At 41.6% G+C, this 72,089-nt stretch overlaps 1 long non-coding RNA gene across 1 annotated transcript; it reads right to left on the reverse strand.

Moving 5' to 3' along the window:
- Positions 1 to 8,368: 8,368 nt before the first annotated feature.
- LOC137561440 (uncharacterized) lies at positions 8,369 to 51,972 on the reverse strand. The gene is made up of 3 exons (XR_011030013.1): positions 51,883 to 51,972; positions 47,280 to 47,352; positions 8,369 to 8,949 (listed from the first exon to the last, which is right to left on the reverse strand). It is a non-coding gene; the product is annotated as an uncharacterized lncRNA (long non-coding RNA).
- Between the last annotated feature and the right edge of the window lie 20,117 nt (positions 51,973 to 72,089).

Genomic DNA, 72,089 nt, shown 5'->3' on the forward strand with positions numbered 1-72,089 from the left:
GCCTCAGACCTTCCCCCATGCTTTATCTTTAACTGTAATAGACCCGTGGCCTTTAATTGGTCATAGAATACTATCGGGGTATTTGGTCTGAGGCTTCCACCCAGACAGCATATGTTCTGAAATGCCCTTCTTTCCTTTTTTGTAAAAAAGCTATGCAAGTCTCTTTTTTCTCACTTATACAGGGATAAATGGCTTTTATTTTTGTGTTATTTCAGGGAGGGGGGGGGGGGGGGGGTTTCATACCAAAGTGCATTATTTGTTATGGCTACTGACTAGATGCCTTTAGAATTATAATGTTTTTATACCTTATGACCCATGCAGCCGGGGAGGGCCTCCTCCCTGGGTAGGCGCCACTATTTGGTTTCTCCTACTCTATGGCCTGGGCTCGGTGAGTTTCTCCACCGAGTTTGATGGCCCAAACGTTGCGCAGATCTGCCTCTGTTCCCTCTGGCCTGTGGAGGGCATAGAGGCCCAATCACTTTCTTTCTCTCTCTTTCTTTTCTCTTTTATCTCTTTCTTTTCTTTTCTATTCTTCTCTGCTCTTTTCCGGACCAACGACGTGAGACTTTACCCCGGCACTGGCTTCACTCAGGGAAGGGCTGGCACTCAATACCATTATCCCTTTTTCTTTATAGTCCTACTATAAAAAGCAATCATGACAGGCCTCCCTTTAAAAAATAATAACACATAATGTCCAGGGGTTTAATTCTCCCCAGAAAAGAGGCAAGGCCTTTCACTATTACAGAGCATGCCATGCAGACATTGTCTGTCTCCAGGAGACTAGATTCTCCAGGGATAGTCACCCAGCTTACCTTAGTCAACATTTTCCCCTGGCTTTTCATTCCTGTGCCCCGGATAAGGTGAGAGGGGTTACTATTGCCTTTAGGCATAATCTTCCTTTTAACTGTGATTTTTCCCTACTTAATCCTACAGGGAGATACGTTCTGTTAAAGGGTACATTGTTTGACAGTAAAGTCACAATAGTGTCATATTATGCTCCTAATAGGTTCCAAGACCGTTTTTTATCACACCTTCTCAAGGTTATTGACCATCATGCTGAAGGTATTCTTATTTTGTGTGGTGACACTAATGTGGTTTTAACCACTTTGTCCTCCTTGACGTATAAAAACGTCAAGGAGGACATGCGCGCTCCCGCGCATTCCCGAGGCCGATCGCGCGCGTGCACGCGCACTCCCGGACGCGGATTCGGTAGCCCAGGAATCAATGTATCGGGCTATGGTGCCCGATCACTGATTCCTCTCCCCCGCTGAAAAAGCGACAGCTTCTCTCGGAAGCTACGCTTTTTCTGAAGCTATGTCCCTCTAAGCATACATTGTACACTTAGAGTGACGTCATGCATTAAAAGGGAAATAAAAACTCGAGATGCTAGCATAATATTGCCCCTGTTTAACTCTCTAGTAAGGCCACATGTGGAATATGGAATTCAGTTCTGGGCACCACATTACAAAAAAGATATTGCAGTTTTAGAGCAGGTGCAGAGACGAGCTACAAAATTGATACGTGGGATGGAAGGTCTCGCTTACCAAGAAAGGTTAGATAAACTGGGTTTATTTAGTCTAGAGAAAAGACGCCTTAGAGGAGATCTAATTAACATGTATAAATACATTAGAGGGCAATATAATAGCTTGGCGGATGAGCTTTTTGTCCCTAGGCCTTCTCAAAGGACTAGAGGACATGAGCTGCGCATGGAGGAAAAACGTTTTAGCCATTTATTTAGGAAAGGGTTCTTTACAGTAAGAGTGGTTAAGATGTGGAATGCATTGCCACATGAAGTCGTTATGGCAAACTCTATACCTGCATTTAAAGGGGGCTTAGATGCTTTCCTTGCGTTGAAAGACATCCATGGCTACAATTACTAGGTTATGCCTAATGATGTTGATCCAGGGATTTTATCTGATTGCCATCTGGAGTCAGGAAGGAATTTTTCCCATTTGGGGCTAATTGGACCATGCCTGGTGGGGTTTTTTTCGCCTTCCTCTGGATCAACAGGGGTATGTGGGGGACGGGCTGGAGTTGTACTTTGTACTGGTTGAACTCGATGGACGTATGTCTTTTTTCAGCCAAAATAACTATGTAACTATGTAACTATGTCATGTAAACAACCTAAAGATTGCCATCTTGTGGCCAAAAAGTAAAACTACAAGTAAAAGTAAAAAAACTTTACAATACACAAATATTCCCCAAATAAAACACTATTTATATCCCACCCTCCCAAAAATGCCCACATAAAATGTTTAATAAAAAAAAAAAAAAAACATTACTATAAAAAAACAACACATAAATATTTACCTAAGGGTCTAAAATTTTTAAATATCTATGCAAAGATGAAATATTTCTCTCTATTTTTTTTAATAAGCTTGTAAATAGTGATGGATGCAAAACAGAAAAAATGCTCTTTTATTTCCAAATAAAATATTGTCGCAATACATTGTGATAGGGACATAATTTAAACGGTGAAATAACCGTGACAAATGGGCAAATACAATACGTGGGTTTTAATTATGGAGGCATGTATTATTTTAAAACTATAATGGCTGAAAACTGACAAATAATGAATTTTTTCATTTTTTTCTTATTCTTACTGTTAAAATGCATTTACAGTAAGGTAGCTCTTAGCAAAATGCACCCCCCAAAGAAAGCCTAAGTGGTGGCGGAAAAAACAAGATATAGATCATTGTAGACTGAACAAAGGCGCCAAAAGAATAAGAACAATGTTTAAAAAGTTTAAAATTGCTTAGGAGGCAGTGGTGGTCTTACCTCCTTCAAGCAGACACAAGAAAGCTGTGTAGTTTCAACAATGATACATTTAATGGTACACTCCGGGGGCTTAATACACTATTAAACCCCCGGAGTGTACCATTAAATGTATCATTGTTGAAACTACACAGCTTTCTTGTGTCTGCTTGAAGGAGGTAAGTCCACCACTGCCTCCTAAGCAATTTTAAACTTTTTAAACATTGTTCTTATTCTTTTGGCGCCTCTGTTCAGTCTACAATACATTGTATATCCACCCTTGGTGGAGGGGGATACCCCCTTTTTTCACGTCTACAGAGAGCGACTTCTTATTCCTGAGTGAGGACAGGTCAATCTCCTCACCTGCCTATACAGTGGTTGCCTGGAGGTAACCCTGGTTTGTGAGTATATATATTTTACTCCGTCTCATTCCACTAAATTGCCTTGACTTACTACACTATATTGGGCTCTCGGTTCTTTTTCCTAAGATATAGATCAGTTCATTGTGATAAGTAGTGATAAAGTTATAGGCTAATGAATGGGAGGTGAACATTGCTCGGATGCATAAAGTGAAAACGACTGAGAGCTTAAGTGGTTAAATACGGATCTAGACAGGGCCGCAGGTCCTAATTCTGCAACAGCTTCCCAGCACTTTTCCTCCTCCACCTCACAAACAGTCAGGCAGCTATTTTCCAACCGGGATCTAATAGATTCTTGGCGCGAGTTGAACCCTAGTGCAAAGGATTTTACCTTCTATTCAAACCCACATGGAAGCTTTTGCAGAATTGATCATTTTTTTATACACTCATCATTTATCATGAACGTTCAGTCAGCTAAAATTCTCACAGTCCCATGGTCAGACCATGACCCTGTACAAATACAACTCTCTTCATTAATCCCTAGAGGTCGCTCGTTTAAATGGAGACTTAATGACTCCTTATTGTCCCGCCCAGAGTGTCTCTCTAAAATCCAAAACTGCATCTCTGATTATCTAGACCATAATGAAGGCTCAGTAAGCTCAGCAATCACCCTATGGGAAGCCCTAAAAGTTACAGTCAGGGGGGCATTATTAGCGTTGCCACGCATATGAAAAAATTAAAAACTCAAGCTATTTCTGATCTGATGACCCAGCTAGAGGAGGCTGAACGTAACTGGAAAGCGGCCCCATCTGCGCCATTAAAGTTAGCAAGAGACAATCTTCGCACACAATTAGATACTTTGCTTAGCGAAAATGTGAAAAAACAGCTAAGATGGCAGAAAAATAGATATTATCGCTGGGCCAACAAACCACATATGCTCCTAGCAAACAAACTGAAGAATTGTAGTTATAAACCTCCAACCCTACGGGTTTGTAGCCCTTCTCGTTTGCCCACAGCTGACCCTCATAAAATAGTCTTTCTTTTTCAAGAATTCCTTAAAAACTTATATAAAGCTGACAGTCGGCCAGACCCCTCCAGCCTGGAAGCCTTTTTTGCCCCTATACAACTTCCCTGCCCACCCCCAGATGCAACTGAAAATGTATCTTCTGATACCAGTACTGAAGAGGTCCTAGTAGCAATAAAATCTTTAAAATCAACCAAGACCCCTGGCCCAGACGGGTTCTCACCCTTATTTTATAAAAAATGTGCGCCTACTGTAGCCCCACTACTGAGACAGACTTTTAATGAATATAGAGAGGGTAATATTCCCTCCTCATCCTCTCTTTTAGCAGATATTGCTATGTTGCCCAAATCAGATTCAGACTCAATCGATGTTACTAATTTTCGACCTATATCTCTCTTAAATGTCGATGTGAAATTATGGAGCAAAATTTTGGCCACTAGGCTGAACGCTTTTCTCGAGAATTTGATACATAGGGACCAAGTGGGCTTTGTCCCTGGCAGACAGGGCACTGATGCAGTTTTTCGCGCTATCCAAGTTTTTGAATGTTTGAAAGCCAGAGGGATCCCAGGAGTATGTCTTAGCCTTGATATATACAAGGCCTTTGGTACCCTTTCGTGGGATTATTTACAATTTGCATTGCAACGCTGGGGATTCGGCTCTCCATTCATTAAATGGATACAAGCTCTCTACTCCTCGCCCTCAGCTTAAGTACAATATGCTAGCTATTCCTCAGACATTTTCCGCATCGAAAGGGGGACAAGGCAGGGTTACCCCTCTCTCCTATCTTGTTCATCCTCGCCTTAGAACCATTGGCACAGGTAATCAGAGATGCAGCGGAGGTAAAAGGTTTTGAATTGACAGGTATTCAGCACAAGATTAATCTCTTTGCTGATGACATGTTGTTATTTGTCACAGATCTCCAATCTTCAATTTCACACCTAATGACAATATTTTAAAAAAATTTCACAGGTGTCTGGTCTGACCATTAACCCTCATAAATCTGTTCTTATGAATATTTCAATGGATAGCAACTCCTGGTCCTCCTTAATAAAAGATTGCCCATTTAAGATAGCTACAGCACATTTGGAGTATCTAGGGATACGTCTGACTCCAAATTATGAATCCCTTTTTCAAGCTAATTACTACCATCTCTAAGCAAATTACCACTTTAATAACCCGCTGGTTCCCCTTACAGCTGTCCTGGCTTGGGAGAATCCATTCCGTAAAAATGACTATTTTGCCTAAAATCCTTTATTTATTTTGACTTCTTCCAGTTAGGGTTCCCCCACATTTCTTAAGGCTCTTACAAACTAAACTGATGAATTTCATTTGGGGGGCTTCTAGGCCCAGGATTGCTAAACCTACTCTTTTTATACACAAGAATCAAGGGGGCCTGGGATTCCCAAACATTATTAAGTACTATCAAGCGGCTCAAATCACTCCCCTAGCAGGCCTTTATAGAGGCCCAAAAATGCCACTTTGGTCTCTTTTTGAAACTGTTGCTGCTGCTCCGCAATCAGTTCAATGCCCTATATGGCTTCCTCCTAGGTCTAGACCCTCTTCCTTGGGTAAAGTCTTTAAACATTTGCTCTCTGTGTGGGATTCCTTCAAGTACTCTCAAGGCCTCTTATCCCCCACTCTGCCTCTACTACCCATATTGGAAAACCCGCTTTTTACCCCGGCCTATGAAAACCTGGCTGCTTTCCGCTGGTGGTCCTCTAGAAATGTGCTCCTGGTCCGGGACTTGGTTAAAAACTCTACGATTATTTCTTGGTCTGATCTCCAAGAACTATATCAGATCCCGAATTCTGAGTATTTTAGATACCTCCAGTTGAAGTACTGGATTAATTCCTTACTAGTAAATCATCAAGATCAGGATATTAATCTCTCCTGCTTTGAAAGAGCGTGCATACAGAATCCAGGAGGCCGCAGCCTAATTAGCACCTTTTATTCTGTCCTAAATAGCCCTCCAGATGGTTTTGTTCACACATATGTTAAGAAATGGGAACAGGATCTACGGTGTACTAAACCTATAGAGGATTGGAGGATGTCTTGGGACACTATTAACCATATATCTATCAACATTAACCTTATTGAATCTTCCTTAAAAGTTCTAATGAGATGGTATTGGGTGCCAGCTAGATTGGCTCATTCTGGCAATTGTTTTCGGGGTTGTACTGTTAAAGGTGACTTGCTACATACCTTTTGGAGATGTCCCATGATAACCCGTTTTTGGACCAAGGTCTATAAACTAATACAAGCAGTTTTTCATATCTCTTTGCAGAAAGACCCTTGGTCTGCCCTACTACATTTCCGCATAGACTCCCTCTCCAAACATCAAAGGGCTTTGGTGCATTTTATCTTCATTGCCGCAAAACAAACAATTGCCAGAGCCTGGAAGCAACAATTAGTTCCCTTTGAGGAAGTTAAAAACAGACTAACCAACTTTATGATCCAGGAAAAGCTAGCAGGTATTCTTCTCGACAAGTTACCCAAGGTTGACAAGATTTGGCAACCATGGAAAGATTATTTGGTCATAATAGGGAGAGGTTATTATTATTTGGGAGAATGATGGTCTCCCAACTCCAGGGGTGGGTGGTATTTGATCTCACGTCTAGCTCCACTTTATTCTTCCTCTTTCCTTTAGCTTTCCTCATTTCTTTCTTCTTTCCTTTCTTCTTCTTCTTTGTCTCTCCCCTCTTCTCCACCCTATTATGGTGGAGGGGACGGGAATGGGTTTTGGGAGGGTAGCTTAAGGGGGTGGGGGTGGGATCCGGGGGGGTGGGGGTGGGATCTGGGGGGGGGGAGTGAAGGGGTTGGGTGAATAATGGGCAAGGGACTACCGGTCTCACACTCTGTGGGGATTCCGGCCACCCTGGGTCGTGTCTCCCTATTGGTTATTTTATGGTTACGCCCTAGGCGTATCCACTCTACTGTTGAAACTGTTCTTCATGACAACATTAGCCTTGTGTAAATGTTATGCATTTCTCTTTTTTCGTTCTTATTGTCATGTGGTCCAGTTCTGGGTGAACGTTGATCCCTAACTGGTGTTGTACATTTTATAATGAAAACCTTCAATAAAAATTTTGAAACAGAAAAAGTTTCTCCCTGAGGATCTGGGTCTACAATCACACTAATGGTAATTGACCATTCTCTTAACAATCCTTGCTTTAGTTCAAAATGGCTCAAGCAAATAGCCAACTAGCAGCAGACAAAATGAAATAAATAGTGTCCAGGACTGCAAGATCACTTGGTGAGAAAACACTTTTCAGTCGGTCTCTTTTAGCCCACTATATTTTCCTAGTGGTTCTTGGTTACCATGATCTATCTGGGTATTCTGTAGTACTAGTCCAAGCCCTATCCCATATAAAACCATAACAATTCAAGCCATGCACTCATGAGGACCAAAAAGTCGGAAACAGGCTGTCTGCATGTTGGGTTGATGTGGCTCTGTAAAATGTATAAGTTATGGGGGCATAAAAAGATAATTTGCATATTCAGGGGTGACACAGTATGGGAAACCACAGTTGCTTACTTAAAGCAAATATGAAGTTGAAAAAAAAAAAAGCAGATACTAACCTATGAAGAGGGAAGGCTCTGGGTCCCATGGAGCTTCCCCATTCCTCTCACAGTCCCCGCGTTCCAGAGCTGGCACCCTCCTTTCAATCTGCCATCATGGGAGGCTTTGGGAACCTGTGTGCTCCCAATGATGGGCGGCTCCGTACTGCATGAAGCCACACCCCCTCCCCCCCCCCCCCCCCCCCCCGGGAAAATATGATCATGGAGAAAACTCAGGAGAAAAAGTGACTTACATATGGGCCAAGGTATGACAATGAGTGTTTTAATAAATCATTACCCTGTAATATGGCTCTGTGGCTAGAATAAGTTGTAGATGCGCTGTACACCAGTAGATCAGGTCTGTACACCAGCAGATCAGGGGATATATCTGGTTTTACACGGACATAAGGAAAAACTGCTACCGATCACCATGGACAACTCCATGCCCTGGCAGCAGATACCCAATGTAAAAATATTCATGAAAGCACAAAAACATGATATTGTCAACTCAAAACTGCAGAAAAAAGATTTAATTTAGAGCATAATTGGCTAATGAATGCACTACTGTTCACATGCATACTTTAATAATACACATACATATATTGTATAGTTTCAATATTTTTCAAAGAAAACCTGGATCTTTCAAAGAAAAGCTAGACTTTACAAGCTGGTATAAAACTTAAAAGCTTTTGTTTAACAGTTCACAAAAGTAATGAAATCCATACAGAAATGCTTTTGTTTAAAATGTGTTCTGTAACTGGCACAAACAGCACCAACGTAAGCTCAAAGGCAGTAGGAGAGATCAGATGTAAAACATTTAGCTTCCCTTGTATGTCACTATGTTATTTATAAGTGTCATCATTTGAAATTGGTACCATCAGTCGTAAATTGCTTGCTTTCTGTGTGTATATATCTGCAGGGGTCCTCTTTAATTAAATACTTAACTTGGTTAGATGTTGTAAAAGATCTGAAATGACAATGCAGTGATTGTAGCAGCCATAAGGAAACAGTTACTTCTGTGCAGTTTAAAAGGTCACCGAATGTGTTACATGCAAGAGCATGTGCTTCTCTGCATCACCGATGTAGATATTGTGGTTTCCAATTTCAATTATTTGAATTATAAAGACCAATCCATGCAGTAATGTTGTCCGCAGTTTGTGCCTGCTGGCATGTTGATGGCATTCCAGTATCCTGGATGATTTGAAGTGTAACTCCAGCTTCATAGGAGACAGTACAGGTTTTAATGTGACCATGCTGAAATGAAATCAAAAGTTAATAATTGTTTGATTAGATCCCACGAAATCTGCTGTACCCAGGCACACTGACCCTTACTACTGCTTACATAGCATTTGAATAAGCAGGCCAAAGGAGTGTCATCTAGCCGATCTCATCATATTTAGTTCATATAACTGCAATAGGAAGTGGGCAAGTATGGCTTTACTTTCTCTGACTCACTTAAGGACTCCCACAAAGGTGGTCTGACTCAGCAGCACGAAATGCAAGAAAAGGAATTATAGTACCACACAGGAGAGGGTAGTGGACAGCTGTATAGGAGGAAAGATATAATCCTGTAGCATCTGCCTGTATGCTTCTACAAGGAGGATTGTCAACTAGCAGCAGTTTACCGATGAACTTTAATAGTGTGCGTGTGTGTGTGTGTGTGTGTGTGTGTGTATGTGGAGAGGGGGGGATATAAATCAATACATTGCAAAGTAAGAAGTTAAAAAATAAAAGAAAGATCAAGAAATGATTGATATTTGCCATGTAATTTGTTCATGATGTTCGATCCATAATGAGCCTGCATGTCATCATCTTTACTACTGGCAGACATGAAAAAACCTAGACAGCATCAACTGCCATCATCTACAACAACAACCCTAACAATCTAACAATGTGATAGGCTAAAATGTTGTTGTTTGCTTGTCTTTTACAGATATACATATGCACAGAAGGAAATATTAGGTCCTCGTTAAACTTGGGTTTGAAAAGATGTTTACATGTCACATGGCTAATACTATTTGGGGGAAAAAGTTATTCTGACCTTACTAATAAATAATTGTTTATCTTGTACAAGGGACAGGGAGTAGATAGGCAACTAACTTTGGAAAATGTATCCAATCTGGTTAAGGAAATGCCTTCTAATTCTTTATTAGTTTAATTTCTTGAAAGTTGGCTGCTAATTGAAATACAGAGTTTATAGTAAATAATTTATATTCTAGTGAATCAGGGCTATTACAGTGCTTTAAAATATAGCTAGGCTAAATGCAATTCAGTCTTCTAAGTGTGGGGGATTTTGGCTCCTTTAGGCCCTTCAAAATATGTTGGTGGTTCTGGTTCTCCTTGACAGGTACTGTGTAACATATTATACTGCAGTTAGCAAATTCATCCTCTTATGGGGTACCACATTCTACATATACACACATCAATGGATCTTTTCGGAAGTCTTCATATTAAATAAATCGTAATCACATAATGTGTTTTGATGGCTCTGGATAATGATAGACTGGCAAGAGTTTACAGTCTTTAACAAAATGAAGCTATTAAAATAAAACCCGTTGCCAGCTTTTCAAGCATATTCAAAATGTCTTCAGAAAAATGAAGAAATCCCCTGGGATGTCATTAAATTTGACAGTATGCTGCTGCCATATGGCTAATATTGGAAAGGATACAAACCACACAAATGGCTAAACAGAAAGAATTAAGAGGTTAGTGGGTAAAATACATAGGCAGTGCACAAGGAGTAGAAGACAAGGAATGGCTTAAGTTAAAATAAATAGGACTAGTTACATAAGAAAGAAAACATGCCCTGATTTGACATGTAATGAGAAAGCCATATGCTACATTTTCACACCTTCCTGATGTACTGTTAAGCATGTATAACACGGTTGCCATGTGAATTTTGAAACTATGGTGATTTTTTTTAATGTGTTTGAAGAAATAAAAAAAAGCACAGTTAAAAAGTACTAGTATATGCACAAACCAATTAGGGATCATAACATATAGCTTTGCCTTTTTATGATGATTATTCCCGTTATTAGATCCTACATACTAAAAAATCCTAATGCTAAGCAAAAGAATGGCTTAACTGAATGTGAACTAGAATGGCCAGCAGATTCTTGGTCTGCACTCTTGAGTTTCTGATACAAGTTCTATGGTAATTGATTAAGTACAACAAATAACAGTAACACAAGCAATGAAAATTACAGAGCTTTCAATAACTAATATGCTGCACAAACTACGGTGTACGTTGCTGTAATACAGTAGGACATGGTATAAGAAGGGAATGATAGGGTAAGGAGACAGAACCTTTAATATCACTCCCCAGTTTTGGGTCAAAGCTAGATTCACCTCAAATATTAGAAAATCAGTTCTCCTAAATCAAAAAATCAAAAATAAAATATTCCAGAGGCGATCACAATAAGAGCAGCAGTCCCCATAGATCTGGCCACATGATTTGCACCTCCCATAATTGCGCTTTCATTACGTTCTATAATCTAGGAGTGGACCTTCAGAGCAAAATAAAGCCTCTGATTGGATGACTCAATTCCAGCTAAGCCATTGACAGTTCATGTTGGCTTAACTGACATTGAAGAAGCTAAAAAATATTATTTATTGGATGTATATAGTGGCCACATCATATTATGCAGCGCAGTACAAGAAAAAGGTTACAGACAATGATAATAGGGGTGACAGACAACACAATACAAGTAATAAGCAATAAGATACACAATGCCAGTTCATATACTGGAGTAGTAGCCCCAATAATTCAAGTCCACGTTATTCTGTGGGTAGAGTGAACAATCAAGTATGATACATAAATTGGAAGGACCCTAACAAAGGCTTACAATCTAAAGGGAGGGGGTAGTGACAAGGTAGGAGGGGGCTGCATTGAGAGGCTCCCAGCAGAGAGTTAGGGCATCAGCGGGGTGGGGTAGATCTTGTTGAAGAGGTGAGTTTTGAGGGCTTCTTTAACCGCTTGCCGACCGCGTCACGCTGATGGGCGTGGGCGCGGCGGCAGCCCCAGGACCAGCTTGGCGTAAAGTCCTTGGGGCTTGCAGTGCAGGAGATTGCGCGCACGCTGCGCGCGCATCTCTTGTTACTGGCCGGAGCAGAGCTCCGCCTTCAGTCTCCGAGTGGCAGTTGCCGCTCAGGAGACTGTTAGACGGCGGAATTGCCGTCTAATTACATTGTACAGCGCTGCGATCTGCAGCAGCGCTGTACTGGGGACAGCCGTGTGACACGGCTGTCCCCATGGGACACTAGATGCGATCGGCTCTCATAGGCAGAAGCCTATGACAGCCGATCGCCGTTATTGGCTGGCTGTGGGGTGGGAGGGAGGTAAAAGAGAGGGGGAAAAAAGCACATTTATTTAAAAAAAAACCCACAATATTTACAACAAATAAACAAACACTGGAGGGGGGGGGGGGGGCGATCAGACCCCACCAACAGAGAGCTCTGTTGGTGGGGAGAAAAGGGGGGAGGAATCGCTGGTATGCTGTGTTGTGCGGCCCTGCAGCTTGGCCTTAAAGCTGCAGTGGCCTTTTTTTAACATAAATAGCCTGGTCTTTGGGGGGGGGGGGGTAAAGCCCATTGTCCTCAATAGGTTAGAGGTGTTGAAGGAGGGCCAAGCTTGATGGGCAGTGGGAGAGAGTTCCACAGGATGGGGGCAGCTCTAGTGAAATCCTGTAGTTGCGCATGGAAGTGAGAGATGCGTGGGGTGGTTAGGAGATCATTGGAGGAGCAAAGAAAGCTGATTCTGAGGCAGATCGGGAGCCAGTGAAGAAATTTGCAGGTGTTTAAGTAGAGCATTTGTCGTTATTCTGTGCGAGGACTAATTGGTCCATAACGTGAAGAACACGTAACATTGCAATTTTTAAATAAAAATGGATTACTTTAATCTTGTTTTTTATGGCTACAGTTGTTGGTCACCATTTTTTATTATCTTTTGATTTGGGTGCACCAGGGCCCGCCATAGGCCATAATGTGAATTACGGCTATAGCAGCGCTCAGTCAGTAATTTGGATAGAGACCAAATTACTATAAAACAGCATAGTTCGTCTGCCAGCAATAAATGGCAGCTAAACCCCAGAGTCCACATCGGCCTGGAGGGTGAATAGTAATTAATTCCGCCGGTTGCAGGAACAAGGTGAGTCATTTTTCGGCTTTACCCTGCACCCAAATTTGCCAGCACCTTAATTAGATGTACTCCTTCTGGTCACCTGGACACAGTCTGCTAGTGTGAAGCAAGAGGTCTTTGCTGAAGTACATGTTACACCAATAAAAAGTGAAAACTTTGGTTACATAAATTCATCACTTTTCCTTCATTCCTGTAGTTGAGAAAACAATTTTTTCCTTTAAAATCTTTTCAGGAAGATGTGTCTTCATAACTATTCCATACAAAGTGAAAACTTTATCAAGGCAGAAGCCTCCATTTACAGCCAAGCAACAAACATTTTCAAAAACAAAAAGATGGTAGTTTCAAGACATCTCTTTGATCAGATCTCCATTAAGTATCATCAAAACCAAAGCTCTCAAAGCAACATGAGACAGAAACAAATGTATTTTATTTCAGCTGTAGCCAATAAAAGCCTCCAACAATACAGAATGTCTTCTGATACTTTGTCATCATGTCATCAGACATTTATAGAAATGCCAAATGATCTGCAGAATGGATACATTTGAGTCCTTTCCACTTCTAGCAGAAAAAAAGTCATATAAAGAAAGCTTGGTACACTGCACAACCAAAGTGATAACATTATTTGTGTATTTGTGCCACTTTGGATTCTGGCCGTGCAAAATGCGAAGTGGCCGTCTCACTGCGGCCAATGATAAAAATTAAAAAAAGATTTTCTGATTTCCCTGCGGCTTCCTTATACTCTAGGACTAGGACAAATGAAGCCAGCTCCTCGGCTCTGATCATGCAATACTGTAGGGGAGGGAAGGGACACAAATCCGCACAAACACAGGAAACAGTGGGTAGCAGAGGACTGACCTAATTTCCAAGGTAACAAATCAGCACATTAAAAGAGCATTAGAAATGATCAGCTCTCCTTGAAGAACTTAATCCGCAAGATAAATTTGTGGAGAAGCACATGATGGATATATCACGTTATTGCTCTCTAGTTCTTTGATTGACTGGTCATGACTACACAGGAGGCAAACGTGAAAGATGATCACATGATCCTGACCGAAAAGTGCAAAATGATCACCTGATAAATTGGTCTTCTCTGTGAACCTATATGGGAAATTCTTCTAGAAAAATCATCTTTAAAGTGCATCCAAGATAAGCTTTTACTCATTGCATAATTGTGTTCCTTTCATATAGTTTATAGGGAATTCCTCAAGGCAAATACTTTTTGTTTTGTTTTAATAATCTAATTCCCTATGAACTAAACAAGCCTCGCCCACAGCTTTTCAGAGAGCCTTGGCATTTTGAAACAGTAGCAAGGGCTTACAGGAGCTTAGTCTGGGCAGGAGGAGGGGTAGGTGTTACTAGCCATTGATTTCAGAGGCAGAGGGGAGAAGGGAGGAGGAGAGGGGACTGAATGTACAGACAGGAAAGCTGATAGCATCTCCAGCCCTTAGCCTGTGACAATGTGACAAACAGAACATGGCTGCCCTCATTGTATCACAGGAATAAATAATCATAAACTTTTGCAGCTAGATATGCTGTGTAAACTATCTAAACTTTAGATAAGATATATAGACAAGTTACTTGTAATAGTTAGTTTTTCATCTCGGATCCGCTTTAATCAGCTCTGCCTTTAAAATAAATAGGTATGGTTCTAAACAATTAGACAACTTTTTAGAAAACAACTTATAAAAAATGATTTATTTACAAAATTAAGCTTAATTACTACATTGCCTTTGTCATATGTTGAAAGTAAATACTATGACTGGAAACAGGCCAAAACATTTATTTCACAACCATGTAATACTACTTAACTAGATCTGCCAACATCAAACCAAAAAAATATTTACTCAGGTAATACCTTTAATTACTAACTGTTTACAGTTTTCAAGAAACAAAAACCATCAACAATCAAAACATAGACCAGGCAACATCCTCTCTCTACTGTACTGCAGATTGTTTCTCAAAGTTTCACACCATTAATCTCTGGAGTATCTAGAGCAGAGAGTTGGGGATGCCTGGTCTATGTTTTAATCAACTTTTGAGAGCTTTCCAAGTGGAGTGCCAGAAGCTGTTTTTGTTGTTTGTTATTTAAATTCATTCTCTAAGGATGGGAGAAGGTTATCTGGCACATTTTAAAGAGATAGTACCGGCGACTTGATTGACCCCCCACCCAGACATACTGCGCCCTGTGTGCGCAGTATGTCCTCCCTTCTTGACTTCTGGCCGGCGCATATCGATTGGCTGAGAAGCACGCTGATCCCTCCATCTACTCTGGGCTGCGTGTGCGTTCCACTACACCAAGCATCACATGCTAATCATGTGACGCTTGGTGTAGTGGAACGCACATGCAGCCCAGAGTAGACGGAGGGATCAGCGTGCTTCTGAGCCGATCGCTATGCGCCGGCCAGAAGTGAAGAGGGGAGGACATACTGCGTATGTCCGGGTGGGGGTTCAATCAAGTCGCCGGTCCCGGGATCAATATTACACTAACGGCGGCAGACGGAGGGGGACAGGAGGAGATAATGGTATGTACTTTTAACCCCCCACACACTACAGCAATCTTTTTTTTCAGCTGTGGTATGCTTTAAATTCAAGTCATTTGACATTTGCTTATGACTAGGATGCTCAAATAAGATGCTTGAGAATTCTGAGTTGATGTAAATATTATGCCAATTTTATATAAATACAGTATGTGTAGTTTGGAAATAGACCAGCAGCTGCAGAATTTGATTAGGCCAGACTAATTTCAAGCAGCATAAATTAGCACAAAAAATGCAGAGCATTTACTTAAACTCTTACTTACACTATACATGCTCTAGACTGTTCGTAGGGTTTTAGTAGAGGCCTGCTTTAAATTTTAAAGCAAATAATGAATAAATAGCATAACATTTGCATAAACTCTGAATTACAGCATTTATACCCAAAGCTCATAATAGTGTTTTAGTAGAGGCATTCTTTAAAATGTAACCTTTTCCAATCCATTTTTTAATCATTTTGTAAGCCCTCCTCTCTGTGTGCTCTTCTCTGCCACTGCTGTAGAGTCTTTACCTGGCACCAGCAGAGGGTGGTGGCGGCACCAGTTTCTACATGGTATCCCAGCCCCATTGCACATGAGTCAGTGTAACTACTTTGGCCAACACTTTGGCTCACATAGCCTGATGCCATGCTGGACTAGATCTGGCAATGACAAGCCTGGCAAAAAACCCAAATATACCCCCATAATATTGATACTAGGTGATACATGGTGGTGGAGCATGGGGCTGCTCATGATAAAAATGTCAGACTTAGTCTGACATGTAAATCTAAAGGGGCTGACAGTGTGCCAGACTAGATCCGGCAATGGCGCCCTTAGCGGCAGCCATGTTTTTCTGTGTTGGACTTTGCCCAACATTGGTGCTGCTCTGGAACATGCCAATGTCTGACATAGTCCGACACAGGTTTGGAGAGGGTTAAACCAAATCCCCCACTAGTACAAATCTATTCAAATTAGATTGCATACTGAATAGAAAGATGTCTAGCTCACCAGTGCTGAAAGTCAGTTCATGCAGTGTATAGATAGTATGTAGCGGATATCCAAAAATCTCCCTAACTTTCAAATGTCTTCTTAACCAGAATGGAAATTAAATTGGTTACATTGAGCCAATCAAATATGCTAGTAGCTGGTTAATTAACCAGCAGCTTCAATTGGCTAAATTTCTCTCTCTTTTTTGATTAATGGAAATTCTCATGTTTTGATTTAGGGAATTACATTATGGATAACATGAGTGTACATGCAAGCAAAAAAAAGTAGGTGTAGGATTTAATTAAGTTGCTGTGAAAGCGCTGATATAACAAGCAAAATGCTAGCTCCCATGTAGGCAAAAGCAGACACCAGAAACCAGGTATGGAAAAGAGGACATAGCAGAAACATAATGTGGTACATCTGTATGTTATTTCAAGTTGCATATAATGGCAGATTTGTTAAATGCAGGTGGTAATAAGCTGTTGGCTTGAAGCAATGATCACAGCTAACTTTAAAGGGTACCTAAACTGAGAAGGATATGGATTTTTCCTTTTAAAATAATACCCTTTGCATGACTCTCCTGCTGATCCTCTATGTCTCTAATACTTTTAGCCACAGCCCCTGATCAAGCATGTATATCAGGTGCTCTGACTGAAGTCAGACTGGATTAGCTGCCTGCTTGTTTGCGTTGTGTGATTCAGCCACTACTGCAGCCAAAGAGATCAGCAGGACTGCCAAGCAAATGGAATTGTTTAAAAGGAAACATCTATATCTCTCTCAGTTTAGGTTCCCTTTAACTGATATAGGTTTCTTTCATTACGTAATGATCACCATCATACATAAAAGAAGAAAGTAAAAATTACCTATTGCATGTTTATTGCTGTAAATAAGACATAAACATAGCACACATATATAATATTTCTGCTTCCATATTTATGTTGGCGGACAGATAGGAAAACAGATGGCTATGTGACTCTGTTGTTAAGAGGGCTAATATATTCTGATGGGAATTCTGTAGAGATACATTACATCGTGCATCTGTCTTCAATGCTTAAATAATTATAGTATAATGCCAAGTTTTATAGTGAAAAATATATGATTAATGATAATTATAAGTAATTGTATAGATTCTGATTTTCTTCCGGCATTGTGTTTTAATTGCTCAGATTGCCATTGAACAGATATACTCTCTGTGCTTTAATGTCTTACGATAGCGTAAGAAATGTACAAACTGTGGTCAATGGTGCAAGGACAATTAAATGCCAAACTGCAACATCTCTGATTATTTATTTCACTATGGTAACTAAAGAGAATGATAACAGGTAAATACCTTGTAAGTTCAATGCTCTTCATTAGAAAAGCGTATGCAAGCAGGATTTGTGGTTACTGTTATAATTATTAAATGTGCAACCCTTATTTCATTCTTCCACTCATCACTGATCTGGGGGACTTGTCAAAGAAAATGAGGACTGTGGCAAAAATGTGGATTGATAATCATTAGGGACAAGCCAGATTTCATTGTTAAAATTGACTTTTTGCTTTTGCTAATATTGTTGCAAAAATGTTAGCTCTAAGGCTAGGTTAGCAGTGAGCCATTGTGGTATGTGGTAACGGCCACATTGCAACACAGAACGTCGAATTGCAATGCAAAAGCAATGTGATCTTCACAGTGTGGCCGTTGCAGTAAGGACTGACGGAGTGCAATACCACAATACCACAACGCAATACATGAAGTTAGAGATGTCAGATCCTTCCGCCAGGTGAGTAGCTCCCGGTGAACTATATGGGCAGATTGTGACCTCCCCATACTTTCCCATGGAGCCATTTTTGACCCTTCATCAGTGTCGGACTGGGAGGTGTTAAATCTGAGGAAATCCTCTTGCTGGCCAAGCAGCAGTAATCATGTGCTGTTGCTCACGGTGAAGACTTGATACAGGTTTATATTGGGAATGATAACACATGGTTTCTGCTGCTTGGCCAGCAGGTGGATTTCCTTAACTTTTCCACCTCCCAGTCCGACACTGCCCTTTACCCTGAACTCACATGGGACAGGATGGCCAATCAGACAGGATCACTACTTGGGCCACTCCCCACTATTAAAGGCACAATCTGCCTGTAGTCAGAGTAGAGAGAGGAGTTGCTGCTGCTGCAGATAGAGGGACAGCGATAGGCTACTAGTGATCGGTAGAGATGTCGGAAACCCACGGATTTTGGTGAACTTGCGAAAAAGGTTGCGAACTGGCGAACATCGCGAACCGCAATAGACTTTAATGGGCAGGCGAACTTTCAAAACGAAAAACACTAATTCTGGGGGGCATGGCGGAGTGGGAAACACTCCAAAAGTGCCAGGGAAAATTACGGATTTAAAGCACAGCAGGGTTATAAATTATAATCCCTAAAAGCAGAAATCACATTGCATTCCTAAATTGGAAGCATAAAGTGCTTTAAAACATCTTGCGTGTGTATACATCAATCAGGTAGTGTAATTAGTGTACTGCTTCACACTGACATACCAAACTCACTGTGTAATGCACCGCAAACAGCTGTTTGTGTAGTGATGGCCGTGCTGGACTGGTGCGCACCATGGTGAGATTGCGCTTCCTCACTGATGTCAGCTAATGTCTGACTGCCTTATCAAGTTTCGATGGTTCTTTCTCTACCATTGTTAAAGCTTACATCTATTTTTTTAAATTACTTTTTCTGCTGTCTGTTCAGTTCCTTCAACGAGAATCTGTTATGGAGGGCAAGTCTGCCATTCATTGAACTGTGTGATAAACTTTCCATATTACTTTCTCAGTACCATGGCACCACGGGTAATGGCCGGGGAATCAGGGTTCAATTCCGGTCCGGAGTGGGAGCCTGAGAATCGGCGACCATCACACATCCAAGGACCCAATGTGCTGTATAAGTAATGTACATGTCCTGACCGTGCTTTGCAGACCAGGCATCTGTGGTCAGATGGACCCTTGACCCAACGCTGTGTGCCAAAGATGACACCACTTGCCTTTCAACATCACGGTACTGTTTGGGTATCGCCTTTTTAGAAAAATAATTGCTGCCTGGTATTTTCCACAGCAGTGTCCCAAACGCCACAAATTTTCGGAAGGCCTCAGAGTCCACCAGCTGGCTAACAGTTCCGTTAAGCCAGTTGTCAGACGCCGGGCAAGGGGGTGACTGGCAGACATTGGCTTCTTCTGCTCGAAGATTTAATTAATGGACACCTGACTGCTGTGGGCAGAGGAGCAGGAACGGCTACCACCACACATCCAAGGAAGGCAGCAGGCACGGCACGCAAATCCCGACTCAAGAAGGTAGTGACGAAAAATAACAATACAGGAGGACTCTTTCGAGGCCCTGCTGTATAATGATTAGACAAATACACTTGAAATCCTTTAACCAGAATCTGTTATGGAGGGCAAGTCTGCCATCCATTCAAGTGAAAGATATGCACTGACTGCCAGATATAATACAATGTGCAGTCACAGATGCAGTGAAAGGTATGCACTGACTGGACTAATGTAGTGTGCAGTCACACAGATGCAGTGAAAGGTATGCAATGACTGCTGGTATAACAATGTGCAGTCACACAGGTGCAGTGAAAAGGTTGCAGTGACTGCTGGTATAACAATGTGCAGTCACACAGGTGCAGTGAAAATGGATGCACTGACTGCTGGAATATAAAACAGCGTGTGGTCACACAGGTGCAGTGAAAGGTATGCAGTGACTGGTATTATACTACAATGTGCAGCAGTCACAAGAGGCACTGAATGTGCTGGGCCTGGCACAGTATAGCAATTAGCAAGGGCCAGCTGCCACAGACAGGGCTGTAAATGCAGTGTCAGTGGGCAGCACACACAAAAAAAAAAACACATCACAAGAACATTAGCTCTCAAAAGAGCTGTTTTGGTGGTGCTTTTTAGCAACAAATATGAGCAAGGAGCAACCTAACAAGATACTAACTAGGCTTTCCCTCTCTCTGCAGCAACCTCTCTCCCTTCTCTCACTAAAACAGCAACACACAGAGTGAGAACATGGCCGACGCTGCTGCCATATATAAGGGGGGGGGAGCTCCAGTAGGGAGTGCAGCCAGATTGGCTGCCATGTGTCTACTGACTGTGATGTAGAGGGTCAAAGTTTAGCCCAATGATGTAGTATAGGGGGTGGGTCGAACTCACATAAAGTCCGTGCTCTGATGCAAATGCGAACCCACGTTGTTCGCGCGAATAAGTTCGCGTGCGAACTGTTTGGGACATCTCTAGTGATAGGCTGCATTGTGATATTGTGATATTGTGCTGTGTAGCTGCTTCCTAGGTGCTTTGCTAATTGTAGTGCACCACCTAGGGACCCCCAATAGTCCTTTTGAGGACTCATCCTGACCACAAAATAGAAAGGCTTTATTTTTGATATTGTGCTGTGTAGCTGCTTCCTAGGTACTGTGCTACTTGTAGTGCACCAGCTAGCTAGTAACCCCCAAATAGTCCTTTTGAGAACTCATCGTGACCACAAAAGTCATTTGTTGGACTGACATTGACACTGCTGTACTGATATTTTTTGTTGCATTATGGTGTGTGTTGTAGCAACACAACACTCATATACAGAGTAGTGTGGTTGGCTGTGCCACCATTCTAGCCCACTGTCACTGTGCATAAGTGATTGAGTGTCACTGACCCCCACACAGCATCACCTGTGTCATCTTACTATGAGTTACTGTCGGTCATGTCAGACAATCAGTGTGTCCTTTAAAAAAAATACTGTGTCACGGACATTTGTGTCACTACGTCATTAGTCTAATGTGTTACAATGTCACACACATCCATGTCACCTTACTGTCGGTGATATCAGACAGTTACCATGTTCAGAGTGGACATTGTGTTTTGTTCCCTGTGACAGCACAACGTATTGGGACAAAGGCGTTGCAGGTTATTCGCATTTTTTGTCGGGTACAGTGAAGCATACAGTCATGGAGAAGTATGCTTCACATTTACTGTTAAGGCAATTCATGCAGTGTGTTACCATACCACAACGCACCCGTCACACTGAATGTAGCATAGGTAGTGTATTGCAGTGCCTTAAGCTACGTTAAAAACGACTATTACACCACACCGCAACGTTGTTCTGACCAACCAAAAATTCTCGAAAACTGTGGATGTTATTTTATTCATTATTTATTATTTATGTTATGTATGTCCCTTTGCCCAAAAATCTAAGTGAAAGTGAATTGATTCTTTTTATTCTCCTCTAATCATTACATTTGTGTACAAGTAACACAATCATAATTTAAAGGGGAACTTCAGACTAAACAAACATACTGTCATTAACCACTTGCCGACCGCACACTCATAACGTGCGTCGGCAAAGTGGCAGCTGCAGGACCAGCGACGCAGTACTGCGTCGCCAGCTGCAGCCTAATTAATCAGGAAGCAGCCGCTCGTACGAGCGGCTGCTTCCTGTCAAATCACGGCGGGGGGCTCCGTGAATAGCCTGCGGGCCGCCGATGGCGGCTCGCAGGCTAGATGTAAACACAAGCGGAAATAATCCGCTTTGTTTACATTTGTACGGCGCTGCTGCGCAGCAGCGCCGTAAGGCAGATCGGCGATCCCCGGCCAATCAGCGGCCGGGGATCGCCGCCATGTGACAGACCACATCCTGTCACTGGCTGCACAGGACGGATAGCGTCCTGTGCAGCCCGGAACACCAGGGGGAGGCAGCAGGTAGGAGAGGGAGGGGGAATTTCGCCGCGGAGGGGGGCTTTGAGGTGCCCCCCCCGCCACCCACAGCAGGCAGGAGAGATCAGACCCCCCCAGCACATCATCCCCATAGGGGGGAAAAAAGGGGGGCAATCTGATCTCCCTGCCTGCACCCTGATCTGTGCTGGGGGCTGCAGAGCCCACCCAGCACAGATCAATCAAACCAGCGCTGGTCCTTAAGGGGGGGTAAAGGGTGGGTCATCAAGTGGTTAAGTTACATTAGTTATGTTAATTAGAATAGATAGGTAATAAAATCTCTTACTCACCCTGTTTTAAAAGAAAAGGCAAATGTTTGTGATTCATGGGGGCTGCCATCTTTGTCATGGGGGCAGCCATCTTTTTGGTTGAAAGGAGGTGACAGGGAGCAGGAGACACAGTTCCAACTGTCCTGTGTCCTGATAACCCCTCCCAGCTGCACACCCTAGGCTTCAAATGTCAAATTCAAAATGTAAGCAAAAAAAAATGTGCACCAAAACAGCAGAACGAGAGCAACAACATCAGAAATCCCATCATGCTTTGCACAGCATCAGGGGAAAAATGCCCGGGCAGTTTTCTTCTGTGCAGCTAAAAATGAGGCTTGTATAAGAGAAACAAAGTTCTGATGCTGTGAAACTGTTAAAGAAACACCAAGCCTTTTCAGTGCTGCTGAGTCGATTTTTAGTCTGGAGGTTCACTTTAAGTGGGCATTTTACATATTCATTATCAGAAGAAAAATTTGTAGGGCTTGCCTCATTCTGGTAAATTCACAACTTTAACAATATATGTTCAGGTTTCATCAGGATTTCTTTTATAGACAGATTTTCTATACTTGGGTCATTTAACGAGAGTTTTAACTTTTCCCAATACATAAAGTATACGTTCATTTTAAACTATAAGTTCAGTCATTGTCCACAGTGTTTTGCAGACTACATAGTCATGCCACTAACTGACCTTAGAGATGCTCACAGTCTAATATTTACCATAAGAACATGTCCTTCCCACAGTCTAAAGCCAATTTTTAAGGGAACCATACCAGTATGATTCTGGGATGAGGGAGGAAACCAGTTTGCCCAGAGAAAACCAACATAAACACAAAGCATACATACTTAATTTCGATAGAGCCAACAACAGAACTGGAACCAAGGACTCCACCATTGCCAAACAATGCCACAATGCCAACCAAATATATAATGCAATGGTTTTTTACTATGAATCTTCTTGTGAGAAGAACTTCCTTTGAATGGTACTGACTACAACCACAGATGATTAATGCATTCATTATGGTTGATTACTATCACTTTACCTGCTGTGCCTGCTAACAGCATTTGTCTTTGCCTAGAATATAATTGCTTAGCAAACACAAATAACTTATTTTTGAGGGCTTCTTTAATACATATGGAGTTAAAAAGTCCTTAGGCTTAGTATTAATTTATACTTGCTAATTAATATACTCATAAGGGTATTCAGGAATATTCAGTCATCTAAATAGATCAAATATTTATAGAAAAACATAGATTTCGAAAGCATGATTTTGTTATCTAGTCAAATGATGCCTCTATAAAGTAACTTTTAGAATACGTTATAAACACTGTGCCCTAAATTTTCTCGCATACACATACAAGGTATGGTACATTTAATGAGAGAAAGAAACGCAAAGATAGATAGAGGTATGTTAAGTAGAACTAGCCCTTCCTGATTTTCTATTTTTGCTTATTCATTACACTTTCAGGGGAACCATAATAACATACTGTATACCGCAGTAAAATGTAATAAATTATTTAGGATACCCATTTATACCTTATTATCCAGGTTTCAGCACCATAAACACTTCCTATATCACAGTGCAGTGTATCGGTATGTAACTCCACCCTCCCAGTGTTCAGTAATCAAGGCTAGAATGCCCAGCAGCTTTCACCCTCAGAGAACCCTGAGAGATCATGTGATGCCCTGGTCACTTCACAGAAGAAGAAGAAAAAATCCCACACTGATTTACCTTGCCAGCAGTAAGGATGACAGTGCCTCTGATAAATTTAAAAATGTAAATCAAGCTGAGGTAAAATTTTACAATGGGCAAACATCAACTAAATAATTTATAAATGATTACTGTAAAAAAAACACTTTTATTAAATCGTTTATTTTTAGTTAAGTTCCTTTTTCATTGTTTCTTAACTTTCTAGTCTAGTATAAAACAGACAACACATTTTTTTTTTTTAAATCCTGATTTTATTTATTAAAAAAAGGTCACCAACATCAATAATATCTGTCTGAAAATAAATTTCCTCTAAATGTAACACATTGTTGTGCCACCTTTTGCAGGAACAAATACAATAAAACACTGTCAGCAATGGTAAATCAGTCTTTGGAATTACTGTAGAGAAATCTTTGCTCACTCTTCACTACTGAATTAATTCAGCCACCTTGGGCCCCGGGTCGCCCATGAGGTGGGGTGAGGCAGGTTCCTCAGGTGGTTGAAGTGTGGGGCGGCGCCCGCCTGGCCGTGGGTGGGGGGAAGCCAAGCTGGAGGGGGTAGCAGCCAGGAAGGGGGAGCAACGGGCACAGTGGTGGGAAGGGGGGGTCAGACCCCCTCCCTCACCTGGGTCCTCTCGGTCTGCTCTCCCCCTCCAGCTATTAGCGCTGTGTACAAGTATCAGGTAGCGGGTGGGGAAGCGATGACTCATCTCCTTATGTTCCAGCGATGCGTTCCACCGCTCTTTTATGGTAGTTTTATGAAGGCTTATGCAGCCTGAAAATGGACCAGTCAAACACAGAAGTTGCTGTCCATTTTTAACCAGTTCGGCCTATCTGGACGAGCTTCCTCATCCAGATAGGCACTGCTGCTGCCGCTGGCTGGTGCGCGCGATCGGGCGTGCCCCCGCTGCCCGCCGCTAGCCCCCCGATCAGTGAATGGGAATATAATTCCCATTCACCGATCTAACTTCCCCGCAGAAATACCGACGCTTTCTCTCCAGAGAGCGCGGTATTTCTGCCCCCAGGAAACATCTCCCCAGCATTTTAGTTCCTGGATGCGAGATCGTTCGCATCCAGGACTTATTTCACTGTGGCCATCTTGTGGCCAAATAGTAAACTGCACTAACATACATTTTTAATAAAAAAAATATTATTCTACATTTAAAATTAACAGTTTCCCTCCCACACCAAAAATTACCCACATACACTTTTTTTTATTAAAAATAAAAATAAAAAATACAATTAAAAAAAAACAAAAACAACATAAATAGTTACCCAAGGGTCTGAACTTTTTAAATATGCATGTCAAGAGAATTTGTTATTATATTATTTAAAATTATAAGCTTATAAATAGTGATGGACGCAAATTGAAAAAATGCACCTTTATTTCTAAATGAAATATCGGCACCATAAATTGTGATAGGGACATCGTTTAAACAGTGTAATAACCGGGACAGATGGGCAAATAAAATACATGAGTTTTAATTACGGTAGCATATATTAATTTCAAACTATAATGGCCAAAACTGAGAAATAATGAATTTTTTTCATTTTTTCTTAATCTTCCTGTTTAAATAGATTTAGAAAAAAATAATTCTTAGCAAAATGTACTACCCAAAGAAAGCCTAATTAGTGGCGGAAAAAACAAGATATAGATCAATTCATTGTGATAAGTAGCAATAAAGTTATAGGCGAATGAATGGGAGGTGAACGTTGCTCGGATGCATGAGATTTTCGGACTGCGGTGCTGAACCGATCAAGCTACAAAAAATTGCATAAAGTTATTATTATTATTTATACAGAGCTGACATCTTCCACAGTGCTGTCCAGATTATATTGTCTTGTCACGTAACTGTCCCTCAGAGGGGCTCACAATTTAACCATAGTCATATTTCTATGTATGTATCCTGTAGTGTATGTATCGCAGTCTAGGGTCAATTTTAAGGGGAAGCCAATTAACTTATTTTTATGACTTTAGGATGTGTGAGGAGACCAGAGTGCCCAGAGTTTCCCTTTTCAGACACAGGGAGAATGTACAAACTTTCATGCAGATAGTGCCCTGGCTGGGATTAAAACTGGGGACCAAGTGCTGCAAGGCTCTAACCACTACACCACCGTGCTGTCCGGTACATAAACTTTGAATTATTAACATAATTTACCATCCCTACCATGCATCGATTATTGATAAGCAAAGTTTTAAAGAAAATTATATGTGGCTTGCTTACAGCATGAAGAGCCCTTATGTAAGATTCTATTAACTTTTCATTATTATTAATTGACACACCATTTGTATTATACACTTCATTGTGGAAGTAACTGACTAATATTGGAAAAAAAATACAGTATGTTTCCACTTTAATACTAGTCAGTGATATTTTGGCAGTGAACTTGTGCTGCTTGGACTAAAGAAATCTAATATCTACAGAAATAATGCTATGTGTGCTGCTGCCAGAGAAAATATACTGATGAATGGTAGAATTCAATAAGTTTATAAATAGGATAGCTTCACTACACAGCCAAAGACAGGTGGGAGATATGCCATGGTTTACACAAGCTTTTCTTACACCATTTTTATATTATAGGATATAACTTAATGAACTTAAATAAAGAATATGGTGCCAAAAACAAACGTGAGCCCTAAACCATAACTAATTTGACATTGTCTTAAATAGCTGGTCATTGATATCTGGCTACCTTAGGTGGAAACAGTAAAGTCTGATACAGATTTTGGATCATTGATGCCTGCCCTGATCAATCATTGGATTAGATAACAGGCTAAGGGATCTCGTGTTTTGCACAGAGTTACAGACTACCCAGCAAGCTCATGATGAACCAGAACTGGAATGTGTAAGGGGCTACAAAGAAGGCAAACTTTTGCTTTTCTTGATATTTTAGTAAGAGGTCTTTTGTTCCTTTGTAGCCCCCTTACACACTCCAATGAGTTCTGGTTCACCATGAGCTTGCTGGGTAGTCTGTAACTCTGAGTGTTTAAAGTTCTACTCCATAGAGCCACATTAATCCATGCCATGCAATGATGAGGATAAACCAATCCGAAACAGGTTGTATGCATGTTGGATTATTGTGGCTCTGTAACAAGTTGACACATCATTGCATTCCAGCGGTTCTAGAGGTGTGGCTAGTTTACAAGGACAACAAAGGATAATTTGCATATTCAGCAGTGATGCATTGTGGGAGACATCATGTGGTCACTCAAACATCAATTTTCGCAAATACCTTCTGCTTTATGAAGGGAAACTTTTGTTTTGTTTTGCACAGCTACTCTGTTAAGAAAAAACATGATTGGCTGTTTATGCAGAGAGGAGACCCACAACACTGGAGCAGGTACATATTACACCGCTCCCTGCACTACTCTGCATGCAGGTGGAGAGAGGATGGTGGAGTGAGCACAGCCCCTAGGCCCCCACATGATTGTGGGGGTCCAGGGGACTATTGTTACGCCCCTGCTTATGCCTATTCTATAGTAGGAACATTAGATTGTGAGCAGGAGCTGTTTGTGATGTCAATTCTACAATGTACTCTGTAAAGTGCTGTGGAAAAAGTCAGTGCAATATAACTGCATCATAATAATAATACTGTTACAGACTGAATTGGGAAATTTAATTTAAAGTGAGAATATGCTCCAGATGCTAACCTGTTTGATATTTATGGGAAGAAAAGTCATTTTCTCCATGGATATAGTTAACGTTATATTTTGCTGTTTTGTTATTGCTTTTCCATGGAACAAAATGAATGCTAGACATGTAGTGTTCTCACACCCTCTTCTGACACCATATACTGTAGATTTCTGTTATTTTCTCATCAGTATGCTGTATTTGCAGATCGCTATACTCTGTTCTAACTCAGTATACTGTATTCCAAATCAATATGCTCTGTTCTGACTCAATTTACTTTAGTGCAATTCACTGTGCTCTGGTCTGAGGACTCAGTTTACAGTACTGCAAATCACTATGCTCTGGTCTGACTCACAAGAATGTATTGTAGATTCATGTTCTGTTTCTACTCATTTTACAGAATACCAGATAACTGCACTCTGTTCTGACCCAGTTTGCTGTATTGCAAATCACTACGCTCCATTTTCAGTCTACGCCTGTATTTTAAATTACTCTGTTCAGTTCTGACTTAAAGAGGAGCTGTCAGCCATACTATCTCAGAAAAAATACACATATATAAGTAGATACTTCATCTACTTACATAATGTCAGGATCTCTCCTATAACATGTTGTGTCGCTTGCAGTGGAGCTGAAATCGGGCAGTTCTGACTTGTCTGCTTGCATTCGGTTGCGCATTCGCTGTGAGTCTTATTGTCATTTGTAATCACTCTGCAGTTCAGAGCCGTTTAGGATGCTGTCAGGTTTCCTCCTATTGCTTGCTGCAGTTGAACTGCAGCCAGATAGCCCTGGATTTCCTACATGCATGTTCTTGCATAGTACTGCATGTATTTGTTATGACAGTCTTTCAGCTAGCAACTGGTAATCAAGCCAGCTCAGGATTGAATGATTACCATTCAGCTGTGTGGGAATTTACATACCTGCAACCATTGGCTGATGCCGGCATAAAAGTCTGCCTCCCATTTTAGACCCCACCCGACATAGCAATCAGTACGCTGGTCTGCTGGGCACCTTGTCACTCTGTTATAGATATGTTATTGTAGTTCAGTGCGACTTTGTTACTTGTGCTTTAGCTAGTTTCTTGATGAATATATATGCAGATCTGTGAATATATATTTATCCGTTAGTTGAGCCGTTTGTTATTTTTCGGTATTATTGTTTATTGCCTTGTTTATTGCCTGATGGATGTCCGCTGCATCCACGGTGGGTCAGTGAAGTCCACTATCCTGATAGCTTGGATTCTGCCATCACCACATTAGTGACTGGAAGTATTCCGGCTACTCTAGTTTTTGGGAACGTAGCTATAGGCTGTGGTTGCTATTAGTTACGTTCCTTCCTGTAGTCTTGTTCTAACCTTTGTGGATGCTTGCTGGTGATTGGTTATTAACCTGCTTGCTCTGCTTCTGTGGACGTGACTATGAGCTGCGGTTGCTATTAGTTACGCTCCAATCTATAGTCCTGTCTTGTACCTGTCTGAATGCTTGCTACCACTAGGGCAGCGTTTAGTCTTGCAAGCGTTCCGTCTTGCAAGCGTTCTTTCTTGTATCTGTTTTGTTACTTAGCCAGAGGTTCAGATGGCAGCCGTCCTGGCCAACAGTCAGTCTGTTTGTTCGTTCTTTGTCTTGTTACTCAGACCTTAGGCAGCGCAACATCGCACTGCGATGCCATTGTGTCTTATTTGTAGCTATATCGGAGGTCCAAAGCTGCAATTGCTCTGGGCAACCTGTGTAGCCTCTTCCATTATCCAGCTTCTAGCCTTGTTGCTCTGGGTGGTCAGAAAGTATACCCACCAGGCATTACACATAACATATGTATTGCACTGTCCACATTTTGATTTCAGTGATTTCTCTGTAGTAAAAAAAGAGAAAATCCTTCTTGGGATTTTCCATTCTGTCTGTGTCTTGAAGCCAATCCTGACATCATTTCCTCCCTTACTCTGTCTGTGTATTATTGCTCGCCCCCCTCCCAGTCTTCACACACTCCCATCCAGCTCTGCAGTAGAAAGTGCATTGAGAAATACTGGCCAATCAGAGAGGAACAGAGGTGTGGGAGGGGGGAAAAAGGAGGAAAAGAGGCTTCAGCCAATCAGGCTGCATTAGTAAAGTCTGAGGGGAAAGTAAAGAAAAAAAAAAGAAAGCCCAGCATGCCCTCCAACTTCCTTTGTACAGCAGATGTACCAAATGAGAGCCAGGGAAACTGGGGAATGATGTTTTACGGAGGAGAAAAATAAGAGTGATTTTTAACTTTTGGATTGCCTGGTCAATACCCTTATTACTTGTTTATCAGATAAAAATAAAGAATTGATTTTTTATTTTATGCCTGACAGTTACTCTTTAAAGAAAGAGGTCCAAACTGCTTTTTCTGCAGTCTGTCCTGGTTTCTAATAAATGTAGGAGCTAACATCCCCCCCCCCCTTCCATCTGCCCTTATTTATCCAGGGGAAGGTGGGAATATAATCAAGTATATATATATATATATACACTGTACAGCGCTGCGTAATATGTCGGTGCTATATAAATACTAAATTATAATAATAATAATAATAAAGTGTGACTCTAAACTGTTTGAAGTATGTTGGCTCATTGCTACTGCTAAAAACAGTTACCATTATCTACCTGCTCTTTCTGTGGATGTCACGCTGTAGAAGTAGAGCAATAAAAGCCTCTAACAAACATCTAAATATTAAAAGAAGAGGTAGAATAGAGTAGCATTGAGCCTCTTGTGGTCAAGCCACTTCGGCTTACTGCACAGGCATTGCTGCACTCACACAGACACACTAAGGACAAGTGACTTTGCTGGAACAAGGTAATGTATGATGTTGCTGCTGCTCTGCACATTGCACAAGATTAGGCCCCCTTCACCCCTTCCCCATGCCAAATGCACTGTAAGCTTTGGTGGGGGTAAGTAGGGGGGCCAGGCCAGTGGAGTCTTGCTGCGGGGCCCGCCACATTACACCCCTGTGTAAGCCCTCGGTGACTTTAGTAAAAGGCATGTGCAGTGTTTGTGAATAGGTATGAAGTGTAGATGTTGTATCCGGTGAAACTCCTTGGTGCCCTCTCTTGTCCTCTCACTGCTCTTAATCTCCAGTCTCACAATTTTTCCTGACAGCTGACATCTGTGCTTTCTATGTTAACTATAGAAAGAGCAACATGTGATAAAAGATAGCAACTAACAATATTCCTTTTAATACTTTATAAGAAGCAAAAAGAATACAAATAGCTTCAGATTGTGGTTCTTATGCTTTGCACTTTCTCTGTACAAATAAGATAAACTGGGTCAATTTGCCAAAATGTGGAAGCAAGAGAGAATCTGGCAGGTATAAGAAATGCTTCTTCACACCTGTACAAAAGAATTGCATTCAATAATTTCCTTACTTATAGCTAGGCTGTCAAATCCTGGCAAAGTCTTAAAATGTAACTCCACCTACATATTCCCCGCCCCCACACAGACATAATTCTAATTCATAATTCTAATAAATCAGTCCAATCGTTATAAACAAATATTTGCCTTGAGGTTCCCTGTAAGGCCAGCTAAGCAGTACAGAAACTTTCATCAATTCAATTTAAGTTTTGAAAATCACTGACTCTATAACCTGGATGTGAGCTTTAAAAATGAGCAGGAAACTGTCAATCTTTTACTTGGGGAAGAAAAAAGTATTTTTAATGGCTATTCCATGGCCTCGCAGAATCAGCACCGGAGGAGAGAGCATCGAAAATGAAACACACATGAATCAAGATTTCTCTGTAGGATAAAAGAATGAAGTCCTGACTCAGTTCCTTGAGCTGTGTGCTGTGTTATTCAATATCTTTTCACATGCATTCCAACTAAAACAAATTGTACGCTTCATCTTACAAAACTTGAATAAATGTTTACGCTCTTTTTTGATTTACTTGTGCAGAAACATATGATTAAACCATCCAATATAATAACAATCTATATGCTGCGATCTAGGTTGAATACAAATGTGTCTTTTAAGTTACTTTGCAAATTTCCTTTGGGTTCATCTTGTCTGATTAAACCTTGATGAAATGTATGTTCATTTCATTCTGTAAACCAATGCTGCAAAACCCGACAAGTTTACTTACATATGTCTCGAGAAAGATGATTTAACTATTTAGTTACTCTGCAACTACAAATAAATATTAGTGCTGGAACAATGTGTTTTGACACATCAGTTAGAGGAGCCAAATACAGCCCCGTTCAAGCCCTTCTCTGTTATTTTTATAAAGCAAAGCCTACCTTCCCCACCTTGTGGACACACCAGAAAGAAACATGCTATAAATTAGCAGGATTTCTAAATGCCTGGAGGTTAAAGCTCAGGTGTATGAAGCTGTTATCTGTTGTTGTCAACATCGGTAGCTGTCTTTTTGGCTTTTGAGAGCCTAAAAACTAATACGAATTTTCAAAAAGGTTATCTCAGTCTCTCAGCTATTATTACCTTATCTAAATCTCCAGACTTTGGATACCAGTAATAAATGGCTACTGATGGTATACGTTTGGTGTCAAATTTGAAACTTTTTCTGTTGTTACATTGTTAAGCATGATGGGAACTGAGCATCTGGAAAGCTGTGGATTGGAAAGTTGTGGTTGCTCCTCATGAGCTAGTGCTCACCCATACTATTCAGGGACCAGTGTTGAGACTAATATTATGCCGCAGGCTGAAAACCCCACCCATCTCTCAGTCTGAAGCAGATGCAGGGCTACCTATTGGGTGTGCAAACAGTCCGTCTATGTGCTAGTATTGTCTCTAGAGTTGTGTAGTATTTCATGGGGTATGACAACTTCCTGGATAAGTAGTCATAAAGCTAATTAGGCAGACATTTTAGGGAATACTAACATCTTTTGCACTTGATAAGATTTGAAGCACAAATGTTTAAAAAGTAGAGTAGACAAAATAGCCCTCTGGTCCACGGATGTTCAGCCAAACAGATTTTGAAGGCCCCAAATCTATCTGAGCAAATATTCTGGTTGTTTACTCTGGAGAACAACTACGACAACCAATTGCAAAACATTACATAGGAAGTCCACCAAATGTCTGAGGGACATGTGGTTATTAAAACAAATAAATAAATAAATAAGTAAATAAATACAACTATGTACAGTGGTGTAGAGGAGTTATTATACAGTGGGTTGCAAAAGTATTCGGCCCCCTTGAAGTTTTCCACATTTTGTCACATTACTGCCACAAACATGCATCAATTTTATTGGAATTCCACGTGAAAGACCAATACAAAGTGGTGTACATGTGAGAAGTGGATCGAAAATCATACATCATTCCAAACATTTTTTACCAATAAATAACTGCAAAGGGGGGTGTGCGTAATTATTCGGCCCCCTGAGTCAATACTTTGCAGAACCACCTTTTGCTGCAATTACAGCTGCCAGTCTTTTAGGGTATTTCTCTACCAGCTTTGCACATCTAGAGGCTGAAATCTTTGCCCATTCTTCTTTGTAAAACAGCTCCAGCTCAGTCAGATTAGATGGACAGCGTTTGTGAACAGCAGTTTTCACATCTTGCCACAGATTCTCGATTGGATTTAGATCTGGACTTTGACTGGGCCATTCTAACACATAGGTATGTTTTTTTAAACCATTCCATTGTTGCCCTGGCTTTATGTTTAGGGTCGTTGTCCTGCTGGAAGGTGAACCTCCGCCCCAGTCTCAAGTCTTTTGCAGTCTCCAAGAGGTTTTCTTCCAAGTTTGCCCTGTATTTGGCTCCATCCATCTTCCCATCAACTCTGACCAGCTTCCCTGTCCCTGCTGAAAAGATGCACCCCCTGAGCATGATGCTGCCCCCACCATATTTGACAGTGGGGATGGTGTGTTTAGAGTGATGTGCAGTGTTAGTTTTCCGCCACACATTGTGTTTTGCATTTTGGCCAAAAAGTTCCATTTTGGTCTCATCTGACCAGAGCACCTTTTTCCACATGTTTGCTGTGTCCCCCACATTGCTTGTGGCAAACTGCAAAGGAGACTTCTTATGCTTTCTGTTAACAATGCCTTTCTTCTTGCCACTCTTCCATAAAGGCCAACTTTGTACAGTGCATGACTAATAGTTGTCCTATGGACAGAGTCTCCCACCTGAGCTGTAGATCTCTGCAGCTCATCCAGAGTCACCATCGGCCTCTTGACTGCATTTCTGATCAGCGCTCTCCTTGTCGGCCTGTGAGTTTAGGTGGATGGCCTTGTCTTGGTAGGTTTGCAGTTGTGCCATACTCCTTCCATTTCTAAATGATCGCTTGAACAGTGCTCCGTGGGATGTTCAAGGCTTTGGAAATATTTTTGTAGCCTAAGCCTGCTTTAATTTTCTCAATAACTTGATCCCTGACCTGTCTTGTGTGTTCTTTGGACTACACGGTGTTGTTGCTCCCAATATTCTCTTAGACAACCTCTGAGGCCCCTTACAGAGCAGCTGTATTTGTACTGACATTAGATTACACACAGGTGCACTCTATTTAGTCATTAGCACTTATTAGGCAATGTCTATAGGCAACTGACTTCACTCAGATCAAAGGGGGCCGAATAATTATGCACACACCACTTTGCAGTTATTTATTTGTAAAAAATGTTTGGAATCATGTATGATTTTCGTTCCACTTCTCATGTGTACACCACTTTGTGTTGGTCTTTCATGTGGAATTCCAATAAAATTGATTGGTGTTTGTGGCAGTAATATGACAAAATGTGGAAAACTTCAAGGGGGCCAAATACTTTTGCAACCCACTGTATGTGGTTCTGAGTGCAACATAGAAAAAATGCCATTTAACAGTGCTGAGCTAAGACTTATTTTGGGGCTCATAAAAGTGGCAACATGTCTTGGCAATCCCTTGTTTCCTTTATATATCTACATTTGTTATGAATTCTTTGACTTATACCTTACTTCAACAGCACCCCAAAACATTTATTTAACTGGTTCCAGATGATGCTAGTTGAAATCTATGCCCTGTTTATGTTCGCTTATCCCTGCCAGGGTGTAGATTTCAACTTCCTCGCCATGTGCTCACACCATTCCCGTCGCTCTCGCCGGTCCAATTATGCTGCAGCCCATTCACTCTGCTGTCAAGGTGACAGCAGAGTTCTGCATCTCAGTAAGGAGGCAGTGCCCTGTGAGACAATCACAGTGATTACTAAAGATGATCAAAATGTGCTAATTATGATTTAATGAAATTCCACGTAATTTTCATCATTGCAATTACAATTGTAATTGAAAAATCTTAATCACAAAAAATGACATGGAATTTAGTGTAATTATGACTATTTATGAATTTTCATAATTACTATATTTTTTTATAATTACAATTATTTCCATTGAGAAATTTTCAGAATTATTATAATTTTAGTAATTGCAATTATTTTCGACACAAATCTTGGCATTAAACACCTAAATTATGATTTTGCATCACTAGTAATTTTGTGTATTTTTTTTGTAATGATGCGAAATTATGATTAACATAAAATCAAACATTACGATTTAATGTGAAATTACAACACTGAGGGCCCTTTTCCACTAGAGCGATTGTGATTGCTGAATCGCAAAATCGCAAATCGCTAGTGATTTTTAAATTGCTAGAGTTGTTACTTTATCATAGAAATCACGAGAAGTATTTTCCACTACAGTGATTCGATTTGGAAATCGCTAATCGCAAATCGCAATCACTTGCTGGAGCGATTTTTACAGTGATAATGCAATGCAAATAAAAATCACAAATCGCAATCGCATAACGGAATTAATGAAAAATCGCAATCGCTGGCGTTTGTGATTTGTGATTGCGATTGCTAGTGGAAAAGGGCCCTGAGTTACAACAAAATGAATTATGAATTTTAATTACTTCTATACCAGAAGTCTCTGGCCCCTGATGGACCAGAGACTGCTGGTACCCTAAAACAGCGTAAAATGGCGCATACCGATGATTTGCCGCACTGATCCGCTGTTCTCACCGGTCACTCCACTCTCCCATCACCGCAGGTCCCTCTGTCTGCCATCTCTATGACCATGCAACGACAATTGTTGAAATCTATGTCCTGTCAGAGCCACACAGCCAGAAGCAGGATGTAGATTTCAACCGCACTGGTCCCGAAGAAAATAACGAATTATGAGTTTGTATCTTAATTGGAAATTTTATGTTGTAATTACACAAATGTGACATTTCAGCTTATCACTAGTGATCACGGCTCATTTTTAAGAAAAAAAATCTCTGGTCCTCAAGGGCACAGAGACGGTGAGTACACAAGTGGTTAAAATATAGTCAATCAACTTAAAAGGCTCTTTACTTGCAGTCAGTTTATGTGACTGTTGCATCATTCAATAAAAAAATGGCCAGTTTGGACAACTGTTTGGAGAGGCAGCATGAAATGCAAGCACCAAGATGAACCGCAGATCTTCCATGTTTTTGGAACTAGACCATCCTCTTAGCCAAGTGGATTTTTCACTGAGCTGAATGAAATGCCTTCATATGATTTATTAATGCTTTGATCAAAAGGAACATTTAGGCTACTTTCACACCAAGACGTTGCGTTTTAGGGAACGTTAAGGTCGCATAACGTGCCCCTAACGCAACGCATGGTGGTGTTGAAGTTGGACGTCAGATTGAACCGCGTTATGAGGCTCTCAAAGCAGACGTTCCAGGATAGTGATGGGAAGTCCGGATCTTTTTAAGGATTCGGATCATTCGAATCGGATCATTGAAAAGATCCGGATCTTTGAACCAACTAATTTGAATCATTTTACTAGGGAAGCAGACTGGGTGAAATGACTAGCAGGACAGGACTTTCCCTGCACTGTACATTCTGTATGTTCCTGTTTCTTCCAGACAGACATCCACTGTGAACCGTATCTTTCACTGTGATGATCCGGATGATTCGACTCACAAAAAAGATCCGGATCAAATGAACGATTCGTTCATGATCCGGACAACACTACGAGTCCCACCACGGGTCACCACAGTGCAGTGGATATTAATTAGCCATGTCACTGAGCATGTGCAAACAATCGCTCTATAGGGGTATAACGTACAGCATGCTGCACTTTCATTTAACGTGCAGCGTTATACCCTAACGCAACGTGTGCACTGTGAACAGCACATTGATTTTACAGTGCTGTGAGTTAGGCTGCGTTACTGGCTGCTGTAACGTGGGACTTTAACGTCCTACTGTGAAACCAGCCTTATTCCAAATAAACAGTCTAATCACCTAGATTTTCAAGGATTAGCAGCACAAAAGAGTTGATATCGTTTTTGAAATGAAGACAAAAAGTAAGACAGAAAATTAATGTTACCCAATCCTACTTTTATAACTGGGATGGCCTGAGTGACTGATAACAAATGTATGCAAACAAACTTTGATAATTAAATGTTTTTATTTAAAAAAAAAAACACTAACTTAGGACAAGTGAGACAGAAAATAAAGTCCAGCCCACCTTTATAACTAAATTGAGTTCTTCTTCCTTGTGATGGACTTTGTAATAACCATTGTATGCCTAAAAATTGTTATGCTATGATATTCATTCTCACTGACATTATTAGTGTTTACAATCCTAGTGCAATCATGATATTTAGCATTTAAAATAAAGTAACTTTGTATTCTTCTACCAGGCAATATAGGGTTTAGAAACAGAAATTGGCTCTGAGTTCTGAAGAGTAGGCTTGGTTCACACATAAAAAGGAGTCCAGTCAGTCAGTTTTTGACAGTTGGCATCAGTTATGCATGTGTTTCTATTGCTGTGTTCACACATAAATCTGTACATTTCCGGTCCAGTCCAGTCCTGTATCAGTTTTGTATGTGTATCTATAGGATATGTTCACACATACATGGTGTTTCCAGTCTGGTCCAGTCCTGTCAGTTTTGTATGTGTTTCTATGGGTTTACACAAAAAAGGCGTACATTTTCAGTCCAGTCAGGTAAAACTCATAGAAAAACTGATGCAAAACTGACAGTAGAGGACAGTACATGACCGGATCAGAAAAGTGAAGATTTATGTGTGAACCAAGCCTTAGAAACGAACTGTAATCCTGCAGCAACAAGGTTGAATACCACTATGAACTTATTTTCCAGACTAGCACATACTTGCTGTTGTTTATAAACCCACAATGATGTTATACCACTATTTCAAAGAGCAATTAAAGTGGACTTGAAGAGTTTAAAAAAGAGTTTCACTTACCTGGGGCTTCTGCCAGCCCCGCCCCCCTGCAGCTGACTTTTGCCTGTGAAGTTACCAAACGATCTTCTGTTACCCCGCCGTGGCTAAGTTTTGCTTCTGGCAGTCGCCATCCACTGTACTTGGCCACGCACATCCTCGTTCACGCTCCCATCGCCAGGAGCGTACTGCGGAGGCACAGTAGAGATTTTCTTGTACTACACCTGCGCAGGATGCTCCTGGCCACGGGGGAACATACGAGGATGTGCGCAGCCAGGGTCGCGCATTCGCAGTGGATGTCGACTTACAAGTTGTTGTGAACAAAAAGTGAGCCGGGGCGGGGGAATCGAGGATCATTCCAGGATGGCATGGGCACAGGTCGGCTGCAGGGGGCTGCCAGAAGCCCCAGGTAAGTGAAAATCTTTTTTTGTATCTCTTCAGGTCTGCTTTAATATTGACAGATGCTGCAAAAAATCAATCAATCCATGCTTTGCCTGTTATTACTTCCACTGTCAAATCAAGGCCCAGAAAATTGAAAACAACAAATCTGATTAATCTTTTGGGTATTTAAAGACAAAAAATATCATATTATAGCATCACACTGATAGTCTGTTTAAAAGGTTTCAGCAGCCTTAATTCCTTCAGAATCGTTTATCTTGGTAAACGTATGAAAGCATTCAAAGCGGACAATCTGTTGCCAGACAGACCTCCACATTAAGCAAAATAAACATATTGTCATTAATATGAATATCACCCACAGAAGGCAACTAAGCAAAGATGGTGAGTTGCATTGGCTAGATACACACAAGCACCTGGCAGAGGGAGGGTGCAGCACAGGAGGGGGCATTATTTGCTTACAAGAGCCAAATGCTCCTCATCATGCCTCACAGACAAACCCTGAAGACTGACAATGCTTTAAAGGGATACAAATGAATCCATAGGCAATGCATCATTCATCTGCCTAATTACAATAGCATAATAATAACCAGTGCTGCTAATAGAGATTCCGGATAACCGGGAAACCCGGATATCCAACCTTTTTTCAGCTACCCGATTCGGATTCAGATACCGGATTTCTACAGAAATTATCTGCGGATAGTTGGCTGGCAATGTCCTGGACGTCATACAGTATCTCAATAGTCGGATTTCTGAGGATATCCGTGGATATATATCCGCGGATATCCACGGATATCCTCAGAAATCCGACTATTGATATACTGTATGACGTCCAGGACGTCATTGAGCCAAACAGAGGGCTCCCAGCAGAAGCCCTAGCAACCAAACACAGAGGGGAACCCTGGCCAGCCCCCCTGTGTAATAAGGAGGGCTGCCATGATGAGACATATCGTCCTTGCTTGTGAATGGTCACTGAGAGACATGCTTCAGTGCTGCTGGCCTAGCAAGTGCTGTATACATTGATAAACTTAAAGCTGCTCAGTGATTAACCCCTTCACTTCACTATTACTACACTATTGTTATATTGTTAATTAGACTAGCTAGCTTGATTTCATTCAGTGAGTGACAGTCAGAGTGTGTGCTCCAGTGCTGCTGGCCTAGCAAGTACTGTACACAGTGATAAACCTAAAGCTGTTCAGTGATTAACCCCTTCACTATCACTACACTATTGTTGTATTGTTAATTAGCTTGATTTCATTGTGTGACAGTCAGAGTGTGTGCTGCAGGGCTGCTGCAGCTGTTATGTGTCTGTGAGTGTGCTGTGCACAGACCAGGCCAGCTGCTGCCTGCTGGCCAATTATTAGCCTTAGCTAGCTACAGTATAGGTTAGGGATTAGGGAATAGGATTACTGTGTTATTGTGTAGTTAGTACTGTAGTACTGCAGTCAGTGCTAGTAGTTGTTAGAGTAGTAGTACTACTGTGTTAGCTTACTACAGAACTGCTGTGCTGCTGAGCATTGACAGTGTGACAGTTAGTGTCTTCTCCTCTGCTGTCTGGCTGTCACTCGGCACGTGGCACTTTGCACTTGGCACTTTGCACGTGGCAGGTGGCACTTTGCACTTTGCATGTGGCACTTTGCACTTTGCATGTGGCACTTTGCACATGGCAGGTGGCATGTGGCACGTGGCACTTGGCATGTGGCACGTGGAACATGCAAAGTGCCACATGCAAAGTGCAAAGTGCCATGTGCAAAGTGGCACGTGCCAAGTGCCACGTGCCAAGTGGCACATGCCAAGTGGCACATGCCAAGTGGCACATGCCAAGTGCCACTGCCAAGTGCCACGTCCGGCATGCTCCTGGGAGACGTTACACCTGCTGCTGCTGCATTGCCCTGCTCCTGCTGCCTTTGCTGCTCCCACCACCAGGGTGCCACCGGCCACTGCTGCTGTGCTGATACCACCTATATTTAACCCAAAACACAATTGCTGCGTAATTTTTTGGAGGTGTCTGGGCTGAAAACTGCCATGTCCCAGTTGTGCAGTTGGACTTTGGACACAATGGGCTTGATTCACAAAGCGGTGCTAACCTACTTAGCATGTCTAAAGTCTTTAGACGTGCTAACCAGGGTGCTAAGTAGGTTAGCACCGGATTTCTCAATCAGATCGCGCGCTAACTTTGTGCGTGCAAAGTTTTACGCGCGCAAAGTCCCATAGGCCCTGCGCTCTGTGCAGTGTGCGCATAAAGTTTTACGCGCGTAAAGTTTTACGCGCATAAAGTTTTATGTGCGAAAAGCTCGTTTAAACATGCTAAGGGGGTTTTCACAGACGTGCTAACAGTTAGCAACGTTTTGTGAACCAAGCCCAATGTGGGCTGCACGACCGCTGTCTGGAACCTAGTCCTGATGTTAAATGACAGCCTTTTTTTTTGGGTGGGGGGGGGGATTTTAAGTCCCCACATCATCAATTAGTGTTTCCCTTTAAAAAAAATAATGATGCTACATGCCTCATTTACCCTAAAAAACTTTTTCAAGCAATTTAAAGGCCACTTCCGGCTTTTCTATCCAGATATCCGAATTTGCCTGGATATCCCGGATACTGGGGTCGGGTATCCGATTCAGACTCGGATTGGAAAATTTTGAACTCGGATATCCGACCTGGATCGGATATCTGGGTATCCGGATCCGGATCCAATCCGGATTTTGAAAAGGGGTATCCAAGCAGCACTGATAATATGTAATAATACTAATATTACCAAAAACAATAGAAAATAGTTCTGAGATGATCTTTGGATGCGCATACAGACATTAGGACAGGTAGTGTTACATATCAGACATGGAATAAACTGTGCGACATGTAATCAGCAAAGCTCTTCCAAGGTTCATAATAAAAGTCACAGACTCCTCATAGTGGAGAGATACTGCAACCACTAGAGGATGGGGGAGGGAGACAGCACTGTGCGCATGGATTGTGCCAGAGAATGCAGAGCTGAGCATCAACAGCAATTAGGACAGAAGCAGAGTCCAGAGGTTCAATGAAGTCAGGATAGGTGCAGGTCAAGCAGAGCTAAGTAAAGCAGGATAAGACGGGATATTCATCCAAAGACAGACAACAGTGTTTTGCATACTCATGAACAACATATATAGAGGATGCCATACTTATTTCCTTTTAACCACTTTCCCCTCCACTACAGTATATCTACGTCAGCTGTGGCATCCTCCAAGCTCCAGCGACGTAGATATACTGACCTGGCTGCAGCCCTGCTGTGCACGGTCGGGTTCTCTTTAGAGTGCACCCTCCGGCACTGTCAGCTGCAATACTAATTGGTGGAAGGGAACATGTTCCCTTTTGGCCAATTAGTATACCCCCTCCCATGAATGATTGCTGCAGTAGTGAACTGCAGCGATCCTTCACCTGTCCCCCTCGGCGCACATATAGTTAATAAAAAGGCACAAGCAAGCAGCCACACTCACCTACCTCATTCCTGCGACTGTCCTGAAGGCTGATCCTCCGATCCCCGCTCTGCAGTCAGCCGCATATTGCCGGAAACCCGGGTCCCGGCTTGATGACGTCATCAAGCCGGGACCCGGGTTACCGGCAATATGCGGCTGACTGCAGAGCGGGGATCGGAGGATCAGGCTTCAGGATAGTCGCAGGACCGAGGTAGGTGAGTGTGGCTGCTTGCTTGTGCCTTTTTATTAACTATATGTGCACGGAGGGGGCTGCCTGATGGGGGGGGGGACATCTGGCTATAGTTTCTTGGGGGGAGGGGAGGGGGATATGCAAAGGGGGGTATACATGTTTACTGGGGGGCATCTGAGGAACCAAGGGGAGGGGGGTTTACAAATTTTGCACATCTGGGCACCTGGGGGGGCCCACAACTTAATACTGGGGGCACGTTTGGCTATAATGGGGGGCAGCGCTAATCCTGGGGGTACATCTGGCCATAATGGGGGTAATCCTGATCTGGGGACACATCTGGCTATAAAAAGGGGCACTATTCCTGGGGGTGCATCTGTCAATCTATTCTGGGGGTGGCAAACACGGGACACATCTGGCTATGCTGGGGGGGCTAATATTGGGGACACATCTGGCTATACTGGGGGGGTGGGGTGATACTGGGGACACATCTGGAAATCTATACTGGAGCGACTTTAACTGGTGGCACAGTTTTTATGTCAATCGCACTTTTTATTTTTGAACAGAAATTGGTCAAAATTGAGAAATAGTGAAATTTTTTTATTTTCCCCCCTTTTTCCCATTAACATGCATAGAGAGGAACATTTTACTTGGGACCAAATACCCCCCAATGAAAGCTTAGTTTGTCTTGAAAAAAAGATATATAGATCATTTATGTGGCACGAGTACAGATTAAGTTATTGGTGATTAAACAGGGACACCGCTAAAGCGTCAAAACTGCTCTGGTCAATAAGGGGAAAACAAGGGCTGGATGCGAAGTGGTTAAACAATGCATATTGCTCGGCTGACCTGCTGATCCTCTGCCTTTAATACTTTTAGCCATAGACCTTGAACAAGCATACAGATGAGGTGCTCTGATTAAAGTTTAATTGGATTAGCCGCATGCTTGTTTCAGGTGTTTGATTCAGCCCTGTTTCTAGGAGCGTGCAATCCGTGCGACCGCCCTGAGCGCTGAGGGAGGGGGCACACCGTGATGGAGGAGGGAGCTGCAGCCTCACTGATACACGCTCTACTTCCTGCTAAACTGGAAGTACAGCATATATAAGTGGCTATGCAGTGGAGACCAGCGGCAAGTGAGCGGCGATTGGAATGAGCACGGAGGTGAGTTGCTCAATCGGTGGCTTCCCTGCGCTTACTCTGCAGCGGAGGAGGGAACATGGAGGGCTGCCTGGGGAGATGAAGAGAGGGAGAAGTCGGGCCACCCTCTATTATGGGGGGCACGTACCTATCTAACCTATACTGGGGGCACTTACCTATCTAACATATATATCTAACATATATGGGGGCTCCTACCTTTTTAACCTATACTGCAGGCACCTACCTATGTAACCTATAAAGAGGGCACCTACCTATGTAACCTATACTGGGGGCACCTACCTATCTAACCTATACTGGGGGAACCTACCTATGTAACCTATACTGGGGGCTCCTACCTATCTAACCTATACTGCGGGCGCCCACCTATCTAACCTATACTGGGGCAACTATACTGGCTACCTTCATTGGAGGCACCTACCTAGCTAACCTATACTGGGAGCACCTACCTATCTAACCTATACTGGGGCACCTGCCTATCTAACCTATACTGAGGGCAACTATACAGGCTACCTATACTGGAGGCACCTACCTGGCTAAGCTATACTGGGGCAATTATACTGGCTACCTATACTGGGGCACATATACCTGGCTACCTATATTGGTGGGGGACCTATAGCTGGCTACTTATACTGGGTGCAACTAGACCTGGCTAACCTATACTGTGGGCCCCTATATCCTGGTATTGTTTAAAAGGAAACAAATATGGCAGCCTCTGTATGCCTCTCACCTCAGATTCCCTTTAAAAGGAGATGGACAGTTGGACACACATAAGCAATTACAGATTATATTTAAAAGCCTAACATGTCAACATTAGAAACCCTTAAAGAGGAGCTGTTAGGTATAAGGTCTCAGAGAAAGTAAACACATATATCAGTAGCTAAATATAGGCTGTACTTACATTACATATGCATTTCACTGTCCACGTTTGGATTTCACAGAATTTTTATATAGTATATGCAGAGAATGATGCGCCTGACAGCTCATGGCAGGTTCCATGTCTGTCTGTCTCCTATGAAGCCAAATGTGTCGTCATGTCCTCCCTGCTTCCTGATCACAGAAAAGCTCGTACTGAATAACAGTAGTGTGCAGTGAATATTAATTAGCCATGTGGCTAGGAACAATAGCGGACTCCTGCAGTGTACTCTGGCGGGAGATTTATCAGTGCTGTGCGCTGGACTGAGTTACATGCTATTGTTACTTGACCCTGTAACTTCTCATTAGCAGCCGAGGGGAGAGCCCCAGAATGCTTTGCAGTATGGAATGCGGCTTGCATCTTCTTAAGAGCTTGGGAATAACAGCTTTGCTGATAAGCACACATCAAATGTAAGAGAGATTTTTATCTTCAGTAATGCCTTTTTGGCTTCCTTCTAAGCTGTTTAACACAGGAGAATAGAGGTTTAAATTAGCTTTTGTAGCCTGACAGTTACTCTTTAAAACTAATTTGTAAAGGTTGTGGTTGAAATACTTATTTATCAATGAAGCAAATAAAAAACAAAAAAACAAACAAACAGAAACTGAAAATTAAAATGAAACACAAAACCAAGCAATGTCTTGTGATTTGGAGAGTCTGTGCTGTTTCCTGTTAAATTGCACTTTGGCATACAGTGTCCAGTCATAGACATTCAGTGTTGTAATGTCAATTATCCAGTGAGTCAGCTACATTGCCTCCTATTTGTCAGCAACATTTTAATTCACTAGTGTACGGTTATCCATTTAAAACAACAACAAGCCAAGCATAAAGGGGTTTAGCTGCTATAAGGACAGCAATGGTCTTTTCTATCCAGTGTGAACAAGATAATCCAGACATGATAGTTTTGTGATTATTCAGCTATTCCTATATGATACAGGAAACAATGCTGCCCATGAGTGCTGCAATATAAGCTGTGCCTTCCTCTCGCTTCTCTCTAGCCTTTTTTATGAAGTGCCAACCTATTCCACATCATTGCTTCAGTGAGCTGTTATCATTGTCTGGAATTCCTCACATTGTAATTTTGAAAGGCAATTAACTTCCTTTATTTGAATCTCAAAAAATAAATAGTGTCCCAGGCTTTGAGATGGCACAGAAAGAAGATGGCAATCTGTTTTAATGTGTGCACACACAAGGTGAAATAGAGATCATGCAAAATGCATTCATGAATAACTATTTATGTGATCTAAGTAATCAAGAGGCCATATAAGGACAATAAGTAGGAAAAATGTGCATCATGTTTTTTTTACATGCGTTACTGTCAAGGTATTACAATAGGACTCGTTTCAGCCCTATCCATAGAAAATCGGATGTCATCACCACTGCCGTAACCACACAACACTTTGTACTTCTAGGTGCTTAAAGTGGATCAGAGATAAACTTTAACTCATTGCATAATTGTGTTCCTTTCATATAGTTTATAGGGCATTCCTCAAGCCAAATACTTTTTTGATTTGTTTTAATGCCTGCAAACTAAACAAGCCTCGCCCACAGCTTCTCCAGTGCCTTGGCATTTTGAGACCCATGTAGCAAGTGTTCATGGGAAATCAGTCTGGGCAGGAGGAGGTTATTTCAGAGGGGATGAGGGAGTAGGAGAGGGGAGTGAAGTTTTCACTGGCTGAGGGCTGGTAGCTTGCCTGTGTGTAATGTGACAAACAGAACATGGCTGCTCTCATTGTATCACAGGAAGAAATAATCATATACTGTTGAAGCTGTTTGGAGCTAGATTTGCTGTGTAAACGATCTAAACTTTAGATAAGATATATAGACAAGTTACTTGTTAAAGTTAGTTTTTCATCTCGGATCCGCTTTAAAGTGGACCTGTGTTCAGTGTCTATATTCTTCTCATCCATCATATATGTAAATATCTAAAGGTGGCTACATATGCTTTTGACTATGTGTCTTGAAGAGTGTATGGCAGTGATGGTAGATTCATGTACCTGGGACTTCTTAGGGAGAAGGATGCCACAGGCCTCCCAAAGGGTACCCATATAAGTGGAAAAGAGGACTTGCTGCATAGCTAGTGGGCTTAAGTAGCAAGCTAGCCAGTGGTCTTGCTGGATGGGCTTTCCAGTGTTGACCTGCTTTCCAGTGGGATTTCCAACTTCCTGATTAGCCAGCTGGCTTGTTTGCTGGTCAGTGAGATTTGTGGCCTTCCAGCCAGCAGGTGAATTTTCCTACTGACTTGTGGTTAGGCTCAGTGGATGCTGGTTGGCTTGCTTGTAGCATGGCCAGGGGGTTTGCCAGGGCGAATAGGGGATTAAACTGCCAGGCCCCGGAGGTGGATTAGTAGGCGAGTGCTATTTGCTTTATTTCAAGCCAGAACCAGAGTATTTTTTCTATGGAAGAATTGCATCCTACTAAAATGTAGAATCCCACAAACTGGCAATGAATTCTGTATTCACTGATATTGTCTTTTACTGTAGACTGTGGCCCACCATACTAATGTCCCCAATGGGCTAGTTTAACTCTGCTTCATGGGCCAAAGTAAACCTGCAGAGATGAATATGGATGTTGCCATGTCTTTTTCATTTTGAAAATGCCAATTTCTGGCTTTCACACAAATCATTTTGTGTCAGTATTTTAAGTCACGGACCTCCAATAGGCATGTGGCTGACTAAGTAAGTCTAACATTAGTGCAGCCGATCTGCATCCCCATTTTGGTCAGGTAATTCAGATGGTGTTAAACACATAGGTCCAGCAAAACAGACAACTATGAAGCAGTTTTAGAAAAGAGCCACCTAATTGACGCAAATGGCTGCTGATGGTCACATTTTTATCAAAGTGCTGAAATATTTATTTTCCTGATCACTTAGATGTCCCTTGACAAGCGGCCCTTGTTTTCATGGACAGAAATGAGAACGTATACCCAACATAATATATATGTGTTACTATTACTAATCTTTCAGAGCTACACTATAGCACTGTAGCATACTAAAGCAAATGAATGATGAAGCTTCATGCTGTGTGTGCAGATGGTGGCAAAGACACACTAATGGGGAATTCCATGAAGAAACACACCATGCCAAAATATTTCATGCCATCCATGAAACATTGGTAGCTGTAATTAGGTGCTGCTTCGTGGCACATGCTAAAGAAAACTCCCAATAGATACAAGAGAGTTCTAGTACATTTTCCATGACTTGAATGAAACCTAGATTTTACTCTACAGCACACAGGAGATTATTTGTGTATGTAAGGATAGTATCCTGGAATAGTGTACGTTGTTAAAATGTCGCATAATTGAAACAATACATTCCCTTTAAAAATAATCCAAATTGCCATATTTGTATTCCACATGAACAATTTTGATTGTTTTATATGTGAACTGCTTACTCTGTAGAGTATATCGTTTCAGCGATTCTCTGAAAAGCATCACCTTCTTCTTTTGAGTTTAACGGACTGGAATCTATGAAAATGAAAAAAAAAAAAAATAGGAATGTTAGTGTTTCCCCCTTTCACACATTTTAATGGCTGCAGAAATGTAGTGAAACGTGAAGCACTGCATAAAAATAATGTTTGCCAATTTGTTTCTGCTGCATCCTTTGTTCTGGTGGTTGAAACCACTCTGCTTCTAAAACTCCTTACCTTATTTTGAAATACCAACTCATTATTGACAAGTAGTGATGGTCAAGTAGATGCAAATAACTTTGAGTTGATGCAAATATGTATGCAGATGTATGCAGCTTGAAAATGAACCAATCAAATCCTGCTGAGATAGCATTCAATTGGTTCATTTTCAAGCGGCATAAATTTGCATTAAAAATTGCATACATTTGCATCAACTTGAAGTTATTTGCATTTACTTGACCATCACTATTGACAAGCTTCATCTGGTAATCTCTGATAAAGAAAGGCATCAACAAGCTTACCTTAAAATTCCTTGCTTAGTTACTACTTCTAAGCATTGTAGCCATCTATCAATCTGAAACTGAATGTATTTTGCTACTAGCCTTTGGCAGCCTGATAAAGCAAGAAGTGTTGAATCAGGAGGATACTATTCTTTGGCTAACTTGAAGGGAACCTAAACTGAGTAGGATATATTTTCCTTTTAAAATAATACAAGTTACATAGTTATTTGGGTTGAAAAAAGACATACGTCCATCGAGTTCAACCAGACTCTCCTACTGATCCTGTGTCTCTAATACTTTTAGCCAAAGCCCCTGAACAAGCATGCAGATCAGGTGCTCTGACTGAAGTCAGACTGGATTAGCTACATGCTTGTTTCAGGTTTGTGATTCTGCCACCACTGTAGTCAAAGAGATCAGCAGGACTGTCAGGTAACTGGTATTGTTTGAGGCCTGGAACCCACTGAAATCCGCAAACGCTAAACGCAACCGCTAGCGTTTTGTATGAGCGGTTTGCAAGCCGATTCACGCTCGTTTTAGGGAGCGTATTTAAAAAGTGTATTTTATGTGTCAGCGGTTGTGTAGCGTTTAGCGATTCATGTTTTAATCCTGATTGGTCCTCTCAATTAATTTTAATTTTGTTACAGTGTGCTGTAACTTCAAAATGCTAGCAAAACCGCTCTGTTTAGGTTTTGATAAGCGATTACGCTAGCGTTTGTATACTTAACATTGAAGCGCTAACGCTCCCAAAATGCTGCATGTTCTGCGTTTGCGTTTTTGGGAAACGCAAACGCTCCTGTGGAAGTTGCCCCATCAATTAACATTAGCTGAGCGTTTTGGCAAAATGCTAGCGTATCGCAGCGCTGCCAAAATGCTCACAAAACCGCTCTTGTGGGTTCCAGCCCTAAAAGGAAACATCCATATCCCTCTCAGTTTAAGTTCCCATTAAGTAAGTAAGCTTTCAGCTAATAAGCCTCTTAGCCTTATTAGCTTTATATGCCATAAGCTTACTCTTTTTCTTCTAAGTTGGCCAATAAATGGCATCATCCTGATTCAAAACCTATTGCTTTTACTGATGGCTAATGCAATACAATAATGTACTGCAGAAGGATGAAAAAAGTTTCTGCAATCAAGAAACTATGCATGCGCAGAAGACCAAGACCAGACCCGACTGGGCGTATTACCGGGGCTGATCACGGCTGAAGGGCGGGAGGACAGCGTGGGATTCAGACGGGTTTATGCTGCAGGAGGAAGCTGCGGGTGAGTATCAAATCTTCTTGTTTTACAGCTCTGGTACACTTTAACCTCTTGCCGACCACTCCACACCCATTGGCATGAACCCGGTGGCAGCCCCAGGAGCGCTCCACACCGATTGGCGTGAACTGCCTTCTATGGTGCTAGCAGGAGAGCGCGCACAGGCTGAGCGCGCATCTCCTGCTCGGAAGGCGGAGCTCTGCTCTGCCTTCAGTCTCCCAGCGGCGATTGCCGCTTGGGAGACTGTTAGATGGCGAATTACTTTGTACAGTGCTGCAAATTACTTTGTACAGTGCTGCGATCTGCAGCAGCGCTGTACTGCGGACAGCCGTGTGATATGGCTGTCCCCCCACAGTGTCGGCGGTGATCCGCTGTCATAGGCTGAAGCCTAAGAGAGATGATCACAGTGCACGTACGCACGTAAGTCGCACGTACAAAAAGTTTCAATGCAGACTAACGCACAGTAATACTAAGTCTGTGCGACATTCATAGTGCACATGTTGCGTTTGTGTGAGACGTGTAGCGTTATTAGAAAGTGCTGCATGCTGTGTATTTAGCAATGAATCTGCTGCGTTATTTGTGTTGCACATGCTCAGTAATGCTTTTTTATTTTAAAAAAATGTAACGCATGCGCCGTTTTCATTCCATTACTGTGCGCCGAAAACAGTGCACCAAAAGACGCATAAAGAAAACGTCCAAGTTAAAGTCTATATGCGTTGCGTTAGGGCCACGTTGTTGCGACCTTAACGTCGCACTGAAATGCAACGTCCTGTGAAAGAGGCCTAAAGCTGCAGTGGCCCAATTAACAAAAAATGGCCTGCTCACTAGGGGGGTTTAACACAGCGGTCCTCAAGTAGTTAAGGATGGGTTATTTCACCTGCATGGAGGTGTACATGTAATTAAGGTGCTGTGAAATTTAGCCACAAAGTAAATCCTAAAAAGGACTCACCCTGCTCCTGCAAAAGTCCTGGCGGCATTAATTACTATTTCCCTCTAGGCCGCTGTGGACTCTGAAGCGAGACGTAGTTTGGCTGTCAGCCACTACTGGCAGCTGAATTACACTGTTTTTGTAGTAATTTGACATTTTGACAGCGCCCAAATTACTGACTGAGCACCGCTATAGCTGTAATTCACATTATGGGCTATGGCAGCGCCCGGTGTGCCCAAATTCCCTGTGCCGTTCCTGTGCGTCTCAGCATAGACAGCTCCTTTAACTGCATGTTGTCTATTCACAGCAAATTCTTCCACCTGCAAGAATCACACCTCAAATCAAGTGCAGGCCTTTTATCTGCTTAATTGATAATGTCATAATGACAGACTTGTCCACAACTGCCCATGAAATGGCCTTTGAGTCAATTGTCAAATTACATTTGAGCCCCTGAAATTAAGGGATTGTGTAAAAAAATAACATTTGTATGCAATTGTTTTTGTTCACCCCCCTGAATTAAAGCTGAAAGTCTTCAAATGCATCTGAGTGGTTTCATTTAAAGTGGACCTGAACTCAGAACATCCTCTCTGCTGTAAAAGATACACAACAGCATAATAATCTTTACACAAAAAAACATATCTTTGTTACAGCTGATACAAATCCTAAAATAAATCTGCACTGTTTCTACTTCCTGATTCATAAGAGCAGACATATTGTTTACAGCCTGTGCTTTCAAATGGGCTTATCTGCTTATCTGCCATAGGCAGTCATGTGACATACGGGAGGATCAAATTACAACTTGTGATTAGACATAAATGAGGGGGAATTGCACAGGCTAAACTATTTAAATACATACGGGTGCATTTCTGTTATGTTTTTCTTGCGTCCTAGTCCACTTTAAAATTCATTGTGGTAATGTACAGAACCAAAATTAGAAAAAAGTTGTCTCTGTCTAAATATTTTTGGACCTAACTGAATGTATCAGTATATGTTGAATATGTTTGGTCAGGGTAGACATCCATGTGTGTAGTGCCGTGTTTCTTTTCTTTACACTAAGGGGTTAAAATGAACTCTATCGGACTCTATGATGTCACTATGATCAGCTGACCAGGAAGGAGCTGTCCTAATTAGGGTGTGTACACTTGCACTTGTTATACTCACTGTGTTTCTGAGGTAGCTTGTACGCCCGGTGAAGACGGTAACCCCGAAATATGTTGTGTAACTGCTGAGATTTGATATGCGCAAGTTTAAAATACCTTTTGAGTGCCTCACATCGTTGTGTTATGAAATATTGTGGTGTGGTGTCTCGCAGGAGTATTTTGCACCAGCGTCCTAGGCTAGACCAGGCCTAGAGAAACGGTTAGTCACAGCACACAATACTCGTGGAATCCACAGAGATGTCGCCATCTGTGATACATTCCTGAATGTAAAACAGGGTGAGGGAAGATTTTTACAATGGGCAAACACTGACTAAATAATTCGTAAAGTTGTAAAAAAAAAAAAAAAAAAAAAAAAAAGCAATTTTATTGATTACATTATTTCAGTACAGTTCCTCTTTAATTTAGTCATGCAATCCTCACCGAAGAATACCTGTGATTATTTATTTTATCATCATATGCTCAGTTTTTACTGCTCAGGTTTACTTTGGAATCACTTTAAGATGCGCATAGGCTTTGGCTGGGTAGTGGTATTAGTATACACATTCCAACCCGCCTCTGGTTTATGCATCTGCCAGAGGGTGTTTAATCCTTTACACTTAGCTGAGCATACATGTTTATGCTATGGCAGGGAAATGCATGAGCAGATATTTCCAGCACTGGTTTATCTCCAGAGGAGCAATAGTGACTGCAGCATGCTTTCCGTCATATTCAATTATTGTATTTGTATGTCAATGGATGTCTGTATTTACCTTTAGGCATGGCACTGTCAGGTGATGCAAATACACATCTTGGTCAAGTTCTATTTTGTCATGTCTGCAGGTGCCTTTACACTCTGCCCTGGGCAATGGTAATAAAATGCATGAAGAATATCATTTCACAAATAATAGATGGAAAGAAAATACCGGAAATACCAGACAAATATTCAGAAAAATAATCAGCAAGTCATTGAAAACATCTAATGTGTGGTAGAGTTTAACATATTACATTTTTCTCTTAAACCTTTATGGATAAAATCATTATAACTAAATACACACATTAAATATTTAGTTGTCAATATAAGCATGCTATACTTACATACAATACAATACAATACAATACAATAACATTTGTAAAGCGCTTTTCTCCCATAGGACTCAAAGCGCATAGCTGTGTCTCAGATTAATACAGGGTTGCAGGCTGGGTTGTGTTACAGAGGAGATAGTCAGATGTTCATGAATGCCAGACTGAAGAGGTAGGTTTTCAGTTTAGACTTAAATGCTTCCAGGGATGGAGCTGTCTTAATTGGGTGTGGCAGGGAGTTCCAAAGTGTAGGGGCAGCATGACAAAAGGCTCTGTCTCCAAAGGTTTTGAGGTGGACTCTGGGGGTGACCAAGGTGTTACGTCCTTTTGATCTAAGATTGTGGGGGGTGTGATGTAGTTGCAACAAATCCTTCAGGTATCCAGGGCCCAGATTGTGCAAGGATTTGAATGTCAGTAAGCCAATCTTAAACAGAATTCTCCATTTTATCGGTAGCCAGTGGAGTGAGCTCAGGGTTGGTGTTATGTGGCAATGGCGGGGTTGGCTCGTTAACAGCCTTGCGGCGGCATTCTGTACTAATTGCAGACGGCGTAAGTCTTTCTTATGCAGGCCTGTGTAGAGGACGTTGCAGTAGTCTAACCTTGATGTGACGAAGGCATGAACTAGGGTTGGAAGATCCTCTGAAGGAATTAGGTGTTTAATCCTTGCAATATTCCTTAGGTGAAAGAAGGAATGTTTCACAACAGCTGAAATTTGATTCCTGAAGCTTAATTTCCCATCAATCAGTACTCCCAGGCTGCGCACACAGTCTGAGTTGTTCAGGTCTGAGCTCCCTATCCTTAGCGGTGTTGGTTGAGACTGGGGCTGCTTTGCTGTTGAGCCCTGGCCCTCGATAACAAGAACCTCAGTTTTGTCAGCATTAAGTTTTAGCCAATTATTATTCATCCACTCCTGAAGCTCAGCTAAGCATGCGTTTATTTGTGGAGTAGGGTCTGTGACGTCAGGTTTGAATGACAAATATAGCTGGGTGTCATCAGCATAGCAATGATATGTCAGGCCATGTTTTTGTATGATTTCTCCAAGTGGCAGCATGTATATGGTGAACAGTAAAGGGGATAGTATTGCGCCCTGAGGTACACCGTATTTTAGTGGTACAGGGTTGGAGAGGAAGGGCCCTAAGGCTACCCTTTGTGTTCTGCCAGCCAGGAAGGAGTTGAACCACCGGAGAACAATGCCATCTATGCCACAGTACTCTTGTAGCCTGTTGAGCAAGATTTCATGATCAACTGTGTCAAAAGCCGCTGAGAGGTCGAGCAAAATCAGGATGGAACATTGACCCTTGTCTCTTGCAATGAGCAGATCATTGCAAATCTGGGTGAGGGCTGTTTCACAGCTGTGATATTTCCTGAAGCCAGATTGAAGAGGGTCAAGGATGTTGTTTCTGGAGAGCATGTGATGCTCCTTTTATCTTAGGTACCATTTTATATTCCAAAATCACTAGATTTATAATAACCAATGCAGTATAAAGCTATGTGGATGCTGTACCCCCACCAATCCACTAAAATCGATAAACTGATGCTCTGGGTCTTAACCAATTAAAAATGTTACAGAGTATTTGGCTAGTTTAAAGTGGATCCGAGATAAACTTTTACTCATTGCATAATTGTGTTCCTTTCATATTGTTTATAGGGCATTCCTCAAGCCAAATACTGTTTTTCTTTTGTTTTAATACTCTAATTCCCTATAAACTAAACAAGCCTTGCCCACAGCTCCTTTTGTGCCTTGGCACTGTAGCAAGGGCTTATGGGAGCTCAGTCTGGGCAGGAGGAGGAGGTTGTTACTAGCCATTGATTTCAGAGGCAGAGGGAAGGAGGGAGGAGGAGAGTGGACTGAGTTTACACACAGGTGTAACATCTAAAACTATGGCGGCTGCGGATACGCAGGCTATACCCGCAGCCACCTTTGTTCCCTGTTCACAGGCCTTATCTGTCCCGGCGGCGTCCAGCACGCCGGGAACGGCATTGTCTCTTGCTCATAGGGTCTCTGTATCGCGCAGGCGCGCACGGAGACAGGACCTTTATGCTGGAAGAAGGCGCGTCAGCTGACCTGCTGGCCGGCTGACGTCAGGAGTGACTCACACCGCTCGGATTGGCTGATTGCTAGGGGGCGTGGCGCTGGGCTCTCCTCGGCTTCTTAAGCCTTCACAGATCATTGCCAACTCGTCTGCTGTTGCGAATACACTCGTGTTAGCGCTCAGACCTAGTGAGGTTCCTGTTGATGATAGATGTATATGCAGTGTTTGCAATATACATCTATCTATAGTTAGTTATTATTACATTGTATCTTGATAACCTGTGTATGATTCTGGCTACTCTCTGACCTTGCTATTGCTAAACGATTCTGTACCTCTGCCTTTCTGACTTTAGTTGCTGAACCTCTGCCTGATATTAACTACTCTCTCGCCTGCCGATTTTGTACTATCTCTACCTGCCTGTTATCGAATCTTGCCTGTCTGACTACTCTACTCACCAGTGGGCCCTAGCCACTGGTGAGGTGCTCTAGCTATTAGAACCTACCAGACCCTCTGGTGAGGTTCAGACTTACTTGCATAGCTCCAGTGACTGATAGTACCTTGCCAGCTCCACTGGCAAGATCTAGTTAAACTATTCAGTCATTTGTGCTGTTAGTACCTTGCCAGCTCCTCTAGCAAGGTCTAGTTAAACTATTCAGTCATTTGTGCTGTTAGTACCTTACCAGCTCCTCTGGGAAGGTCTAGTTAAACTATTCAGTCATTTGTGCTGTTAGTACCTTGCCAGCTCCTCTGGGAAGGTCTAGTTGAACTATTCAGTCATTTGTGCTGTTAGTACCTTGCCAACTCCTCTAGCAAGGTGTAGTTAAACTATTCAGTCATTTGTGCTGTTAGTACCTTACCAGCTCCTCTGGTAAGGTTTAGCCAAACTTCTTTAATTCTTTCATTATTAGTACTTTGCCAGCTCCTCTGGTAAAGGTATTGTTATTTGTGTTGGTAGACCCTCCAGCTCCTCTGGAGAAGTTTATACTGTTGCACCAAACACCACACCTTACTCTCAGCTAGCTATACTAGTATTATTGACCACATAATCAGGTATAGCGTCTGTATTATTGGTGATTCTGCAGATAACAAATAATCAGACGTCTGAGTTGCAGCACCCAATCGTTACAACAGGCAAGCTGATAGCATCTCCAGGCCTCAGCCTGTGACAATGTGACAAACAGAACATGTACATTTGTTCATATACAATTGCTACTTTAAAAAAGTTCCCCTTAGTTTTTTAATCCGACTATTACCAGGGATGCAGACTAGGTGGTCAGGAAAGGGCAAGGTAGTGGGCATACTGTACACTCTTCATCCACCATACCATGCCTGATGCTTTTTGATAATAGTATCAGTAGTAAAAAAGTACCATGCAAAGCAGGAAAGGAAAAGCCAACCCATTTCACAAAGAACCCTTGTCTCAATTTCAATGGAGAGGTCCTTTTCCCCACCTTTGGTGTCTCAAAAAGGAAGTGTTGGAAAAAAAAATGGGGATCACTTATAATGGAATATGGATCTTGTGTAATAGCTCTGGAGTCAGTGTAATGCATTCAGGCCCTCACAAAATCTCCATTTGTCTTTTCTATGCTGCATGTTTGGACAATGGTCTGGTTGAAATAATATGAGTAACCAAATGCTGTTTTTAACTACCACATATCCCCCCTCCGTTTTCCCCATGGCTTTGGTGGCTTACCATTCAGTTTTTTGGGAATAACCACTATTCATAATGCAATGCCCATGTTTCCCACAACTAATTTTTCTCTTCATATTCGCACAAAATGACATTGCCAAAAGACAATAAGGATGTGAAAAACTTGGGGAAAAATTTGATTTGAACAAATCAAGTCCTAGCGTTCACAACCTTTCTGCTCCCCATCCATTTGCAGAGAGACATATAAAAGCCTCCATGTAACCTTTTGCTTCACAGTTTTACCAGTTTGCTCGTGGCTTTGAACATGTCATCTTTTACAAGTATTATTATATTCTACACTCTGCTTCTGTGTCTTAATACAGATGCAAAAGTCCCCCACATCTGCTGCATTCCATATGGTTTCCTTCTCTGTGTTTTTTTTTCTGATAATATATTTTCTTATGTTCTCTACAGGATTACAGTGAGTGTTGCTTCCCTGTGGTAGCATGTGTTCCCCTGTCATGCCATCTGCTACATCATGCTACTCTTTTATGTCATACCTTACACACTGTAGTGATAGATGACACTGCACATTTCTGATGCAAGCAGTTACTAAACTGTTATAGTTATCATATTGATGCACTCATAATGGCTAGTGTTGAGGAAATCATTAATTGTACTCTGTTCTACCAGTCATCAGTCTGATTACGGTAACTAGTTGCCTTGACATCAGGATCAGTGCCACTGACAGAATGTTCTGTTATTTGCCTTTCCAAAAATAAACTTATTTCAAAGTATTTTTCTTTCTTAAGTGGAAAGGGGAAAAGTATGTGTGTGTGTGTGTGTGTGTGTGTGTGTGTGTGTGTGCGTGCGTGCGTGCATGCATGCATGCGTGCGTGCGTGCGTGTGTGTGTGTATTTGGCTACACAGCTATTCTCGTGCAGTGCTATTTTCTGTCGTGGTTTTGTGATATTCCTCTATTGTTTAGCTAGCCCTTACTGGTCTCTCATAATGTAAACCACATTACCAATGATTAACCACAACTACAAAGCTACTCCAGTTACTTCACTGCTGTCTGAAAAATAATAAAGGGAAGTACTACATATTCATAGTAAGTGAAAGGCTTTGTATGCCATTTTGCTTCTTTTAGTTATCTGCCAACCAGCGAACTTCCAGGTCCTTAATTTAACCATTTCAGCCCGCGGGGATTTTTACCTTATGCATCAGAGCAATTTTCACCTCCCATTCATTCAATAACTTTATCACTACTTAACATAATTTATTTATCTATATCTTTTTTTTCCGCCACTATTTAGGCTTTCTTTGGGTGGTACATTTTGCTAAGAATTATTTTTTTATAAATGCATTTTAACAGGATTAATAAGAAAAAAAATGGAAAAAAATCATTATTTCTCAGTTTTTGTCCATTATAGCTTTAAAATAATCCACGCTACCATAATTAAAACCTATGTATTTTATTTGCCCATTTGTCTCGGTTATGACACCATTTAAATTTTGTCCCTATCACAATGTATGGCGCCAATATTTTATTTCGAAATAAAGGTGCATTTTTTCCGTTTTGCGTCCATCACTATTTACAAGCTTATAATTTAAAAAATGTTCGTAGTATACCCCCTTCAAATGCATATTTAAAGAGAGTCTGAAGCGAGAATAAATCTCGCTTCAGACCTCATAGTTAGCAGGGGCATGTGTGCCCCTGCTAAACCGCCGCTATCGCGCCGCTAAACGGGGGTCCCTTCACCCCCAAATCCCCTCGGTGCAGCGGGGGAGCGCTTCCTGGTTGGGGCAGGGCTAACCGCCGCAGCCCTGCCCCACGCGCGTCTGTCAGCGCGTATCTCCGCCTCTCCTCCGCCCCTCTCAGTCTTCCTTCACTGAGAGGGGCGGGGGAGAGGCGGCGATGCGCCGCTGATAGACGCGACTGGAGGCAGGGCTGCAGCCGTTAGCCCTGCCTCCAGGAGCGACCAAGTCTGCGACCAAGTGTTGCAGTGGGGGGTTTGGGGGTGAAGGGTGCCCCGTTTAGCGGCGCTGTAGCGGCGGTTTAGCAGGGGCACACATGCCCCTGCTAACTATGAGCTCTGAAGCGAGATTTATTCTCGCTTCAGAGTCTCTTTAAAAAGTTCAGACCCTTAGGTAACTCTTTATGTTTTGTTTTTTATTGTAATTTTTTTTTTCCATTAAAAATTTTATTTGGGTAATATTTTGATGTGGGAAATAAACAGTTAATTTTTAATGTTAATATATGTCTAAATTGTAATGTAAAAAATATGTAGATGTAGTTTTACTATTTGGCCACAAGAGTTTTTTTCTTTTTCCCTGTGCTTCTCGCTAATCGAAAGCACAAGGAGGACGTGGAAAATTTTATTTGCAGAAAGACTGAAGCCTCTAGTAAGAGCGCTTTGGTTTTTCTGCTGGGGACACAGATCGGTGATCGAGAATCATGTTCCCGTTCACTGATCCCAGGGCTACCAGGGGGACAGCACGGGGGCGCGCCCGCGATCGCGCTCAGGAGCGTGGCAAGAGGCAAAGCATGCAGACAGGCCCTAAGAAATTCTTCATAATATTTTATTTATGAAGCAAGCAAGGAACAAGAACACAGGCCTAACTAATGCTTTCCCTACCTACAGTATCTGCAGCAAGTCTGACCCTGCTTTCACTAACAGTCAGCAGCCAGCAGAGATTTGATCCAAAATGGCCACTGCAACTGCTTTTTGATAGGGGTGGGGTCCAGGAAGGGGTGCTAGCTGATTGGCTGCCATGTGTCTGCTGACTGTGAGGTAAGGGGTCAAAATTTAGCTTAATTATGATGTATAGGAGGCAAATCGAACACGAACAATGTTCGCTGCTCGCTGCGAATGCATACTGCTTGCAGGTGAACTGTTCGAGCCATCTCTATTGCAAAGGTGTACAAATATATCCTATGAGAAATCTCAGGAGAAAAAGTGAATTGCATAATGCCCCAAGTGTCTTAACACAACTTCCTCCTTCACGTTGTCTTGCTTCTTAACATTGAATATGGATAAAACAGACATTGTTATTTTTCCATCAGGAGATTCAACTCCCATGCCTGACATAACAATCACCATTGATAATATACCAATAACTCCTGCTTTACAGATCCCTTTCCTAGGCATAATATTTGACTTGGCTCATTCCTTCAAATCTCACATTGTTTTGTTAACTACCTCCTGTTGTCTCCACCTAAAAACATGTCCCACATTTGCTCCTCTCTTAATCATGGTGAAACTCTACACTCTCATAATTTACCAACTTGACTACTGCAATGCGTACATGTAAAAAAAGAGCATTGGGGATTGGCGCTAGTAGAATATCAGTATACTGTAATTCCAATAGTAAAATATCAGTAATCTTTACCAATATTTTACTATTACCTAATCTAACCCTACTCTCATACAGAATCCTTCTACTACCGATGTCTAGCCCTTAACCCTCCCTTTACCGAAGCCTAGCCCTTGAAGCGTACCCCGGCTGTTTTTCGTATTTTTATTTTGCTGCCTGAAAGAGTTAATTTTTAGGCATGCCAATGACAGCTTCTGTCTTGTTGGTACCTTGTTGGAAATATAGTAAACATCATTGATAAGCATGTAAGCAAAAGTGGAAGTGAATTACTCAACGGCTAGCATATTTGTTGTACACAAAATATAACATAAGGCAGTAGATACCAAAATAACAAATATAGTTTCCTAGAATCAATAGATCAAGCTAATGTTGGTACAACCATAAAATAATATACTGTATATAATAACGCATGGGATGGCCATCCCCCCATGCAACCAGCTCGCATCACACACTCAGGTGCACCACACTGTCACAACTAGGGACTAGGCTGTATAGATCACCAATGTTTAACGGTCAAACAGTTCATATGCAAGACTCAGCAAATATCATCCCATGATTGCATATGAAACTCAGATTATAAATACCAACAACAGCAGGATTCTAAGCAGTTCAATGCAGAAATCAGTTGCAATAGCAGCCATGAAGCAGCAGGTTTAGATCAGCAGTAAAGCTCAAAGCATCTCACAGAAGCTTAGTCATGAATGGATAGGCATATCAGACTTGTAACATTCCACATAGATGACAACAAAGGAGCATGGATCAGTCTCACCAGAGTCCAGCGATAGTGTGCACGATCCACAGTGGCACAGATGTCCAGACAGACAAGCAGTTTGCAGCCATATGACCTAATCTAACCCTACGCTCACACAGAATCTTTCTACTACTGGTGTCCTTCCTTTAATAAGAATAATTCATTTTTTTGTATACCGCTTTTCTCCTGTCGGACTCAAAGCGCTTGCGAGGCAGCCACTAGAGCGCACTCAGTAGGCAGTAGCAGTGTTAGGGAGTCTCACCCAAAGAACTCCTTCCTGAATAGGTGCTGGCTTACTGAACAGGCAGAGCCGAGATTCGAACCCTGGTCTCCTGTGTCAGAGGCAGAGCCCTTAACCATTACGCTATTTAACCCTTCCTTTACAAAAGCCTAGCCCTTAACCCTCCCTCTACCAATGCCTAATCCTTAAAGTGTACCTGGGACTGTTTTTCTTTTTTTATTTTGCTTCCTGAAAGAGTTAATTTTCAGGCATGCAAGTGATAGCTTCTGTCTTGTCGGTACCTTGTCAGGAATATAATAAACATCATTGATAAGCAAATTACAGCCATAAAAATTTTCCTGACAAAATACAATTTCTGGGGGCAGGGGAGAGATAGAATAGTTCATGCTTTTTAACTCGGGGACACTTGATAGACATGCTCATTCAATCTACTTTGTAAATCGTGCCCACTATTTACAGTCGCAATTTGCATAGCAGCAGGGTCAATTCTAGACTTTTTGCTGCCTCAGGCAAACTTGTGAGTATGCGCACCCACCCCGATTTGGAATGATCACACAGCACCCGACAATTTACTCTGCTTCATTTAATCTTCTAACATGACATGCTGCAGCTCAACAAAATAGCACACTGGCTGGCTGTGAGTCTGTGACAAACAAACTGCTTACCCTCAGCCACTCCATTCCTTCTCAGGAAAATACACACAGTACAAAAATGGTGCTTCTGAAGCAAATGTTTCACCTTGGTTCATGAGAGAACCGGCCCTGCATAGCAGATAGTGTCTGCGCCCACTATTTTACCGGTAACCTCAAGTGCCCAAATGTCACTTTATTGACACTAGGTTGCCGCTGCCTTGGCCGCCCAAATTTCTGTTGTTTGAAGATATTCTCAGCCTCATTTTCTCATCATTCCTGCTAATTGCGGCATCAGGCACCCAAATTTCCCTGCAGTGCCACGAATTGCAGCTTTTTAAAATTACGTCCTATAGCGGCACCCGCTCTTCCATAGTGCAGCTTGCTACCGAATTTCTTGTTTTGACTACAATACCCTTCTTTGTAGCCTACTTGCTACCAGATTGGCTCCACTTCAGTACAGCATAAACATGACAAATATTACCTTCTCATGGCAAAAAAGGCTCCAGTGGGTTAAAGTTTGGACACATGATCTGAAGCAAGTTCTTTGGGAAGGGCTGTGTTTTGTCTTGCATCATCCTGCTGTTCAGACTGGAAAGAAGCAGCCACAGATTCAGGCCCGGATTTACATCACAGGAGCCTATAGGCACAGATGTCCTGGCACCCTAGACTTCACCCTCCATGAACCTACAAACCCCTGCCAAACTGCACCTTAAGTATGCTATGCTATTTCCCTGGCCCGTCATAGGTAGCTACAGGTGTCCCTTAGTATTAGGTATCCAAAGCTATCCTCAGTATTAGGTAGCGAAAGGTGTCCCCAACTAAATGGAGTTCAGGTCAGTGGAATGCCAAGATCTCTCATTTACACTCTGCTTGTGACTCTGCATAGGGAAGGAGAGAGGGAGGCTCGAGGAGAGGGGAGCGAGTCGCCTTTCCATCATCAGGCACCTGTAGGCACGTGCCTACAGTGCCTTATGGTAAATCCGGCCCTGCACAGATTGAACTCCTGGAGAAAGCTGCAGCCTACAACACTGCTTCAGCTGATCTTGAATTTGCACTTACAATATGTGTCATTATTGTTCATTGTGCATAGCAGCACTCTGTGTGTACACTTTGATTCACTTTATGCAGAACTCCCTTTGAATAGTGGGTGCTCGCCATCATCAAGCCTTGCTATCCAGATAGTTTTGATGTTCTCAGTAAAACACATTTACACACATCCAATAAACACAATACAATCTTTGTTTTATTTCAGATACCTCCCACATTTATGCTACTGGTTAGTGTAACTATATATTCTGCCAAGCTCAACAGGAGTTTGTGTACCGCAGTAAAATGCCAAGAGTTTGATGGATACCACAAGGGTTCTGCCAGCAAACTGGTTGCTGCCGTCATGGTTCATGCCCAGTCAGAAGTAAATGAGAGGATGTGAGTATGGCACATCAATTACGGCAGGTACCATATAGCATTTGAATGCTTAGTGAAATAGGACAATGTGCAAATGCACTTTCTCTTTGCTGAATAAATTCACTAACCTTAGTTTCAGCATTTATTTTCCTTCCAACAAACTGATTTAACAAAATATCTGAAACTGTATTTGGCAATTATACAGTATAAGCTTTGTTAGTATTATACATTTATGTAGCATTAACACATTTCAAGAGCGTATTTTACAGAGAACATTGAAAAACGGACATCACATAGTGTTCCTCCCTCTGTGGCTTTACATTCTTATCCCTGCCTACAACTTCTTTTTAGGTGGAAGCCAATTAGCTTATAGTATATATGTGGGCTAGAGAGGAGGTGACACTTGCAAACACAAGAACATAAAAACTCCATGCAGGTAGTGTTCTAGCTAAAATTCAAACCTGGGACTCCAATGCTGGAGGCAGAGAGGACTATCCACTTAGTCACCGTTCTGCCCAATTTATATGCAGTATCATGTTTTGTAGCTTCACATACGCTCCTGACTTGGTTAAAAACAGCATAGAATAAATACACTCACATTATTTTAGTGCACAAGAAGGTCAGCTCCATAATGGTACAGTGCAGTAACCCACAGCAACAAATCAATTTATTCCTCAAACATCTGGCTTACTGTTGCTATGGGCTACCACATTGATTTATTTTATTATGGCAGGAGGCACCCCCAAAAAATGTATAAAATAAACTTTGGTTTTGGTTCTTGATTGCACTCCCGCATAAAAAGATAGTATAAATCAAAGATATACTGTAGCTTAAGCTGGCGTAACACTTATATCAAATATCTTGGCATAAAGATCTGTAAAAAATCTAAACAATCCTTTTAAACTTAATAATGGAGAAGTAATCTCAGAGTGTAAAAAAATATTAAATAATTGGGAACGTCCATGTTTCAATAGTATAGGCAGGGTTGCTATTATCCAGATGATGATTACACCCAAATTGTTATTTCTCTTTCAGAATCTGCCAATTTCCATTCCAAACTATTGGTTTAAAGATTGTTATAAGTTGTTCCAAGAGTTTATATGGTATAAAAAAGGCACAGATTCGTTTTAGGACTTTGACTAAAGATAAAAGCACTGGGGGGTTGGCAGCACCTGATTTCTATAAATACTATGTAGCTGTCCACTTGAGCAGAGTTCTATCCTGGAGAATGTGTGATCTGTACAATATATGGACTAAATTAAGGTAGGCATACACCGGAAGAATATGGGCAGACTCAACAAAGAGACAAATTTATCTCTAATCAAATCTGATTAGAGATAAATTTGTCTTTGTCGAAGCTGCCCATATACTACAGGCCAATTCCCGTCCGATTTCAGCAAGAAATCTTCAGGGAATCAGCTGAGCCCGTTACGTCCGCCCCGTCCCGTCCCTGCCCCCCAATGTCCGTCCATCTCTCCGGGTTCTAACAGCCACATACGTGCCTACACGCTGTTAGAACCCAGAGAGATGGACGGACACCGTGCAGAGGCTGACACAGGACAGGCAATGTATAAATACAAACACAGGGGGGGCACATTTGTACATTATGGCAGCAGCGGAGAGGGTTTCATAGTTTGTTCCGAAATAAGCTGCTGTACCACCGCACACCCGACCAACCAACTTCGGCTCGACATCTTGCAGCATGCGCGATCGACAATGCAACCAATTTTCATCGTGAAATTGGTCGCTTTGTTGATCGGGCATGTACTTGGCGGCACCGATTTTCATCCAATTCGATTATAGTAATCGAATTGGATGGTCGATCGGACGCCAAGTCGCCTGATGTATGGCCATCTTTAGAGTTAAGCTGGATCGATGACAACATCTTGTCCTCATACTATGCTACTAAAAGTATCTCCCACCCTTTAATAAAACCTACCATACTTGCACTCCATAATTTTATAAAACCCAAAGGGAGCAGTAAGGAAATGTCCCCAATTACAACCCTTTGGAGTCTAGGAGTAGAGCAATATGAAAGATAAGGTGTGGCTGTCTAGAGTGGGCCTGACTGAGGGTGCTACTCTACAGGATCTGGCATTACTGTTAACAAGAAATAAGCCAGTGAATGCACACAAGCTAAATGATCCATTAAAAATCTTATCTTTCTGGTGCAAGCACACAGTATAATGTCTGGTTTAAAGAAAGTAATTGGGGTGATAAGTCAATCGACAAATGAATTTGAAACAATGTTTTTGGACGAAAAGTTCCCACCAAAGTGATCTCCTGGATATACAGATTTCTTAAGAAATCTGTTCAGATGTCTCGATCCCCTATACATAATAAATGGATGAAAGAGCTAGGTACTCCTATTAATTAAACATTTTGTATAACATCTGGTGCTCTAAGAGATAGCTTCTTGTGAGCTAATCCAATACAAGCTGGTGACGTAATGGTATCCGCTACCGGGAAAGTTAAAAAAAGGAAGGCAAAAGTGTGAAAATATATGTTAGAGATGTAAAGAATCCACCCCCAACTATTTACACATGTGGTGGCATTGCCCTATAATCGGGATCTTTTGGAATGAGGTATATGATTATTTCCACAGACATTTTGCTCTTAGCAAAAATATTAACATTCTCACCGTGCTTTTTGGAATTAGTTACAAATTTAGCAGTGGTAAAGAGGAAACCGCTAAAAGGAAATAAGTTAACTTTGCCTTCTAAATTGCACGAAAAACTATAGCAGAAAGGTGGAAATATCCATCTACCCCAAGTATAAATGAATGGAAGGAGAAAATGGTTTTTTTTCTTGAGAGTTAAAGACAATATCATAAATGATACAATTTATGAACTTGTAGATCAACCAATGAATCTGTACAAGCTATGGATTTCCAGTACAACAGAATAATCAGTGCTTGTAATAAAATCGGGTGGGATTAGACTGATCGATGCAATTCTCTCAAGGTGGCCTTGCAATTGTGGTTTTTCTTTTGTTTCAATTGATTGTGGTGACCAGTGGATGAGTTGGGCCAGTTCGACTAATTTCAAGCTGTAATCAATGGTTGCCATTCTGCAACCCAGTTTTGTGAGTACCCTATTTGTTAGCTTTTCTTTCTACATTACTTTACATTCTACACCATAAAGGGCTCCTGGTTTTCTCCTGTTTGTTCTTTCTCTTCCCCCCCCCCCCCCCCCCAGAAGAATGACAGGGATTCCAGCCCCCGATTGATTTTATTTTATTCAGCTTTGTTATTTTTTATTTTTTGGAGGGGGAGGGGGTAATAAACCTGAAAGAGGCAGGAATTATCTCTCTACATCTTGAAACTGAAGTATCTTCTGATGGCTAAATAAGTACAACCTCTCTGATAAGAACAAGTATGCACAGGTAAAATACACAATCCATCATGTAATTAAGAGTAATTTCCACTAGAAAGCATAATAATAATGACAACAACAACAGTAAAACAAGTAATACTGAGGGGAAAACTGAAAGTAGCATGGGTGCATGTATTACCATCATGTTCCTTCTTTGGGAAAGTATTACTGGGAAACTAAGGTGAGGTGAACACAGAGGCTGCCATCTTCATTCCTTAATAAACAATGTTTTTTAGGCATTAAGCCAGAGTCAAAACATCTGATCTGCATGCTGTAAATGTTAGAGGCAGAGCATCAGTACAGAAGTCAGGCAACTGGCATTGTTTAACAGAGTATGAAGATGACAGCTTACATATTCTTCTAACTTTAGACCCCCATTAAGACAGATAAGAAGAGATAACTCGTGAGAGAAGGCGAGATAATTTATGAGTTAAGATAAATAAGCTGTGGGAGAAAGTCTCTCTGCTATTATCCATGCTTCTCTTTCCTTTTCTTCTCCAGGAAGTGGCCTTTTATTCTCATTGATATGAGGACCTGTTTTGCAGGACCTGTTTGAAATGTTGACTTACCCCAGCACCCACCTCCCTGCACCTGACTTATCCCCAGCCAGCACCCACTTTCCTGCAGCTGACTCTTACCCAGCACCCACTTGCCTGCACCCCCTTGCCTGCAGCTGACTCATCCCCAGCACCCACTTGCCTGCAGCTGACTCTTACCCAGCACCCACTTGCCTGCACCCCCTTGCCTGCAGCTGACTCATCCCCAGCACCCACTTGCCTGCAGCTGACTCTTACCCAGCACCCACTTGCCTGCACCCCCTTGCCTGCAGCTGACTCATCCCCAGCACCCACCTGCCTAAAGCTGACTCTTCCCCAGCACCCACTTGCCTGCAGCTGACTTATCCATTCTCAGCACCCACTCTGCCTGCCGGCAGCATTCCATACACACTGGGACCAGGAAGCTAGCACAAAAAGAGCAACTTTGGTACTGCATGGCTTTTTGGATTTCTAAAAGGGTTGTTAAAAACCCAAAACTTTAAGTATCATTGCTTTCCTTATCATTAGTACTAACCTTATTCTACCCTAATGGATATATATATATACACTACATATACACTGCATATACATTAGCTCATCTCCTCATGGGGGTTCTCAGGGTTTTTGTACTTTCAAAAGCACTTAGTGAATGGCATTTGCTCAGTCCAACTTTCAAAAAAGTGTGCAGCAAACTGGGAGGCTGGCCAGCATATTTATGTAAATCCTTTTTCAGGGAATGTCCTTATAAAGAATGAAGGCTATGCTGAGAATCCCCCATGAAGAGATGGACTAGCTCAAAACCTGTCGGTTCTGTCAGATTTCTTCTACCTACTGTAAGTAGCTGCAACATAGGAGAAAAATAATTTGTGACTCATTTTACTCTGGAAGAAACATACTTCTTATATGTATATGTTTACATGTATTTTAAAAGTTACACTTTTTCACGATAGTGGTCCTTTAAACGTTTAAACCTATGCTGGCAAAAAACTGTATAAAAAGTATGAAGACTTCCTAGAAGCTGAAACACTGTTCTTTGTTCACATAACTGGATGATGACCTCAGTGCGGAATGATGCATTAAACACAGTCCTACCAGTAAATCTCTGTAAGTCTGCATCACATGATAGTGTCAGCTGCATACTTAATTATGGGGAGCCAAACAGAGATACTGAGCCACAGCTTGGTTAATGGAAAGAGCTCTTCATATTTAATGCATTTGTAATAAATGTGGAAAAGAAACATATTGACAGCATGTAAAATTCATTTAAGTCAGCAGTTTATTCTTTTGCCACCTTTTGCCTCCTCCCTTCTGCTCAAGTTTACAAGTCTTTTAATTGGTGAGTTTCTTTTTGTTTTGTTTTCAGCTTGAACAGAATGAGTTCTTTACTACTGACAAAGGAATGCCAACCACAATAATGCCTATAAACAGGAGTAATAAAGGGACACAAGAAAAGATTGTTACAAGTTCTTTGATCTGTTTCAAAAGATCACTAGTCTTCATTTAATAGCCCTTGCTATGGGGCCAAAGATGTGCTAATTAACAACATCTGGTAATCGTATTTTCATGGGTTAATGTACAGAAACATGTTGTAAAGGACAGTATTAGATCTGCTACATTATCCATTTATCCATAAAACCTAAACCAGGATTATCTGTGATATTGATACCATAAGCTGCTTGAAAAGGAAATAATAGTCTGCTTTTGTGAGTACATATTTCGAGAATTACCGTATCTTTGTGAACCTTGTTTAGAATAATTTATGGTGGGACTTTTACATTTTATGTACATACATGCACATTATGACTATTTTTAGGTGGTATTAACATCTTTTTAGCTCTGTACAAAGCAGACAATAAGTAGTTCAACTTGCAGTACAAGAGAACATCGAACAACACTATAAAAGTTACAAATACAAATATGATTCAAGTGTGGTTCAAATCATTAGCAATACTGGTACGTGTTAATTTGAGTACAGCAAAAATGGGAAACACCAGGGGAAGGATCCTGGCGTTGAGAACTTACAATCTAGAGGGTAGTGTGTGTGTGTGTGGGCACTAGGTAAAGAGATGAAGGGGCTGGTAATTGAGACAGTGATGTTGTTAGTCCTCTGTAGTACTGTACTTCCATCGGTGAGCTGTTGACAATGTTGGAGTAGTGACTGTAGAGTGCTCAGGGGTTGCAATGCATCATGGATTGGCATCTTGACAGCTCTGGATTGGTATCTTACACGGTTTTAGTATGTTTATTAATATATAGTGTCTGTTTTTCTAAATACATTTTGATATTTAATTTTTTTAATAATGGTAATTAGTGTAGTTTTTTTTTACTCGGATTCCTCTATCTATTTATCCTAACGTTTCTTCGTTGCAATGCATCAGCCATGAAGCAGCCATCAAGGTTACCACAATAATAATAGAGGGTACAGTATGTCAGTGCAGAGGAACTGGAGAAGTAGTTGAGGCTACTCTGGAGTATGGTATATGACCACAATCTTGAAGTGGTTAGAAGAGTAGACAAGGAATGCCTGAACTTCAAAAGATACAGTTAAGGCGCTCTCTGACTTAAGGTTTAAAGGACACATCCGAGCATGCTGAAAATAAAAAAATCCATTTACCTGGGGTTTTCTCCAGCCCCTGCCAGCCGTCCTGGGCCCGCCGCAGTTCAGCTCCACGCTGGTGGTCTGTGCTCCCCTCTGGTGCAAAGTGCCCACTGCGCCTGCATGAGCGGCTCTCAGAGTTGCACTGACACCCTCCAGACTGTACTGCGCAGGTGCAGTAGTTCTGCGACTGCACAGTACAGTCTGGGTGATGTCAGCAGGACCAGTGAGCCGCAGGCTGGAGTGCAGGAGAAGCCGATCCGGATGCCGAACTGGCGAGGTCGGCATTTGCACAAAGGGGACTGGGAGCCACCGGAGCTGCGGCGAGGGCACAGGACGGATGCAGGGGGCTGGAGGAAGCCCGAGGTAACTGGATTTTATATTTTAATGTTGCTCAGACCTTCCCTTTAAGGGAACCTGCAGTGAGAGAAAAATGGAGGCTGCCATATACTGTATATTTTTTTTAAACCATATGATCTACCTGTCTGTCCTTCTGATCTCTTTGGTTGCAGTACTATCTGAATTACACATCTAAAACAGAAACAGTTATTTATACAGTATCCTTGTATTATTGAAATAAATATGTAGCCAAAAGTTCTTTTGAACTTGAGGTAGTTTTACTTTGAAGTGTTTAGCTATATGGTATGCACACAGTGTACAGTCCTGTGCTGTTTAAAGTACCTTCTATTGGAGACCTTTTGAACTACAAAGATTGGTTTCTAAGCTACAGCACAGAATAATTGTTAAAAAGAAGCATTTGATTCTCTACAAAATGGAAAGCAGATGGTATTTGTTCACTGCAGATAAAAAAGAGCTCTGACGCATTGTTGTGAGCCAGCGAAAATAACATGACATTAGTCTGAATTTCTTGTTAAATAAATACAGATATATAAGAGAAGCACTCATTTGATGTACCCTAATCTCAGCCCTTGTTTTGTAAGCTAGACATACAGTATTACCATTGTTCTAGATAAATCACAGAGCAGCAACAAATCTTCACCCTCATCTACATGCTAGAAACCATAGTTCAGATTACGTAATCTTTATTTAACATGTCCCCTCTCATAATGGAAGACTTGCTTCACTTCAGATGATGCCTATCTCTGCTCTCAGTATGGCAAAAGGTTGTAAACATCATCTAGGTTATTTCCTACTACAGTGTATTAAATTGTGAGCCCCTTAACAATGGGACAATAATCAATGTATTCTTTAATCTGTAACAAGAGGGATATGGAGGATGCCATATTTATTTCCTTTTAAACAATACCAGTTGCCTGGAAGCCCTGCTGATCTATTTGGCTGCAGTAGTGTCTGAATAACACCAGAAACAAGCATGCAGCTAGTCTTGTCAGATATGAAAACAATGTGAGAAACACCTGACATGCTGCATGCTTACTCAGGGTCTATGACTAAATGTATTGGCAGCAGGATAGCCAGGCAACTGGTATTGTTTAAACGGAAATAAATATGGCAGCCTCCCTATCCCTCTCGTTGCAGTTGTCCTTTAAATTTCTGGATTCATTACTAGTAATTATAGCATGATTGCTGAACTGCTACGTTTGTGGCTGCAGTGGAGTGCACACACCTGCAATAGGAAATGTAATAAATACAGCCTATCCCAGATTTTGAAGTATTGGTGTGCACTGACAAACGTGTGTTTAAAGCACGCCTGAAATGAGAGGGATATGGAGGCTGCAATATTTATTTCATTTTAACAACTTTACCTCCAAGGGTTTTTACCTTAATGGACCGGAGCAATTTTCACTCGTCAGCGCTCCTACCTTTCATTCACCAATAACTTATCACTACTTGTCACAACGAAATAATCTATACCTTGATTTTTTTTTTGCCACCAATTATGCTAAGAATTATTTTATTCTAAATAAATTTTAACAGGAATAATAAGAAATTAATGGGGAAAAAAATCATTATTTTTCTGTTTTTGACCATTATAATTTTAAAATAAAATGTACGTTGAATAAAACCTCTGTATTTTCTTTGCCCGTTTGTCCCGGTTATTACAACATTTAGTTGTACAATGTATGACGACAAAATTTTATTTGGAAATAAAGATGCTTTCTTTTAGTTTTGTGTCTGTCACTAATTACAAGCCCATATATGCAAGTATAACAGCAATATACCCCCTTGCCACACATAGTAAAAAAGCGGAGTACCTAATGTAACTATTTATATTTTTTTATAAATACTGTCATTTTTTTACTGTGGTAACTAGGGGGGGTGGGAGGGTGGAGGGGGAAGGAGATATTGATTTATTTTTATTTAATTTAAAGTGTGTAAAATGTAGTGAAACATGTTTTCTTTTTTCTTTATTCTTGTATGTAATTTTTTTTTTATCACTAGATGTCACCATAATCATTGTCTCTATGCACACCAAGCTCATTCCCTTCTCGTTAAAGCCTGTGTGTTCCGACAGGTAAGCACAGCTGAGGGGGGGATGAGCGCTCAGACATGGTAGCTGCAGCGGGGGAGGACGTTTTAAAATGTCTAATGGTCCATTAAGAGGGACCAACAAGACGTTTTAAAATGGCAGGCAGGCGGGTGGGTAGTGATTAAACAATACCAGTTGCCAGGGTGGCCTAATGATCTTGGGTCGCAGTAGTGTCCGAATCACACACCTGAAATAAGTATTCAGCTAATCAGACTTTAGTCAGAGCACCTGATCTGCATGCTTGTTCAGGGTCTATGGCTAAAAGTATTAGAGGTAGAGGATCAGTAGGATAGCCAGGCAACTTGCATTGCTAAAAAGGAGATAAATACGTCAGCCTTTATATCCTTCTAACCTCAGGTGTCCTTTAAAAAGCTTAAAATAATGGTTTAATCAAAAATGCAACATTGCCATTTAATGGTTGTAGCCTTGGTTTAAAGTTGACATACAGTGGCTTGCAAAAGTATTCGGCCCCCTTGAAGTTTTCCACATGTTGTCACTTAACTGCCACAAACATGAATCAATTTTATTGGAATTTCACGTGAAAGACCAATACAAAGTGGTGTACACGTGAGAAGTGGAACGAAAATCATACATGATTCCAAACATTTTTTTACAAATAAATAACTGTAAAGTGGGGTGTGCGTAATTATTTGGCCCCCTGAGTCAATACTTTGTAGAACCACCTTTTGCTGCAATTACAGCTGCCAGTCTTTTAGGGTATGTCTCTACCAGCTTTGCACATCTAGAGACTGAAATCCTTGCCCATTATTTTTTGCAAAACCGCTCCAGCTCCGTCAGATTAGATGGACAGTGTTTGTGAACAGCAATTTTCAGATCTTGCCACAGATTCTTGATTGGATTTAGATCTGGACT

Source organism: Hyperolius riggenbachi, chromosome 3 (assembly GCF_040937935.1).
Source record: "Hyperolius riggenbachi isolate aHypRig1 chromosome 3, aHypRig1.pri, whole genome shotgun sequence".
NCBI classification, from domain to species: domain Eukaryota; kingdom Metazoa; phylum Chordata; class Amphibia; order Anura; family Hyperoliidae; genus Hyperolius; species Hyperolius riggenbachi.